General features: G+C 42.1%; 1 protein-coding gene across 1 annotated transcript; it reads right to left on the reverse strand.

The window, feature by feature from the left end:
* Window positions 1–22,092: 22,092 nt before the first annotated feature.
* On the reverse strand, window positions 22,093–42,622 carry TBX18 (T-box transcription factor 18). Its single transcript, XM_034060844.1, has 8 exons — window positions 42,206–42,622; window positions 41,284–41,467; window positions 39,676–39,777; window positions 36,564–36,735; window positions 29,958–30,125; window positions 28,660–28,724; window positions 25,459–25,553; window positions 22,093–22,945 (listed from the first exon to the last, which is right to left on the reverse strand). The coding sequence occupies exons 1-8, from the start codon at window positions 42,483–42,485 to the stop codon at window positions 22,221–22,223; spliced, it is 1,791 nt and encodes a 596-aa protein (XP_033916735.1). The 5' UTR covers window positions 42,486–42,622; the 3' UTR covers window positions 22,093–22,220.
* Window positions 42,623–72,089: the final 29,467 nt, after the last annotated feature.

Raw genomic sequence — 72,089 nt, forward strand, 5'->3', positions numbered from 1 at the left:
CCATTTGGTCTTGCAATGCAAGCTTTCAAGAACAGGCTCAGACTTTTTACAAATCCAGTCTTATCTCCCTGATTATCTTATGGAGACCCTGTCTTCTGCAAGGAGGATCAGGCTCAAATTCCTTATGACTTCAAGGAGTTCTTAATTTCAGTTTGATTAAGCTGACTGATGCCTGAGTGTGCACAGAAGGTTGCCATTATAGTGTCTGAAAAAGAAGAGAGCAGTTATTGCCAGCATGATCTGTTCTCTGAAACAGAAAAGGATTGGCACCAAGCTGGAATTCCTCATTTGGAACCAGACCTCTGGCCTGAGGAGTACTCAAGCTACCAGCTTTTGAAAGTGTGGGCTCCAGATTGGTGTTTGCACTAACTGGCACCCCTGAGCCCTGGCTCAAAAGTAGGCTCTTTCCAAGAAAGTCTATTTAAGAGCTGATTCTGCTAGGCTGGGTGTAAATTCTTAATCATAAGTGTGACTCACTTTAGGGGTTCTAACTTTATCTATAAAAGGAACATGCAGCACTTTCCTGACTGAATTCTTGATCGAAATTCAAAAGCTTGTGTTGCGTCAAACATGTTGTAGCTAAACACTCAGCCTTAGCTTAATATTTTCTGGAAGAAAACATTTATCACATTAGTTATTTCAGTGGTCATTTAGGTTTCTGCCTTTCAGATTGTTTTTCTTGAGCTTCCAGTCATTGAACGATTCTGTATGTTTGTATCTTTCCCTTACCTGTTGCTTCTTTCTGATAAGCTAGAGAGACAGAGCTCTAGGGGAATCTGAAAGTTAACACATTTTCTAGATCCTAGCTAACTATTGATAGAACTGAGAAGGAAGCAGTTACTGGTGGTAGAGTCTGTCTTTTTCTTCTCTCCCTCTTTCTTTCTGATATTGAACATGTTAAGATCTTCAGATTACTTTCTCATTTTAAGTCGACAGGAAAAAGCAAAATATCTTTTCTCCAAGCAACAACCCGAAGAAAGTAGTATTTGATTATGTATAGTTTCAGTAAAAGATATTTGCAGCTGAAAAATCTTCCATTTATAGCAGTTAAACAAGAACTGGTGGAGTGGAGCTTCATAACCCAGGATTTCCTAACAATTTTTGAGTTTCTCTGTGATTGACAGAAAGTTAAGCACAGTTAGTATAAACATGGAACACCAGAAATGCTAGGATCAGATTCTATTGCAACAGACAACATTGGCTAGGAAAAGTCCAAGCACAGACTTCACAGTGGCACAAAGCTGCATTATTTCTTAAAGTTTCCATTCCTGATGATGGTTTCTGCCACGTGAGTTCTATCTTCACTCCTGGTTTGCATCACACTATTCCTTTGCATGCACTTTGACTAGCAGGCATCCCCTGACTTAAAGATGTTCTGCAGGGATGTGTTCTGTCTGCCTGCCAGCTGAGAACTCCTTATCATCACAGCCTGTCAAAAATCGCCTTGTGTTTAGCAACAGTTGTTCTTGCTGCTCTTCTTTCTGGTCGGTAGCGTTGTTATCTCTCCTGTAAGAACAGTGTTCACGTCTGTCATTTCAACAATTCTGAATTTCTTATTTTTGTCAGGATTGATGGCAGTGCTGCTATTCCTGTTTGTTGTACACTCTCCAGAGCTGAGTCATTCCGTGTGTTCTGTGATTGCCAGGTCAAGTTCCTTTTATACAGGGGAGAGGCTTGTAGAAAGATTGGATAAGGAATATTGCCCAATTAATGCCTTAATGTAGATTTCTATGATGGGACTAAACAGTGTGTCTCAAACCATTTTAACATATAGGATGATTTTATTTTAGTAAAAACAGCAAAATAGAAAGAAACAGAAGTTTTATAGTGACCCATGAAAGTATTCCTGTGGCTTTTCCAAGAGCAGGATTAAAAGCACTGGAGTGATGTGATGCAGAAAAGAAATATGAAGGTAAATTTATTGAGCATGGAAGGAAGGATTCCCACTAATTTTCTTTCATTTTCCATGTAAAATTTAAATGTTCAAGGAAATATTTGTGACCATCAAACTATTCTCTGATTGTAAATCATTATTCAGCTAACCTTACACAAGAATTATACCAGAGACATTTGTTGGGGTTCCGTTGGTTTGGAAAAGGATGGACAGTATTTTTACTTTTCCTAGCCTAAGGTTCACTTGTCTACTGAGGTGTAACCAAGCTACCACAGATCATAGAAGAATGCAACTGCAATTTGACTAAGCCACACCAAAGGTCCATCTAGCTGAATGTCCTGCCTCCAAGAGTGCCAGTAGCAGATGTTTAGGAAAGGCAGCAAGAAAAGGGCAAGTCTGCAGTAATATTCTTCCAAACTACAACTTCAGTCCCCACTTACTTGTAGTTTAGGGAGCATTCTAGTCCGGAACTATTTTTTGTGTTTACATACCTTCAATAGGGTTTTCTTTAATTTCTTCTTCCACTATGTTTTTCAACCCTAGTAACTGTTATTATCTGAATTATCCAGTTACAAGGTGTTCCACAGTTTACCATTGATTTATGGAGGAAATATGTCCTTTGTTTCTTTCATGCTTGCCACCCATTAGTTTCATATAAGTTCTCATTTTTCTGTTTTGACTGGCTTTGTTTTGGAGAAGACAGTGGGTGTCTGTCCCATTTCCCTTCTGTAGGAGAAGAATGATTTTAGAGAACAGCTTTGCTCTCCTGCTCTCCTCAGTCATTCCTCACAGAAGCTGTGCCCTACTTTGACGGCTGTTCTTCACCAGACCTTTTTCCAGCTCTGTTATATCCTTCTGCAGGCAGAGAAGCCAGAACTGCATGCACTGTTCCAGATATCACCAACACAGTCTGTATTGTGGTATAATCATTTGTACCTTTTGTTCTCTGTTTCCTACCAGTGCCTAACATCTGATTTATTTTCTTCACTGCTTCTGCACATTGAGATGATGTCTCCATGGAAGTGTATATTGTATCAGAAAGATCTCATACATGAAAGACAGTGGCAACAGACCTTGGGGCCCACCACAGAATAGGTAAGACTAGAACTGGGGGGCTTAATGCATTATTTTACATTTATCTACATCAAATATCTTTTGCCTATTCAGTTACTTAATCTTGTCATGTCCTTCTTTGACCATGAAGAGGCCCTTGTCCTTAACACCCTACATAACTTACTATCATCATGTACCTTTGTCACCTCATTATTCACTCCTTTTTCCATATCACTTACAAACATACTGTACAGCACAGGCCAGAACACAGATCCTGCAGAGCTTCACTCATTACTTCCCTCCACCTTTTATTCCTCACTTTTTCTTTCCTATCTTTTAATCAGTTATTTAGACATATGAGAGTTTTGATTCTCATCCCACAGCAGCTTAGTTTCTCTAGCAAGCATTGGTGAGGCAACCTTGCTGAAAGCTTTTTGGATTTTCAAGAGCAAAACAGCTGAACCCTCCTGATCTGTAATCACTGAATATATAACCAAAATACAGAGCTATTTTTTAAAAACTGAGATCACTTCACATTTAATTCCCCTTCCCATGATCAGCTCTCCTGTGTCTGCTATTGTCTGCTTAGCTGACAGAAGACAGTGATACTTATTCAGCTTTGGTAATATCTTTTTCTGCTAACCCAAATGGCATCACAAGCTTGGCTGTTGTTTCAAGCTGTGATTTTTCTGCTCCAGAGTTTGATTTTGTATAAGGCAATTGATAGCATGGTTGACCCAAGGCCGAGAAGTGTGCGGTTTTGTTGTTTGAATGATACTTCCTGGCAAATAAGCATATTTTCTGCTTGTTATTTTGGCCGTAAAACACACCCTGCATAAAAATCCTCATTGAAGTCAGCTTTGAAAATACACATACCATGTCATAAACATGTACTTGGCTAAAATATTTTTGACGTGTATATCCAGGCAGAAAGTTATTAAGAAATATTCAGCTTGATATTATTTGAAATGAGGAAAACACTGAAGCATAAATATCAGGAGTTTTAATCAAAATTCCACTGGGACTTTAATTTGGGATTGAAGCTATACAAAATATTTGCATCTGAAGCAAAATCTGCAAATATTTGGATTTTCATCAGTTCTGCTTGGATGCAAAACTGTCAGACACTGCAGTTTTGGCAGTCAAAAATTGCTTTTCCTTAATGTTAACTGTGTTTCCCACCCATTGGAAAAATTGCAGAAGACCCAGGGGGCTTCTAACTCGTATAAAGCCAAGTGCCAAAGAAAAGATCTTCTCCAGGGGTTCCTTGTTTCTCCTCAGGGGTAGTCTGTCACCTCCAAACCTATGCTTCATTTTCACAGAGGAATAATTCCTTATGGCAACTTTCCATGATTCTGCCTTGGAACAGGGCAATTCCCAGCAGCCATGGATGCTGCAGTCTTACAACTTTGTTTAAACATCTGCTTAGATTAAGAAAATATTAGCACAATACTGGGCACAATGGTCTTTCCATAAAAGGACTTTTAAATGTCTTTACTCACAAAGTATTGTTTTCCCTAGTGCACAAGGGAGGGAACTGATGGCAGGTGTAAAATTTCTCTGTGTGTATAGATTTTTCCAAAATCCTTACGAGGAAAATGTCAGAGACTTGTGTCATAGCTTCAGAGATGCAAGAACCTAATTTCTGAGGATGACTGTTTTGAAACTTTATTGCACGACAGAGATACTGACTCATTCTCCCTTCTCAACATTTCTCACATATAAGATTTATCAGTAACCATTTGTACATAAAGTACATCATAAAGTACATCATTTTATGTAGGTTTCTTAGCTTTAAAAACATTTTTATAACAAAAAATTATTTAGTGAAGAGTGTTAAGCCATTAACAAGGGAAAACCCACCTGCTTCTTCTTTTCCTGATTTTTGTCTTTCTAAGACCTACTTTATTTATACTCACTTTGCATTTCCAGACATTTAGAAAGCTCATCTCACAAATAAAGTTTAGAACCAGCTCGTTATTCAGTGTTGATCCCTTCAGCAAATAATCCTGTGAACATACATTGGTTGTGAGATTTGCTCACATCAACTCTGTCCTGTGACTACTGTTGCAAGAACTTTTTTCTCTTCATTCACACCTTGGACTCTTTGGCTGACTAAAATAGGAAACATTCCTGCCTCCTGCCTGAGAAGATGATTCCTGAACTGCAGGGTTGTTTCCAAGATGATAATTCAGGAGCTCAATGCAACTGTGTGTGCATTAACACCCTTTCTTCTCTGAAAATCTTCTCATTGGCACAAACACACATGGGAAAGGAGGGAAGATGCAGAATTTAACCACACATACATCTGTATTGAAAAAAATAGTTCTGGTTACTGCACAGATGAGCTATTTCACACCCACCTCTCCTCTGCAATGTCAGTAGAAGACTAAGGTGGTAATATTGTGCAGTGGAAGAAGCAACATGAATAAGCAAACATGCAGATCCTGCCCATATCCACAGCAGACCAAGGAAAATTCAAAGCAGTTGCGCTGGTGGTTTGTTGTTTTTTTCAGGAGCTACTCAGCAAAGTGAAGATTTTGCATTGAAAATCGGACCTTATTCTCACTAGTATTTTAACTACAAGACATCCCTCCGGCTAAAAATAAGTTGACAGTGGCGTGAACAAGTTTTTTGGACTGAGTTTTGTGTTAGTAATGAAATCTTATAGCCAGCAAAGTTTTAAGTTTCATTGTGAACCTTTCACTCTATTCTAACTTCATAATTCTTTGAAAGCTTAACACTGAAATATTTTTCTTTATCAGTTTGTTCATGTATGTGTAAATATGTATATGTACTTATATAAAATAACAAGTTATATATGTAAACATAATATATATAATATGAAGGCAAGATTGTGGGGATATTGATATGAAGTAGAAATGGCCACATTACTTATGACTGATAAAACTATGAATGCTTTGCCCAAATGAGTGCAAATACAATGTTTCAGCCAAGCAGAGTTGGTAGGAGACTAAGAACATTATAATTAGATATAAAAGTGAGAGCTGTAATGGGAGTTTCACTTCAGTCTTAACTATAATAGTCACAACTGCTGCAAGCGTGTTTATTTCAGCATAGATAAGTATACAGGCCTGTTTAACTGCTGATGAGTTACACAACTAAAATAACTCTCAGCTTTACGGTAACTACCATTATATTGATAACAACGCTACTTTGTGTCAGTATGGAAGGGGGCATAGTCAATCTTTTGTTAAAAAAGTCAAGAAAGAGAGGGAGAGACTGGCCCTCACCTAATTCATTGTCATACTAAGGCTCTTTGAGGTCTTTGACAAAGGAAAGGGATTTTAGCTTTGAATTGCTCTGCTCCCAGGTCTGTAAAAAGGCATGGAGTCCCAGCAAGAGTCAAGGCCTGTTTTAAGAACAGAGATCCAGGAGAAGTCAGAATTATTAGCACAGTGATTTTAGATAATATTCATCCTACCTAATTACAGATATATTTTTATATCTGAGCTGGGCTCCCCTAGGTGCTGTTTGTAATTTTGGGAGAGTTGGTGCTGCTTTTAGAAAGTAATTTACCTGATCTGACTTACATGCCTTCTTTGCGGAGACAAAGAGGAAAAAAAACCTAGAATTTCCAATTTTCTGCCATTGGCTGTAAAGCAGTAACTAGACAATCAGTTCATGTGTTCTAGATATCTGTGAGAAATATGTACAAAACCTGCATATGTGAAGAGACTCCAGTCTTTGATAAATAGTGGCTGTTCATGGCTCCCGGGCTGCCCCCCTGATAGAGCTTCTGTAGTACAAAATGACATGACCACATAACCCAGGCATGATATGTTCATGTATGCATGATATATTCATGTTTTGCTTTATTTCTACATTGTTCCATCCTCATTCCTCTCTTCCCCCGCCCCTGAATTCTGCCCCTGGAGGTATCTAAAAGGTGCAGGAAACATAATGACAGTGGTGCAGCTGAGCCTTAACCTTGGTTGTTCAGAGAATCACTTTTGTGTGTCACTTTGATCTCTGGTTTAGGCATTTTATTAACTAAAAAGTGCAGGAACAAGAGCAAAGGTGGTTTCTGCTATAAAACTTTACATGAGAAAAATGTTCCCTTCTACTTTTAACTGCTTTTCCATTCACACTTGTCTCTTATATTGACTCTTAGTTAAACATGGGATCCTGGACTTGTTTTTGCATTTTAAATCTGAACTTTTGCAAGCATCATGACAGACAATCTCAGCTGTATGAAAAACACAGCATGGTTCTAATTAATTTTTTCAAACATCAGTATTTCAAGGATTCAAAATATTTTTCTTTAACAATGCTAATCATCAAAATAAAAAATAATAAATCTCTGCATTCACTGAAGCCTAATCATTTGCAAAGACTGTAAATCAGCACCAGTTACAAATCTGTCTTTTAGTAGGTTGTTGGGGTTTTTTTTAAGTAAGTCTTTGTTTCCTTTTTCTTTTATTTTTTTGCCACTTTCTATTTGTGGAAGAAGGTATATGGAAGTAATGAACAGCATGTTAAAGAAAAGAAAGCAACAAGAATGACAGGTTTTTGGGCAAGTTTCAGCTCAATGGGATTGCAAGTGGCAAAGATTTAGAAACCCTCCCAAATCATGGCTGACAAGAGAGAGACAAAGCAGCATCTGCTGAAACGCATTCATTTTCCCAAGACATAGATGCTTCACATTGCAAAAGATTGTGAAGTGCGGTGCTATGCAAAAGTTTTCCATTTTACTTCACCAGGATAAGACAGCACTGCTGCCAGCTAATAACATACCACATCAAATATACTTTTTTAATATGAAACCCTTTTAACATAACTTGGTCTTAACACCTGGTGCATAGAAACAGCAAACCCGAGAACAACAAGATCTTAAGAACATGTGGACAAAATCTGCTCATGTGCTGGCATTTTAATTATGTTTGCCCTGACCCTTTTCCCATGTTCTATAAAACAGACCAACGGTATGGGGGGTGGGAGGGGGGAACCCACCTCAGTAGCACCACCTCAGCTAGAACAGATGAGTGCCATGCTCAGAATATTATTACCAAATAAAACCAAACGAAAACAAAAATATACTGGAAATGAATAAGGAAGCTGGAGCTGATACTTAAAATAATAGTGTAAAGACCTGTCACATAGTTCCTCTTAATAGCTTCAAGGACACCTTCCTTTGGCTTTTACACAAGGTCACAAGTAGTGCTACATGCTTTTATGGAGTCAGACCGTTTCTCTTCCCATCCTCCATGCAAAAGGCTAACAGGGTGAAATGGATTACAGGGATTACAGATGCTTGTGACCAAGCACACTGCTGAGTCGGGGGAAGCAGCCTCGGAGGTGATGAATTCCATCCCCTAAATTCAAACCTGAAAAAACCCCGGTGGAATTATTCCACGCAGAGCCTGAATGAAAGAGCCAAGGTTCAGTGCAGCCAGGTCTCTACAGAGAGCCAGGGCACCTCCCCAGGCATGGACACTATGCAAGGATCCCTGCTAGTAGCATGCCAAGAAGGGGTTGGCACCACTTTTCTAAAGGGGAAATTGGACTGCACATGTAATGATATCACACTGCAAATAGTGAAGGTGTTTTGTGAAGGTGTTTTTTCTTAGTGTTCGAGTACTTTAACAGTCAAAGTTCAGTCTTATCATTGATAGGACTGATTTCTCCTGTTGGCAGTGTTTCTTTTCAAAAGCTAATTAAAACAAGATGCTGGCAAGTCCACCTGAGACATGCCTTTTTCTCTCAGTCCTATCCTTCGACAGCTGAATAAGGTTATACAGATTGCATCTAGGAGTATGAAAATCAATAACCAAAGGAACAGTACAGGGAAGGCTTATTTCCTCCTATGGTAATACTTGAACTACACACAATGAAGGACTGAGCAGAGAATGGGTTCACTGCCCTGAGCCTCTAAAAACTGAGAGGAGGAGAAGGTTAGCTGCATTCAGTGACCGAAGCCACAGCTGTCCATAACCCCTTGCTTAGAGCAGTAAAGAAGAAGGAGTGAATGCCTGAGCACTGCTGGGAGGTAGTTTGGGGTACCCATAAGCTCCTCAGGGATGATCAATTGCAGACTACTGTAATGACAATTTGCTCCCAGACAGTACTGCAATATCCTTGCTCTCTCTGCTCCTTACCCCATGTCAGCAGGAGCAAGGTAACACCTCGTGGCAGGGTCCTCAGAGAAAGCAGTCACCTGTCCATACCGCTCTGCTGCACCTCACTTGGAGTGCAAATCCACAGCCTCTCCAGTATTAACATAAACCCCATAAGCCTGAGTGGAGGAAGGAAGCTGAAGTGGCAGGGACTATGACAGATGTTGCGAAATGTCGACTTATTCATAACAGAAAGTCAGGCAAATCTTTTGAAAGCTTTTTTTTCCCTCCCCCATCCTTTTTTTTTTAATGTGCAGACTTCAAAGCAATGAATTGTGGCATCTGTAACAGCTACCAAACCGTGCCAGTTGAAGCCAGTGGAGCACAGTCTACAGTGATAGAATGCAAGTCATGCAATTATTCGAGTTTGCAGTCCTGGTTTTTGAAATAACATATGGTCTGCAGCAAGGAAGCCAGGATATTTTAAAAGAGCTCCTACAGGGTTTCAAACTTTGATTTTACAGAGGTGTGGGAAAAGAAGCAGACTCCATTCAGCCTCTGATATTTAAATACATGTGTTGTCGTTTTGCTTATTGAAGAGAGCTGTGCTGTGCTTTTGCATATGCAGAGTGTATTCTGGGTTTCCAAGGAGGAGGCAGTAACATATAAGTGTTTCACACACTTCGTCCTTTTTGTTGACATTTAGGGAAACAGGGTGCAGTACTGGACTCTCAGTGAACATCAAGTCACCTGAACAGGTTTAAAAACAAGTCTATATATCAGTGTGAGAATAGTCTCAGTAATTGTTGCAACAAAACTGTTCATCAGAGTATTCTTGGTCACTGTTTTACACTGAAACACTGCTGTCAGTGCAAAATGAGGATCTATGGGGTCCCATCAGATCCTATTGGCACAAATCCCTACAACAAAATGGTGCAAAACACTCTGGTTAAAACATCTGCCAATCAGGTCAAAATGGGTGACAAGGATTTGTGCTATGTCCTTGCCTGATCACTCTGCACCATAGGCTACCAGAGTTGACAGGCAAGCCTAGTCCAGTTGTGATACCATGAGATCCAATTTCTGTGTGTCAACAATTTATATGTGCACATATCCCTTCAATCTACTCATTCCCTCTCAACCATAAGGCTTCTTTAGTCCAAGCTCCACCTTTTAAAAAATGTGGATCTCCAAATCAGGCTTTTGTATCAGTGCCTTTCCCCAGGACACTCTCAGGTTTGGTAGCTATATTTGCTTTAATGAAAAGAAATCTAGTAGCTGCTCTGTGCTGTTATCTTATGGCCAGCTACCTACATCCCTTCAAAAGCCCTTATCACTCCTGGATGTTGAAAAGCTAATCCTGGACATAAAGCAAGCCTTACAGAAAGCATAAAAAAATCAACACTAGGCACAACCACAACCATGGTATAGGATGTTTCTGTTTATTAGATGAATTATAACTCAGTTTCCAATGTCACTTTTTTATTATCTGCCTTTTAAATCTCTTTTCTTCAGTATATATTGCCCAAGGCTAAGCTCCCAGGAAATGTGGGGCACCTTCTCCAGCTTTCAACACCAGAAAGTATCCCTGTCACATCTGGTTTGAACCTACACCTGACACAGATCAGAGCTCTGACTAGTAACTCCTGCAACAGGTCCAGATTATTTGGCTGAGCTGCAGCTGCAGCAAAGCCCTTTGACCTCAAATACAACGAAATATATTAAACCTATTCTGAAAAGTTGACTGGGTTAGCTTCAGAGCGTGAGATCATAAGTATATATTTTTCATGAAGAGGAAAGAAACATCAGTCAGCTCAGAAAACTGGATTTGTTCTCACCAGCAACCAGGTGTTGATACTTTATGGGACTACCCAAAGTCTTTACCCCAAGGTTGTGTAGGCTTTCACCAAGCCTCCCTATTTGCTACTCTCCAACTCCAGGAAGTTTCCCACTACACACAACGTATTTCTCTTTGAACTTTCTCCTACACACTGCAGGAGTGAATAGATGACTCCAGGAGTCATCTTCTATGGAGCTTCATCAATCTTCTACTCCACGCCCATAGTATAAGTAATGCAGAAAAAGTCATGCAGGTGAGGAGGAGCAAGCAGAGCAGTCTTCCTTTGAGAAGCTGAGAGGGCCCAACTACTCAGCTTTATGTATACCCTCATTCAGACATGCAGATGCTTTCCTAGAAGACTTTTCTTCTAGTCTCCCTGGAATTTTCTTACAAGGGAAGATTGAAGGAATTAAATATATATGGCTCTGCTACAGGATCACTGAGGAAGGCTATGACAGTGCTTTCTAATATCTGAAGTGTATAAAAATCTATGAAATAGTGGCATAATTAGACTCATAGAGAATGTGTAACTATCAAGAATGGGATGGTAATTATTGAAACATGCAATGCAAGTGTTTCTTAGCATGAAGACCTACAGCTTATGCAGTCGTCCTGAAAGAAAGTCATCAGCAGCAAAGTCTCAGTCAACTATAAAGCAGAGAACGTTACTACTGACACAGAAATGAGTTCAACGTGATTTTCCTTAGGCCCCCAGGAAGCTCTAGTGCACACAGAGTTTGAACAGAACTGCCACGTACTCATACTGAATTGCTGCTTTTTAAATTGTGCCCTCATTTAACAATTTCATGCCTTTTTCTGAATCATCGAAGATTTAACTCATACTCCTGTGTCAGAAGCCCTCTTGCTTAACGTAGTATATTTGGGTGTAGTTGATAAACCTCATCTTCTTCTAATGGCTACAGAGAAGGAATAAAAAGTATGCACTCAGAAGTAGTTTAAGTAAGTTCCAAACCATTTTGACAACTGTTTGGATTCTTGAATCTGGTCTTAAAGCTGCTCTATGGCTACTTATACAATAGAGGCTAAAGCTTGCATTTTGCAGCCTGGAAAAAGTCATGCAAAAGATTCATTTATATTTGATTTTTTTTTTTTTTTGCAGCTGATAGAACCTGGTTCACCAGCCATTATGTGCCTGGGAGGGATTTTGATCTCTCAGGAGAATGATGCCACTCAGATGAGGTAGGTGAGTGCATACTTTTTCTCATTGCAAAAATTGTATATATGCAACGTGCAGGGTAGAGATAGTTTGCACAACAGAATAAGTTCTTTACTAGTGCGTGTAGACAATCTGTGTGTAGCAGATCTTGTGTTTATACGAACTCTCAAGGGGCAAAAATCCCAGCAACTACAGCAGCAAAAAACAACTAAAACACAGTCCTTCCAGATGCAAATTTTGTGTGCAGAAGCACACATGTAGTAGTGGAAATCAACCCCTCATGGCTCCTTTCAACTTCCTTTGAAGTCAGTAGCAAAATTCCCATTGAGTTCAATAAGAACGAGAGGCGGACCTTGATCTAGTAAAAAGTCCTTATGAGGTTTTATAAGCTCTTTATACAAAACATTATTCCAGTTCTATATGAAATACATTTTGACCTTATATCCACCCACAAAGCTTTGTGTCTGGTTGAGAATAATGTGGCACTTCTACTCAGCTCAGCCGGTGACTGTCACTCAAAGCCCTGGTTGTGCAAATGTAGGAGGGTCTGCAGGTCACCTGAGCAAGTTTTGGTTTTCAGAGAAGAGCCACTAAGGAGAGGGTGACAGCTCAAGTAACTTGCATCCAGCTATTTAGGAGCAGGTTAGGTCAAAGCCATTTCTGGCTACTGATCCCGTCTCATGACAACAGACACATGACAAATGTCCCTGCTAATTCTGCTCAGTCTTGTGGTAGCCTTGGACACAGCTCATCACAAGGGATTAATACCAAGACTGGAGAACCTGGCATGAGGAGATGAAATTGCATTATAGCAGTTCTGTTTCACTCCCTTCTGATCAAGTCCAGAGAGTGGTGATGGGCAGCTATTCCCTCCGCTTGAAGACCCTCAGCTGTAAATTCCCTAAGGGATCATGCATGTTGCTTCAGCTGTTCTACATTTATGTGAAGTCTCTTGAAATTTGTGAGACAATTTGGGAAAATTATTATCTCGGTACTTTGTCTGTTTTCCAACTGACTCAGAAACCGTAGTCACTGGGCTTAACCAGTACTGACAGGAGTCATGATTTAGGCAAAAGCCAGCTGGCTTAAAGTCTACCCAGAAAATATGGAAAAGATGGTGATCAGCAAATAGAAACACTAGTGGACCTGGCAGCAGCAGGAACCTCAAGGTGGTGATTTACACCTCTGTTATTTCTCAGTTTTGTGGGACCCACATCACACTTTGGGCCAAGTAGGAGAAACTCCAGAAATTCCAGGCAGCTCCATAAAACTGCTACTCACAACCTGGCTCTAGAGGAGAAAACCCTCTTCTGCACAAATGCCAGGGTTATGAATATGCAATAAGCATAGAAGTCAACTCAGTGGAGACTGTGCAGCCCTGCACCTCGCCCTAGAAAAAACACTGCTCAGACTCTCATCCATGGTTCACATTCTAAGCATGAAAACATGAGCTTTATCTACCTGATAAGAATTTCACTACACAGCAGACAGCAGGATAGAGACCAGCAAGTAATGTCTAGTATATGGTTGATTTCGCTTCAAAAAGATGGATATTTCATGGTTTAATGAAAAATAAATTTTCTTGGATCTTTGAAAATTCCCCATTAAATTGTACCCAAATACTGAACAACCTACTACAGGAAACGGATATTATCATGTTAGACATTGAAGCCCTTTGACTGAACAAAGGCAAATGTTTCGTGGAAAAGTACACATCAGTAGGCTGGATTCATTATATACTAGTAATTGTAGTTCAGGTTAGAACATAGCAGCCCTTAATGGGTTCAAGGGCACAGTATTAGCCAACAAAGAAAGTTTCTAATCGAATTTGGGCTTGGGAAATTCTCTTATATATGCTTTGTGGGTGATGTTATTGTTTTTGGGGAGCTTATCTATTATCTTGCTGGGAACAACTATCCACTTTAATAAAGTGCCTAAAATATTGTAATAAACACACAGCTTATATCAATAGCATCATATTTCCCCACACAGTATTTGTGTGTGGTTTAATTAGATGGAAGGATTACAGAAAAAGTTTGTGTCATACTGACTCTTTAAAGCAAAACCATAGATCAAAGTTCATAGCTGCCAAATATACAACTTTTAAAACAAGCTCAAGTGCTGCTATTAATCATGGCTGCTGGGGGATTTGATGACAAAGATTAAACTGCTGTAAAGGATACTGCTGTGCATCAGATTCTTGCAACTGTCATCAAATAGTCTGCCAACTATTAACAGGTCAGAAGACTTGTCCAGCATTTACCATGGGTGGCTCTGTCACTGCAGTTGGTGAGGCCGTTTATGCCACAGTGACAACCAGTGACACCCTCCCAGATAGACATTTGTGAGCTGTTATTTTTTACACTGTGGCTGCAGTCTTAAGGTCTGCCTGTAGAGCAAACAAGAGAGGGAAACTCCAGTACCTCTCACAGCACTGCATCTTTGTGGGAACATTGTTTCTGTGGAGCATTTTCTCTCTTATTTTCCACATGTAGTACCTTTCCTTTGCTTACTGCATGTTAAGAGTGCCCACCTGTGGAGCTGAGGTGTTGTAAATTCAACTCCTAGTTTATTTCTCAGCAACCACTCTGCATACATAAGCCCTCAGAGAGCACCTCAAGGACCAGCTTTCGTCCCATTTCCAATTACGCCAACTTTCTCTCCTTCCACACAAGATCATATAATATCCCTGTGGGAAGCTATAGCACTCGCTTACACAGAAACATAATATGAAGGAAGTATGTAAAGCATACTTTTCAGGGCAGGAGCCAACAACCTGTGACCCACCAGCCAGTGCTCTGTGGTGGGTCACCAATGGTCATTAGATGGCATGTAGAGAGTTGTTAACCTACAGACCTGCAATATGCTGCTGTCGCTGCTCATATGTAACAGCATGCTTGAGGAATGGCCTTCCTGAGGTTCAACTTTTCAGAGTCTGAAACTGGTATCAGAGTATTCCACTGAGCTGTTGGTGTAACAGATGTGAATGACAGTCTGATGCAACAAGCAACTGGAGATTCAAATCCAAAACCACAGATTTGACTACAGTCTTCAAAGTTTAGGGGAGTTACAGATCTGAATCCAAACTTCACAGCTGCGGCCAGCTATAAAACAAACTTATCTATGTAATGGGTTGAATCCAAACTATATTTGAATACCCTTCATCTCTGGGAAAGTTCGGAGACACACACATCTGGCTGGAAATTTTTAAGCATCATCTCATCTTTGCTAATAGTATATTTTTATTTAAAAAAATAAGGAAAAAAAGGAACAGAATGTTAAAGACTTAAGGCAGCAGACATTCAACCTTAGATTAAGTAGTTCAGCCTTCAAATTACCAAACAAAGGCCTTCATTCTACCCAGCACCTCCTAAGTTAAAGGTATCATGGATCACTTCATTCCTTAATGTAACAATTCTGTCCTCTGCTGAATGCAAGGATGTGACATCAGACAGACCATTTTCAGACGCTGCAATGGTATGTTTTGCTGTCTAAAATGAGAGTTCCATGCTCATAGACCAACCTTCATTTGCCTCTTCTTGATTTAAATTTCATTTCCAAGGCTCCCCTTTCCGCACAAAAATAAAAACCCTATGGGCCTGAAACATTCAATATGACAGCCCCCAGACATTTGGTCCTCTTCCCCTCCCAAAATGTTCAGGAAATTAATATACCTTTTTCAGTTACAGCAAAGTGAAGTCAATGCCTGCTTAAATTAATTGCTTTTATATTCATTGTAAGAAACTATTTAATTACCACCAGGAGGATGACTGGATTGCATGGGTTTGGCCCATAACTAGGTCTCCCTGAGAACTGGTCTCTTAACAGCATTTTGGGGTCTCTTTTACACTAGTGAAGCTACACTTCTGTGTAGGATTACTAGACCCACATAAATGGTACTTTCTCATATGTTTGCGTGGCACTGACAACTCCCTGCCTAAGAGGCAGGTAACCTGCAGTGCACACTGTATCGACAAGGCATTTGTCATACCCAAACAGCCACCTACTTGTTGATATATCAAAGGGCTTTGAGGAAGTCTCTGGAAACATTAGTGTCCATATTGCACATCAAAGAATACAAAGACTATCCAGGAACATTTCCTTGAATAGGGACCCATTTTTCTGGTTTTCTGGTTTCTGCCATCTTATATTTAAATATGGCATCTGGTTTTCTTCTTACTGAGAACCATATACCAAGTACAGTAACCAGGAAAGGGTGGGGAGGTGTTTTCCTTTGGGTTAGTGAAAAATATTGCCTGAGGAATGGAAACACTGCTTTGATTGTCATACAGACTCTATTTTTATTACTTTTCTCTGTAAAATACAATAAAAACATTGTGGTAAATGTATAGTCAATTATCTGCAGTGGAAGGGAATACACCATCCATTGGCAAGGCTTCTGGGGGAGGGAGTACCAAGCTCCATCCTTGTCTTATCTTTCAGTGTGAGACAGACTGTGGCTCAGAAACTGCAGGAGCACAGACTTAAAAACAAAATATGAAGAGTGAAATGCAAAAACACAGTTATCCACCTGAAAAAAAACTAAATGAGACAGAGGAACATCCCTGGGTGACTACAGCTGCTGCCTGGGTAAAGCACTTGCCAATAGAAAGGGATGGCTTTGGGTCTGAAAACGTGGTATCCATAAAGCTCAAGTCAGGGCAACATTACCACTGGCCCCAGTGGGGTCCAGGTTTCCTCCAATATGCTTTGAATTTACTCTTGGCTCTATATTATAGTATCCAAAGAAAACCTGTTGATGTGCAAATGAACATGAAGGCACGGCATAGCCAAAGTGGCTATAGCCACGTTCACTGCAATAGCCCAGCTTTTGGGTAGCACAAATCTTTTCACATAATGTTTTATATTTCTTGACTAGCTTTTGATGTCAGTCCTCATTTTAGCCCACCAACTCATATCAGAGGTGCACTGAGATACATTTGGAAAGAACTACACATTGTGGGTGTCATCACAGTGACATTTCATAGATGTATGGTGGGATTTCATGGTCCATTTCTCCACCTTCATTTCTTCTGCCATTCCTTGCCCCAGAATTGGAGCCCAAGCATATGTCTTGAAACTTGGGCATTACCTTCAATGCGTAGAAAGGCCACAAAGGAAAAATCTAAAAATGGATCTAGCTTCTGGAGGTTTAATGTTGATTCTGATGGACTGAAAGATGCAAGATATTAATTATTTAAGGGTCATAAATCTCTGAACATTAGATGACAGGCAAATCAATTTCAGGAGAGTATTTCTTTTTGTATTTTCTTGATAGCAGTACTGATCTTTTTGACTTGCTGATGATTCTTAAAAATGTTTACTTTACGGATTCCAAATTCTAAAATTCTAAAATTGATATAAATACCATGGCTGACATTTAGTAGGGTTATTTACTTCTCTGTGGGCAATGAGTCTTTGCTGTAGAAGCATACATCAGAGTAATAACTAACAGTGGAGTAAGTAGTGACCTCTTCCCATGCAAACCTGTCCAGTACTTTTGCATGCACAGAGCCTAAAGGAGGGGAGCAACTGAGGAAGTGACGATATTTCAAGGGACAGGCTTTCAACCAGCCTGCAGTAGGGTTAGCTTGGCAATGAAAGACCTAGAAATTTCCTGTGTAAAGCTTCAATATTAGCCTTTTCAGATTAAGAGGATTCAGATCTAATATAAGAAATAGATAAAACTATCCCTGTTTGAGGGCTGTATCTTTCTCCACATCCATGAGATTCAGGTTCTCATTTGCTGGAACTGCTGTCAGGGCTCTAGGCACCAAATTCTCTGAGGTAGTGTCATGGCAAATTCAAAGCTGCATTGCAAGAATAAGTGGTGACTACATAGGACTTATGTGGTTTTGGGTAACAAACACCCTTCCTAAGCATGGGTAGAACAGCACTGACAAAATACGTTTAAACCAAGGTGAATTCTCTAGAAATATTCACTTTTTACAAGAGTGTGTCGTCTTGGCAGATGAGTATTTTGAATTAACTGGATAGCTGAGGAATTTGGTGGAACATAAGGCAGAACATGAATTTTCCCGTAGTTTTGCATATATTAGATTAACATATCAAATTTGTGTTAAATAAAAGGCAAAATATTGAATCTGAGGATCACATTAATGAAGAGCTCAGCTGACAAGTCAATATATTTTGTCAGCTGAAGTGCAGAGTCAGCCCTCAAAGACCATTAGCTCGTCATGATAAATAGCAATTATCGAGATAAAAACTTGGGACTTTGAAGTAAATTTAAACATTAATGTCATGAAAGTTTGACAGTGTATTCAAAAGAGTGCAACAAAATAGTAGTTTCATATGTGAAGTTGGTACATGAACTTCTACAAGTAGCTACCCTTCAGTGTTTTTAAACACATCTCTATACAAACTAATTAAGTATATTATCTTTACAGGAAAGACATACCCACAGAATCTCTGAGCTACTTCTAACAATGATTTAAGTTCCTTCTGTTGAACTGCTCATAGTACAGACTTGCTAGCATTGATGCAAACACTGTCCATGATTTTCAAGTTTTTCCTGTTGTCCTCTGTTGAAGCAGAAATGAGCTCTCTCAAGAGTCTGAGTATGCTATTCCGAAAAAAAGCTCTTCTCTTATTAAAAACAGAAGCTTTCATTCTCTCTTGAGGTCTGATATTTATGATCAAGCGTTTCATGCCTACTTCTCTTGCCCTAATTCTGGTCATTTGCAACAATGCTGGTGTTAAGTGCCTATGAAAGCCTAGTCTCTAAAGCGATCAGATTTTCAGGCTCTGTGCCCTACATCACATGGAATCATTTAGTGCAGTACAATAGGAAATAAGACCACTATGCATAACAGTATTTCGGGGGGGGGGGGGGGGGGAAGAAGAGTTGCTCACTGATGAGTTACAGTATACCCAGCTGATTAAAGGCTGTGAATTGTGCCTTTAGGAATCAGTGGATTTTTGCATTTAGAAGCAGCAGCACAGAAAAGGAATGATCAAAGTAAGAGCACAGAGCGAAAATATACAGGGTAGTTCAAGCATCTGGTGACGTGGAAGTGCTAACTTCCCAGATCTGGTTGATATAGGGCAGCAAGTGTCTTTGCAGCTGGGATAAACTGGGCTATGAGCAATCAGCAAAGTTCCATTACTGGCTAATGAGACTAGCAAGCTGCTCCATCTCCTCTTCCTGCATAAAAACCTCAGGGCTCTGCTATCAGCCTCAGCATCTCCTTGTACTCAACAGCTCTCATGACCTTTGCAGACAAATCATAGAGGTTCAATGACATAAGGTTAAACTGAACCATGTAAAAATTGTGGACTAGTGGGATCCCTGCAGCTTCTTGTGTCTGTATTTCAGAGCTTACCTTAGAGTCATTTCCTTTGGTCTTGCTGAAGTTGTAGAGGAAACAAAAAAGGCTCAAGTCCCTCAGTTTTCCAAATGCAGTAAAAAGTGTTTGGATACACACTTTAATATATTTTCTGTGGCATTTTTGTAAAATACAACAGATAATTATAGATATAATGCATATATAGCATTTACTATATTGATAAAAAGCTAGTCTTTTCACAATGACACACCAGTTAAGTATTTACAATACGATTCAAATTTAAAGGAACAAAATTTTCAAACAATATTGTGTGGTTATATCATAAGAATAATTTGAGGAAAAATAAGAAACCAGTTCTAAAGAATTCCCAGATGATGAAGCACATACTGTTGCCAGGAGTACCTCCATGAACATCCATGCACAACCCTTTTTTTTCCCCCTTGCAGGAACATGCACAATTTATCTCTTCCACATTTCTACCTAGTCACATCCCTTAGGATGACATGGAAAATTATCCTTTTTCAAGTACAGACTAATTGTACTATTCTTTGTCCAACTGCAACATTTCAAAGTTTTGGCTAGAGCACACACATTTCTTGTTAATTTAAACCAATAGAGCTATGACAATTCACATAACTAAAATGTTGCTCATCTTCTACACATCTTAGAACCATTCCAGAGATCGCAAGTGTGAGGTTTTTGAACAGCATTTTTAGCATCGCATGGTTTAGCTAGAAGGTCTGCCTCAAATGACACTGCAATGCCAAAACTAGCAACAGACCTCTTTGTTACCCTCATATATGTACACTACCTAGGCATTCATCTGCAATGTACTATCCACAGTATAATAGATGTAAAGATGATCTCCACCGTCAATGCACTGTCACTCTTTCCTGTGAGACAGAGAACTGTTATTTACCACATTTTACAAAAGAAAAAAGTTAGTTACAGAGAGGCTGAGTGAATTGCCCAAGGTCACTTGGGAAGTTTGAGACAGCAAAGCAGCAAACCCACATATCAGTTGCATCCTCCTGTCTTTCCAGCTTTGAATAAGAACTTCCTACGTGTCTTCTTTAACATAAACAAAAATGTAACTTATAGAAATAAAGCCTTCTCCTGGCACAGGCTTAAAGAACACTGTGGTTTCTCTAGTGTTCCCAAATACTAAAAGAAGATAGCAAGAGGACTGTTTCTGCGTTCATTATCTCCATCCCACTGGAGAAATATTAGCTGCAACGAGTCTTTCTTGAAGTGGGAGTGGTTGAGACCACTGTTTGCCAGAAAAGACATAGGAACTCTTGAGAAACATAATCCACCTTCACCAAAAATAAAAAAATCTAACAGAGAAAAACATAAAATATGAAAGCCCTTATTCTCCTTCAATACCGACCTGGGAAACATTTTCAACTGCATTTGTACCCACTTTATAATGCCTTTACACCACCTGCACAATATAAAGGAGATTTAACTGACTGTTGAAGATAACCTGTTCTCTCAAGCATTAAAATCTGCTCCACAACCTCCGCGTTTCAGCTCCAACAGGAAGGTAGCTGAGAGGCAGCTTTTGCAGTTAGGATGATGCACACCAGGGCTGTACAGGTGCAGATGAGGGTAGAAACTTCACTATGACAAGTGTCAACCCATGTCTTCGTCACTCTGGAGGAGCCTGGTCAGGAGCAGGTCATTATCTCTGTTCTCACAAGTGCCACTGGGAAGTGAACCTTTCCAATTACAGGGCAAAAACTTACTATGAAACAGAAGAGCAGGGAGGCAGCTGCAACAAAGTTCTGCTTCCAGAAATACTTGTGGGCAAACCAGATCATCTGCCTAATTGGTACAGGTGATGTATTTCTGAGATATTGAGAATGGAGGACCTTTTGCCCTTATTCAAAAAAACAAAACAAAACCAAACACAACACACACAGAGGTGGGTAAAATCAATAATGGAACTTCTCATCCTCCTTGCCTTTCACCCCTCCCTAAAGCAAACTTGCATTTTCCTTTAAAAAAAGTAAAAATACAAAACCAAAGATATATTAGATTATCCTACTGTCCAGTAAATGTCTTATAGGCAATATTTATGCAGGAAAATATGCATCAAGCCCTTCCTTTGACAAATATTAAGAACCCCAAAGTTCATTCTGTACTAAGGAATGCCTCTTCTGCTGTTGGTTTAAATTACTCCACTCACCACTATCTGAATATGCATTATTTATCTTCAAATACCTAATCATAACTGTAGGCTAATGCTGAAAGAAAATCCTAGCGAGAATGCTGTGCCGTTGAAAAGCTGAAAACAATGTATCATGAGAAGGCAAGCTAATCTTTCTGTTTACTTTGTAAATAATCCATTAGCTAAACTTCTATTTTAGGCTGGATGTTTGATTCTTAACACTTAAAAGTCCAAATACCCTTCATATCCCTTGTAATAGAGAAGAAACTTGTAAAATGCCTTTGGTGCATCAGCTTATCATTGTGTCAACGTTTTAAAAGAAACTCACTAGTTCTCTAGGAAGTGTAAGTGGGCTTGTCTGTGTTGTTTAATACTCCAAGTGTTATTTCATTCTTTAAAGGGGTTAGAACAGAGGAGGGGGAAAGGGGAGGAAGTCTTACTTAATTTGTTGCATATGTCCCAACGTGTTATACAACTAAGGGTATTATACCAGAAAACTAAAGCAGTCTACGCCACAGCAAACTGTGTAACGCAAAATAGGAGAATAATCTGGCCACAAGCAAATAAAAAATTCAGTGAAACTTCCTCTCATTTTATATATACACGCACACTTTACAAGCTACACCGAGTGTCCTTTCATATTGCAAAAGAAATATATCGTAGACACCAAACATACTGTACTTTTACTTAAAGGTTTCATCAAACCATATGTGCAGACACTTGAGAAGATGAGAGTGTTAAGCTTCCTAGGGTCCTAGAGTCAAAGAAATTCTGCTGCCCCCCACTGCTAAGTAAGTGCACTCCTTCCACGGGGGGCAACATCTGCCGATCCGTCATGGTTCCACTTGGCGAGGACCCCAAGAAACTTCCTTGGGAAGAAACGATTTTCTCAGGACTGGCAGCCAGTTTAGGGGATGTGGAAAAGTTATATCCATAGAGCGCACAGGGACTGTGCAGTCTAAACGTGTTGTAGGAGCCTTGGTGGGTTTGATTAGTGGTAAAGGCATTGCTGGATGGGGATGGCATGATGTACTGGAGCTGTGGAGACATTCCTGAAATCTGCATAGATAAGCCAGTCTGCGGGCAGCTGAATGCATCCCCGTCATTGCCACTCATAGACATATTCACAGTTGTGCTACTCGACACACCAACATAGGAGGGAGTCCTCGGGGGTGCAAACGTCTCACTGGTTTGGTTTGTGAGCCTGTTGTACGTTTCAGCCAAAGAGGTGCTGTATCTGTTCAGGGTCAAGCCTGAGCGGGCACAAGCTGTGTAGTCAGCTGGAGCAAGGCTACAGAGCTGGCTAGTGTTGGGACTGAGGTGGAAGGCTGGAGATGAGCAAGGGGAACCCGGTAAAAGGTGAGGGTGGGTAGATGGCACTCCAGTGCCAGATCCCTGGAGCAAAGTAGAGGAACCTGCATTTCCTGGAAGAGAACATTACAGAGTAAGAAGCATATTGGGAAAGGTTCACTTCCTAGGTGACAGAACAAGACCTTTGCCTTCCATAACAACCCTTAACATGAAACATGACTCACATTCATTCGAAAAATATTGTACACACATGGTGGGTGAGAGGAGATAGTGTGCATGGCACATGCTTACTTTTAAAGAAACAACCTGGCCAAGAAAGAGGACAGAAGTTACACTTTTGCAACCATTGCTCAATACTGAGAGCTCTTGCCCAAAACATTAATTACTCATTAACACTGGGAGAGAATGGTGTGGCAGTTAAGATGTAGCCAAGTTGAGTATCTCACCACAGGTAGCCTCCTTCAAGATGAATTTTGTGTTGTTTATGCCCGTGCTACACCCTGGAGTGCATTTCAGGCACTATCACTGTCAGAGCACCAGCTAAGGAAGAGGATCCTTAGCTCAAGCTCCCACAGTTCAACAGCTTCAGGAAAGTTCACAGCTTTGGAGTAGAACTTCAGAACAAAAAGCTTTCAACTTCAGATGAAAAATACTTGAGAACAAAATTTGAGAACAACTTCAGGAAAAGCGTAGGCTGAGCACTGTGCACAGCTGCTTCATTTCTTGAACAGGTAGGTGGAGGTTTAGGGTGCAGCAAGCTGTTTGCAAGCTCTTAATTTACTCATATCAGAACTTGATACCAGAAAATGACAAATACCAGTGCTGAATGCTCCTGAAAACACACTGCTTGCTACAGATGAAGCCTTTTCTCAGGACTGAAAGTTTACCAACTGCAAGAAATACTTCATTTTCTTAGAGATTTTATCTCCCCAGAAAAGAGCACAGAAAACCAATTTGGGCTTTTCACAGTCTCTGCAGCAGAAGGCACTTAACAAGGAAGACTTTTCACTTTGTGAACCACATTAAAAATCAAAGAGCTTGATGCTGCAAAGAGACGCACACTGTTAGCAGGCTTTCATGATTGCTGAGCTAACAAAAAGAAGTACATCATTAGTGAGCTCTGCCTCTGCTCTGTTGACAGGACACCACAAGCTCAAAGCACCATAAGACACTGCCACATTACAGAAACCCTGGTGTAAGGTATACTTATTATTTTTCTGATCTATGTCAATGGCTCTACTACCTGAAAATGGTCACTTCCAGCACTAACAACCAGGACAAATTTCAAATGGAATTTCAGCAATTCTCTAAACCACCCTACTGTCCAAGGTATAGGTGACTAAAGATTTCACAAAGATCCCATTTCCCATCTTCTGAACACCAACAGCAACTCCAACAAGCCCCTTAATGTCAGGCAACAGCAGAAATGGAAGCAGGAAGTTCATGGCTGCAGTTCCCCTACTCTCAAATAATGTTGCTACGTACAAAGAGGGCAATAAAGTTGGTCTGTCTCCTAGATGGATTAACTTCATAGGGAGTTGCTTTTCAGTCTGACAAGGGTCATCAGATCTGATGCTAACTTCTCAGTACAGGCCTTTGTAATGAGGACCATCTCACCCCCATGCTCTGCCCGAAATCCTGCCAACCTTCATCCAATGTATCTATGTCTTGGCACAAAAACTTTGTAATTGCCCACATCAAGCACTGATGCTAAAGACTTCTCAAAGGAGTGGGCTAAGGAGAAGTTGACAACAGTGATTTCTGTGTATTACTGTGTTCTCTAGATTTTTGCTCTGAAGATGTTTAGCAACTTTGCAATACATTATCCAGAAAGCAGATAGGATGTTTGTAAATCTGATAGCAGAAAATGTGAAGAACCAGGACTAATATGTCTGATTTAGTTGGGAAAAGGCTGAGAGGTTTTCTATATGCATTGGAGTACTTTGGAAATAAAGGAATTCAGAAAAGAGTTCAGAGACTTCTCTGTCTGTCCGAACAGGCTTCTGTCACAGTACTACCTGTATGATGGGGAAAGTGGAAACCAAGAGGTTACAAACTGGGGAGCAGGAAAGAGCAAAACAGAGAGGAGGTCCCATTTTTCAAGCTCTAGGATGCAGTTAAAGTTTGCTTGGACTTCACTGAACAATTTTTAGGTCTTTAGGAATCAAGAAAGCTTTCCAAGAAAGAAACCCAAGTAAGGTTGCTCCTATTTGCTACTATTACTTAAGAAGATATTTCTTCTCTTTCTTTTCTCTTAAACACAGAAGTAATTCCTACATTGAAGTTTGAATGTGTACAATAGAAGTGACCTACAAATAATCTTTACTTTGTGTATCTAGCCACAGCGTAACACTAAGGAATAGGTTATTCCATCGTTAAATAACGGGAGCTCTCCTCCACATGTGGTTGATTTATCTTTAAAACCTAGTATTTTTATTGCCTCAGCTGTTAAGGTAGCATTAGTTTTCTACCTTAAAATAACTCATGAGAGGTGATGGCCTGCACTGGGGTTGCTTGGATACTTTTCCTCTGCAAGAGACACACTTACCTAGTTTTGTATAGCATAATGGGCAAAGCTTTACCTTAATGCTTTTTTGTTTTGAAAGAAAATGAAAAAGACAGTTACCTTGTTTGGGTATCCCAGGTATATCTTCAAAGGTCAGTGTTCTCAGTGAAGGTCTCCAGAATGCATAAGACTCTACCAAAGCTTCCAGTCCCATTCTATTTAGAAAAAAAACATGACGGCATCATGAAAGCAAACTATTACGTCATGTGTCTCTGGATACTTTAACTCAGAACATTTCAGGATTATTTTGAAGATTATTTTGATTTTTAGAAAAGAGCCTTTCAACCTTATCCATGAGATCACTGTGATCTGCAGCCGCTGGGCTGGCAGGAGGCAAAGAGTTTTACAATTCCTCAAGTCTGGCTCTCTATTTCAACAGTTTTTTCCTTTTGGGGAGGGTTGTTTGAGCAGGGAGACTTGGCTAAAACGATGTTAGATGTTTTCCTAGTATGACATTTCCTTAAGAGCAACTTCTCTAACTGCCAGAGGGACGATCTTCTATTTCTGCCTGGAACAAATGTGATCCACTGACAACTTCTATTAAAATAGGATTCTCAGTTATTACCAGTGAGTGGGAAAATCACACTTACAAGCATGGGTGTTCAGCTTTTTGTTATGAACATGTATAAAGCTGTGTTGTGACTTGATTACTATGTGCCTTTGGAAACCAAAAATTTGTCATTTTCTTTCAAAAGCATTGTGAAGAAACAGAAACAACTGGGCAGACAATCATGGCAGACAGTATTTAGAAGAATTTCTATTTCCTGAAGGTAAAGGCTCATTTGTTTTCTGACATAATTTTATGAATAATGCACCTCATAGGTATAATTTTGCTATTATTTTTGGCTCCTGGGGTCCAAAGGCTTGTTAAGTGTCAGCATCAGGCACACACCAAATACAAGTTCTCCCCTTTGAGCAGCAGCACTCTGTAAACTCAAATTATGCAAAATAGCCCAATCTGAAACTACCAACATGTTCTTCTGATACTGCTTCTTACCCACTGCATTTCCAGCAGGATCACTAATATATGTCAGGAAACATTTATGAAGTATTTATTAGCTGAACCTGGACTAAAAAGATAGCCTTCATTTTCAGCAGTAATGGTGAATTTTCATTTCTAGTTAAAGTGGAGATAAAAGCTACCTCCTGGAGGAGTGTAGCCAAGGTGATAATTTATACAAGATGCCTTCGAACAATTTCCACATTTTATCACCACCCTAATTTATGCTATCAAATGGCCAAGTTTATTTAAGAAAACAGTTATGTTTTTCCTGAAGTATTTAAAGGGAAAATTTCTGGTCCTTTCCCAAGTAAAATTTTTTATAGGGTCAAACTTAAGGCCTAACTGAAGAATGAAACCATTCTCAGCACATAAATTCTGTTGCACTTTGCAAATGCACAGGGAATGTTTTTAAAAGGTGAAGCTACTGATTTCTGTAAAATAGCCTGTGGGACTGAACGGGAATGATCTGAAAGAGAATATTTTTAATTAAACAGAACTATTGCATGCAGCAGTGCTGAGTAAGGTATCTGCCATAATTAAAGCAACATTAAAAAGTTGGATATAATGGTACCACAGCACTGTTTTCCCAGTTTTGTTGCTGACTAAAACGCCTCAGTAATAAATATATCAGCTAGAACAATGAAGAAAACAGAATCTTAGCATTTAATTTCAGTATTTTGTAATAGAGTAAAATAAAAATCAACTGAGTAAAGCCTGTATTTTAAATTTAAAAATTAAATCTTCCCAACAATTAAAACTCTGAGCTGCATTTCCAAACATGCTTATTCAGTACCACAGAGACTATCACATAAAGCAGCAATACTGGCTGGAGTAAACCAACACCAATTTGCAATGGACAAGAGTTTGCAGTCACTTCCGTAACCAGTGTGTCTGTAAAATATTTCAGAACTGGCTTTAGACGAGATCTGAATTCTTTCAGTGTAACAGAGGCTGCCCCTTCCTAGAGGACTAGACCTCTAATCCATTGTCTCTCAATTAAAATATCCTGCTCATTTTCTAGTGCCCGAACCAAACTTATTCCTAGCAGATAAACAAAAAACCCTCTCTGGATATCCTTGCTAGAAAGCAGCAAATGCAGAATGCAATCTGAAAAGATACTTACAGTGAATTTCTTTAAATCTTTATAACTACCCCACCCTTTCTATAACTGTTCATCTTCTAAAAAACTACTCTGATTTGCTGTCCAGTTTCAGCATTTATGTAACTCGGGTGGAAGCACAAAACAGGCTTTAATGCTTCAGTCTTTGCTAAAAGAGAAGATCATTAAAGCAGCTACCAAAAGATACTCTCTGAACATTCCTACCAGCACAGCCTGCTCCCTTCTCTGCAAAACTAGGTCATAAATATAGCAGCTGTAGACACTAAATATGATGTGGTCACTGGAACTGATGTATAATATGCACCACAATTAAATGCTGCTTTTTTTAGCTGAAATGATTTAACATACAATTCATAACAAGCTTAAGTATTTTGTATTAAACAGTCTTTGGATAAAATAGCTCATCAGTGCTGCCAGCAGGGACTAGACCCAAGTCTCTACTTTGCACTACTCAGATTCCCCATTGCTATTTTGAAAGATTCATGAATCAAGACAGAGCAAGCAATTAACCAGTCCAACTGCAATAGAAGAGGTGGAAACCAGGCTTATTTCAAAGTCAGCTATAGCCTAGTAGGAAAGGCATTCACCTAGGAAGTGGATATAAATCTCCTTAGGCTAAGGAGATACTTGAGCACAGGTATCCCAGCTTCTAGGCAGGTGTACTGAACGTAAGGTTACTGCATGACAGGACTTGGTTTCTCCCCCTTGAAGAGAAAACAAGAAGCCATTCATCCATACTAAATGCCACTTACACGCAGAAGAACCTGGGCTTACAGTTTGACACTTGTATCTGCAGTTTCTCTCTCCAGCCAGGAGAAAGAGGAGATTTCAGAAGCAGCCTGAAATCACAGAGCTGAGTAGGCATTAATTCCATTTGAAGCCTTCACAGGATGCCACTGCTACCACCGAAAGGAAACTTGAGTACATGAGTCAAGCTGAGTGCCAACCCCTTCTTGATCTAGATGGTCAGAGGAATAGGAGCAGGAGCCCACCACAGAAAATGCTACTGGGAAGCCTAAGCACTTCCTCAAGAAGGAATCAGACTGATCTGTTTATAAACACAGGTATTCCCCTTGACCAGCCTTCACAAACCAACTGTGTCAGCAGTAATAAGGCCACCTCTTTCCCCAGCACCTACCTGTTACGTCCCGAATCTCTAAAGCCTTTGGCAAATGGATTCCTATCAATCTTCAGACGAGTTATCTGTGAATATGAGTATGAGTGATGATATCATTACCTGCAAATTCATCTGCATAATACACAAAATTACTTTCCTGACACAATTAAGCTGGCAGAGGAGTAGAAGCACCTTGACATTTGCATGGTTTAAGATGGTTGTCCTGAAACACGGCAGAATAAGGGCCAGCCTTCCCATCATTATTTCTGCAAATCCCCAGAGAAACTAAATAAGTATTTAATGCCACCAAATGGCAGGTTGAAATTCTTGAGAAAAATCTTCTGGCAAATGTCTTTATTCACGTAAGAGAGTACACTGCCTAATTGCAATGAAATTATATTAACTTTTATTTCTGTACAGGTCAAGATGGAAATCTGAAAGTGATATTATCTCTAGGCTATTATCCTCCACCAAAAAAAGAACAAAAACCAGCACCTCCCCCCAAAACTTGTAATTTATTTAAATAAATGGTATAGGTGCCAAATAATTATACTTCCGTATTTACATGGCTCTGTTCTCCTTGTAAAGACACCATATTTCCTAAAATACAGCTGCAGTTACTTCCATGGAATTAATAAGATGTCACAAAGTTAGCTAACTAAGGTGTCACTATGTATGTTAATACTTAAACAAGAGGTAATAAGGGACAAAAACTGGAGTGATACAACCTGTAGTTTACTTTTGACTTAGAATCTGTGTGAACCCAGATAAATTGTAATTAACAAAAAATGCTGAATGCAGCTAATGAAAATGACTGCAACTTTCTTTAGACATCAACTTCTCTGTTAAGGTCCTGGGAGTTTTGAAATCACTGGAATCAGAAGCAAAAGTGCTTTAAAAATTGTGTACAGACATGTATCCACACTTAAAGGTACAAAAAACACCTTTGAAAATTAGACTGCTCTTCACCTTGTGTTTCAATGTTGTATTTATAATTGAGACACTATGAGTTATGTTATGTATTAGACTGTGCAATCCCCATAACAAGAATTACTATCCCAGTGCAGCATCTAGCCCACATGGCCTAAAGTCTCAGCTATAGCTTCCAGGCACTGCTGCAATACTACTGGCGAAAGCTACTTATAACACAAAAAGTGTTTAGACAATGCTTTTTAATAGGTGGTATAATAAAAGTATCCACTTTTCTCTTACTCCATGAGCATCTCACATTAAAAGTGAGCATCTCTCACTTTTTACTTCTTACTTCCTCAATCTACTCTGGAAAGCCTGTAAAGTTTTAAGCAGAAAGTCAAAGTTACCTGTTGATTTTGGTATGCTGTGACAGTAGTGAAAACTGTCTCTGGAAAGGAGAAGGCTTTCACCCCTTCTCCCGAAGGAACAGGCTTGACGGGTGACAGATCATCTCCACAGTCTTTTCGGATGACGTGGACACGAGGCTGATATTTATGCATAGAGTGCAGGATAATCTATGCAGTCATTAAAGAAAAAAGATAACATTTATTAGAAAGGACACCCTGCTGTTTCAGGACTAATAGCTTTTTGGAACAGGTTATGGTATGTGTTTACCATGCCACTTACTAGAAATCAGATGTTTTCTTTAACCTCTGAAGGTTCTTATTACAGTAGTCTAATCCCTGTGCATTCATGTTATTGCCAACCCTAAGCATTTAAAAATTACGACTCAAGAGGTCCAAATTCAGAGACTGGCTCAATTGAGACTGGCTTGGAAGGAAAAAAAGTCAGGAGTGAAGTTCTGATCCCACTGGAATTAGTAAAGTTTTGTCACTGTTTTCCACTGGAGCCTGGATTTGATTTAACAGGATTAACAGCAGCAGCATTTGCTTTGTGTTTTTGGAACCTTCAGGATGTGCTTGTAGCATTTTTTTTTTCTCAATATACCAAAACGATATCCCGGAAATGTCTCCTGTTTTGAACACAAGCTGAGACTCTCACACTCTGAAGATGCAGAAACTTGGAGTAAAATAATACTGACATCCAAAACTCTAAAGTGTTAATAATCCTTGATTTATAATACAGACAATGAGTATCAATACACAAACTCTTCCAGGCATACATAAACTCAATTAAAAATAAAGTATAAATGAGAAGCATATGAACTCACAGTGCATAAAATTATACACAAAAATACCTCTTGGTGTTGCTCTGAAATTTTAGTTGAGATTTAAAATACAGAATGTTTCCTCTATTTTACTCCAGCTAACCACTACTAAAATAGAAGACTTCAAGGAAAAATAATAATTGTAAGCTCAACTATTATTGTTGGAAGGTCTGAGAAATTAGTAACCTGATAAATAAATAGTCTATGGCTACTGGCCTGTGGAACCACTAATCAACATTCAGGAGAAGCTTTTTAATTTCCTGCTCCTTGAATAGCCTCAGAATGTGCATATATTCAGGCACTTGACAGAGCCCCTATGCCAGACACTGTGGAAGTTCGTTCATCCAAATGACATAGAGGACATTACATTCATTTGGATAAACTAGAGTTTGGCTAGTTTACTACAGTTGGTCCTGGCCAGGTGACATGACCCCGGTATGGGTAAGCCAAGTTTCTGGATAATCACAGGGTTTATTAGCCTGTAAGTAAGGTTTTGACAATGACATCACAGGCTCCAATTAATTTGCTCAGGGAGTGCCCTACGGATGTTCTCATATGAAGCCTTTTCCCAGTTTCTGAAATCTTGCACAGAGCAAGATTTTTATCATGCAAATGTGTATTCCCTTTTACAACACTCCTTTCAGTTCTCTGCTGGCAAAGATCTACAAAATGAAAATGCAGAGGGGATAGCACATTCCTGACACTGTTTTCCTGTGAACACCCAGTGATACCAGGGGATATACTGGTGCAACAGGAGGAAAAGTGATCAAGGAAAACTCTGTTCCGCTGTTCAAACTCACCTCTATTCTGTGCCTTGCCATTTGCCTGGCTGCCACTGAGCGTGCCATGTTCTGCTCCCAGACGGATTATGTCACCCCATCAGCTCTGCAGTGCAAACTACCACTTGCCTACACAGCGGACTTAACTGTACACAATGATAACCCAAGCAGCTATAAACAACTCTGCTCATGTATCAGAACAAGTGAAGTCACAGCAGCACGGACATGAGCACCTCTCAGTCCTTATCTGGGTGGCTATTACAGCTAAACTGATCCTTGTCATCTCCTAAAAGCAACCTGTTTTGGCTCTGTGCTACACTGAAATTTCCTGCACTGACACACAGCTAGATATTTAGCAGATCCGTAGCAATAGTTTTTTGCTTCTTGATGTGTCTTGTACAATAGGACCTTTGTTAACTATCAGGACTCTGAATTCTAAATAAATAATACATAACTGTAGAGACCTGATGAATTAAAGAGCAACACTATGAAGACAGGATATAAAAGGAGAGGGAGATGCAATACTCTCTTCCAAAACTGTTCAGCTCTATTACTCTAAGAATCACCTAAAGCTATGTGAAGAAAAAACTAAGGGAAAGGAGGTTATGGCTTTTCATTCTGTAGTGCTTGCCCATTTCACAGCACAAATGGGATTGAAGAGCTTATTTTCAGAAGCAGCAATTTTCCCCTTTTACCCTTAAAAGCCAAAAACAGAAAACCCCCAACAAGTCCCACCAAACATGAGTTGGAATTAGTTTCAACTCACAGTTGAAAAGCCTGCCTCTCTCTGTGAATCCCTAATGGGAAAAGACCAAAACGTTTGTTGGGTGAATAAACTTCTCTTGACAAAGGTAAAACTACACTTTGACCACAACATCATTACTCAATGGAAGGCATAGGTAGGCAGGAGAGCAAGGCAACAGCCTGGAAGAGCAAAGGCAGACAAAGTACCTGCAGACACACAAAGGTGGGATCACCTTCAAAACATGGCTTTTCAGAGGTGATGCTGTGATGAGGCCCCAGAGCTCACCCTGAGCTTGGGCACTGCTGTAGCACTACCATCACAGCCAGAACAAGCAAGAGCCCAGTACTCTTTCATGGGGGAGATGCCAATCCCACAGCAGCTCACTGACTACCCAGTCACCGCCCCACCACCAGTCGGATCTTCACCTCAATGCTGGTCTTGCCCAAAATCCTTATTTACTCTCCCTGCAAAGCCCATGCATTCCTGCTTTCTGCAGTTAGGGGAACGTGTAGGGCTAAGAAGCACAGATTCCCTCTTCATAAAAGACAAAAACTGCAAGTGCAAATGCTGCTGTTTCCCAGCTTTTCATTGTGACAAAAACATATAACTACCCATTGATTGTAAGCAAAGCTCGCTACTTGGAGCCAAGTCTGGGCAGAGTAACAGTCCGCCTCTTCTCCCAGCCTCACCCCACTTTCAAATGGGAAAAAAAAAACAACCCATACCCAACCACCAAGGAACAATTAACAGGCTAACAGACTCATTTTCACTAAAAGTTAAAAGATGTTCTATTGCATCAAAAAATACGCAGCTGAAAAGCATGGAAAAGAGCATCAAAAATATTGACTTTTCCGCTCTGCTGAAATTCAGATTAAAAACTGCATCGAAACAGAAGAATCAACCAGCTCTAACCAGCCGGAGGGAAAGACAGCTTTTACAATGCAGCACTTACTCCACACATGAGAGGGGAATGAGAGACATTCATAAAAAGCGACCACACCATTCACTCCTCAGTGTCAACTGCAAAATGCAGGTTTACTTTTCCTCACAATCACAACCCAGATGAAAGACACAAATGCTACAGTATGTGTCTTAATGCCTTCATAAGCACACAATCTTTCCAAAGCAGGGAATTCACCCTGGGACTCCCTTTTGAGATCAAACGCACACAAGGAAAACATATCCTTACAAAATTTGCTTGATCTCCTCAGCCTGCAAGTGAAACCCATGTATCAGAGAGTATCCTACGTGCAGATGTACTTCAAACTCTCCCCACAGAACAGCTCTCTAATATTACGTCGTCACAAACTCCCACTCAAAATACTGATGAAAATAGCAGCAGGCAGCAAGGAGCCCAGAAAGCATTCAAGCAGCGAAAAAAATTGTCTTGGAGATGACTGATCTCCTTTCACCAGAAGCTAATCCCAGGGCAATGCAACACAGGGGGAGCTGGCTGCCATGACCTTCTATCACAGTATAAACACTGCACAGAAATACTACTTTAATGTCTATTTGCAAATACTGTCCCCATTCCCATGAACATGGGTCACTTATCTCACAGATTCTGATAGTTAGTACTCAGGAATAGAATCATAGAATAGGTAAAAGGGCTCTCGTTGGATCTCTTGTGAGCTCCTTACCCCAGTGCCTGCAAGATCAAAACCTAGCCCTGGGATTATAATGCAAAAATTCTGCAAAACCTATTACATCTGAGGAGCACAGGAAGAATAAAGGAACCATTTCAACATGGATTAAAGCCCCAGAACCAGACAGCACAGAAAGCACACCCAAAGAACAACAGTTAAAGCCCTACTGGAGGAGTGATGGCAAAGTGCAGAGACCCCACCGAGGTTTCTCTGAGCCGCTCTGCCTAAGCGGAAGAAGATGACAAAACCAACTTCCTAATAATCTAGAATACACTCCATCACCCGTACAGGGGGGGAGGGTCAGAATACTTGATGTAAAAGCTAATATTCGAGGTACAGCCTTGACCCCTTGCTCTTCTAATTCCTCATCCCTTCCCTGGTACCCTCTTGAGAAAAATGGTTCTTTCCTGCTTATGAGAAACAATTGTTTTTTTTTATATTCATCACAAAATATGATTATTCATTTTCCATTATTGCTAGAGGCATTCAGAGGCTACATAGCTCTTTCAATACAGCATTCCACACTACCATAGCTTTAAAAGAAAAAATGTACCCATTGGAAGAGACACTTTTCTGCTTTCTGCTTTTGCCTTTTCTGGTAATTTTGAATGACGTGTTTGCAATTTCCAAGATTTGAGAAATATGAAATTATTTTACAGTCATCCTTCTTTTGTCCTTTTATTTTAATACTTAAATTTCCATTCTAGGGAAGAGGGTCATTGATGTAGCTCTGAATCAGTTCAATGTGTCTCAAATCACTGTACTAGGACTTAGCACCACTACTTTCCAAATCAAAACACTAAAGACCAGAAAATTTATATCCCCCCACATTATAAATAATGGTGTGCTGTGTACACTACACAGGTTTCAGTTCAGAATGAAAACAAAACTAAGATCTGGGATGGAAAAAACACAGTAATACCATTCTCTACATAGCTGAGATTTTATCACAGAGCAGTTTGGGACTGCAAGTGCATGGGTGGACCACAGTAGCCACATATCGTCCCTCTGCAATGAATACAAAAAGCAGCTGGCCTGGCCTATGTTGGAATAGTGACATTTTATCCATTTGCATCTGCTTCACTTTTTAAAGCCCTTACAATAGACTCAGGACTCGGAGAAGGCAACTCCCACCCAAGAAGAGTCGCAAATAAATGAATGCTGGAGAAACTAAGGGAACTACGTGTGCTAACCTTAAGCTGAACAGATGCTGCCAAGTAAGACTCCATAACTGTAATTCTGGAAAGAAACAGTACAAAATGTCTTTCTTACAAGCCTAAAGAAAAGCGAACTTAAGGTGTGTGAATACCCCCACATTGTTTTTTTAAGGAAGAACACAATAAAATTGTGAACAGTATTACATGAAAGAGAGACTTCTTATCCCTGTTATCTCATTTGCTAGCTTAGTACAGCCAGTCTCCTCTATTCCTGCTGCTGTAACTTAACAGTTGTAGCTCTTGGACAATTTGACTGGAGTCTCACGTTAATATCCTTTGCAAACACAAATGGAGGGAAAAAAATAAATCTCGTACTTAAACTTGGACTACATATTGACAAAATACATGGCTTAATGTCACAGAGTTACAACTACACTGAAAAATTGATGTAGTATCTGTACTTTGTGCCAGGTATGTTTTCTTTCACTCCCTTCCACAAAGGGGAAAATATCCTTGTTAATAAATTGGGCTACTCTAAGGACAATGGAATCCACATCCTGTCTCAAAACTTGCCTCCAACATCTTAAAACTCTACCACTTGGAATTTGTTTCTCCTTCTGAAAGGAGGCAAACATTTGCCCTTTATTACAGGATTTTGCGAAACTAAAGACTTCAGTCTGACTAAAAACAATTCTCATTTTTTAATTACTTCCTAAGGTGTTGAGTAAAACTATTCTGGGGGTTGCTGGAAAGATACTGGCTTACATCTGTCATGTTTCAACAGTTTTGAACAGAAAAGGAAATATTAACATAACACATTTTGTCACATTAGATAATGTCATAACTAAACAATTTAGAACTTGCAAACAGAACACTCATACTGCATACATCTTCGCCAGTTTTTTCCGAAGTAATGAACCTCAGCTGTGAAAGGGTCTTGCTTCATAAGGTATGTAATAAATCATTATCAGAGCAAACCCAGCTCCCATGTTGTTCGTTTTTGACTGCAATTATTAACACCTCATGGGATTTCACACAAATGTTTAGGTTAAGAAAATAGTTAAGTGTATTTTTATTCACGTGAAGTTATTGCACACTATTAATGTTTCTTCTAGCCACTTGTGAATTTAAGCGTCCTTTTTGATCGAAGCAGAAGTTGCAAGTAACACGCTCGGTGGGAAAACGTGAGAGCAATTCTGCCCCTTCCTATTAGGCAATTTACCCTTGTAAACTCTTACTTTGCAGAAGGAGTTCTGTTTTTGAGGGGGGAGTAAAACAGCAGGCTCTAATAAGCAGTTAATTATCAGAGCAGAAAGTAAGCAGATTTCAGATCTGGATGGTAAAGTTCCAAAACAGCTTTGAAAAGTCAAGCTTATTTCTGGCACCCTGTAGCTGTACGTCAGAGTTAGGGCTGAGCAATGCGCCTACGTATAATACTGCAGAAGAGAAAGGACTCACATGCCCTTGGTCATCCAGCTCGTTATTTGTAAGCTTCAGTTTGTCAAAGCTGATCACTTGTCTCATCCACGTCTCCCCAGAGGCAGGTGAATCAGGGTGAATATAAACACGAGGCGGTACCGGGGAGTCAGCGTTACCAGCCACCATCCACTTGGAGCTATGATAAACATACCTATAAAAAGAAAACAAATACCTGTAACCCCAAATCTCAAAATAATTTAGCAGACCCATTCGATATTAATAACTTAAGGCCTATTCATACAGCAAGAACCCAGCAATTAACAAAACACAAAAGGACAGTAAGTTTTGGGGTTTTTTTTAGTTTCAAGTCATAGTTGTGGTGTCTGCAAAAGTAAGGCTAAAACCCATGCTCTGATCTGACCTTAGTTTACTTAATATCAGTAACAGTCTTAACACTATGATCCACACTGAGCTCTAAGCTGGTGTCAGTTCACCGAGTGCTACAGCCGTACTCTGAATAGGCATCAGCAAACAGAGAAGAATCTGGTCCTTCATTTATCAACTAGGAGTAGTAATTCCATATTTGGGAGATTTAACATGTTGAGTCTAATAGAAGAGTCTATAAAGAAAGCTATTGAAACAAAAGAATATTATGATTGAAAAAATAATGAACTATGTCAAACTAGTCTCTTGCTGTTTCTGCAAGACCATATTAATTGTCTCAAATAGTGCTGCAGAAAGGCTTAAAAATGAAAAAAAAACACAGCCCATATTTCATTTGCTAGGCCAACTCTGACAAATTCATTTTTTAATAAAAATATTGCTTGCTTCAGTAGAAATCTTATTTTGAAGGCAGATACTTAACAGGGCAATTTAAAAAGCACTAACTGAAAATTCAAGGTATTTTTTTCAAGTACAGTAAAATTTCAGTACTTCAGCTATATTTTTTTATAATAACAAGACTGGCTTTATCAGATGATATGTTCATATAATTCAGCTCCCTATTAGAAAAAGACTTAACATCACTGGAAATGAAAATAAAATGATCCAATACATGCATCACTCTGTACAATTTATATCAACCTGTAAAACAAGATGTGGAATGGTGGTGAAATTCTCTCCTGGAGACAAATTCACAACCCAAGATCACACAGTCAACTGATGTAATATTTTTCATTTATTTTGTATTTGTGGGTCTATACAAAATACATGCATCCCCTACAGAAGCAAATAATGTCATAGATACACATAAAATATTTTGAGCTTTAGCTTGACAGCTTAAGCTTCACAGTTTAAGCTTCCAAATATTTACATGTTCCGACTTCGCTAGAAAACTACATGTAATTTTCTTCATTTCCACTCAGTTTTGCTATCCATTATGATAGCTGAAGACTAGGCTCCATGTGACTGCTGTTGTACCTTTGAACTTTAAAGATCTGCAAGACAGTCTGTGAAGCCACATCAACAGCTGAAGTTACAAAGCTGAAGTTACATTCAGCAGTAAAAAACAAAAAAATATTTAAAAAAACAACAGATTGCACAGCAAAAAAAATGAAAATTGGCAACAAGTAAAACACATAAAGCATCAATATTTAGTGGGAAGATTAAAGCTGCAGAACTAATCATGATTAGAGAAGTTGAAGTTTGCCACTGAAAAATTACTGCCCTTCATACAGCTAGTGTTCAGTTACTTCAGTTATCTGGGCACCACGTATCATACTAAGCAGACAGCGCAGCCCAGCATGCTGTATTTTAAATCTAGTGACATTTAAACACCTCATATTCAGTATACCTGGGTTTAATTTTTGATGTTAACATTTTTATTCCATTTTGGAATAACTACCTCGCTTTTTCTGAGAATTAAGGAATTGTTCATACCTGCTAGGAATTACATGTTTAGATTACTAAGGAAACACACATGTACAATACAAAGCTACAAAAGGGCTCTCATAGCTGCACTGCACTGTTGTAAAAGAAAAAGCATTTTTTTCTCCATGGTGCAGTAGAGTGCCTCCTTTAACTGTATGTACCAAACATTCTCAGCACTGGTATCTGCACCTTGCCGAAAGCCACATCTAAAATGGTCCTAAGAAATGTCTCATACACCACACGAGCAAACAAAATTGTGGTCAATGAGGTAACAACGCACACAAAAACACCAAGCAGTGTTTGCTTAGGAAAGAAGGCGGCATTCCTGCAGAACCAACCTTTAAGTCTTAGTCTGCTATATTCCTCATTCTGCAGTTAAATCCACAGCGGTTTTCCCTACATTATACTAAGTATAGGGTTGAAATGATCAAACCAGCAATTCGTGAGGACCTGAATCTGCCTCCACTGAGCTACTCGGCCAGGCTCCTCCTGGCTCCTATGGAGCATGGGACCACATCCTCAACGCAAGACCTACCAAAAATCCACAACTCATAGTAACAACTGCTGTGGGCCCAATCTTGCAAACATTTCTACAGGTCCAGCAGCCGCAGCAGAGTTGAAGCATGACTGCCTTCGAAACAGTGAGAGTTTCAGCACCTAATTCCTGCTCTTAAATATTTGAAGAGCAAATACTTTTGCTCCTCACATTATCCTCCAGACAATAATGCCATTAATTCTTTAAAATACAGTAATTAGAAGAATTGATCTTTGTGAATCTAAGCAACCAAAATATATGAGTGATAACCAGCTTTTAAATTAAATTATATAACCAATTTGAAACATGACCAAGAAAACTTGTATGTCATTAAATCAGACATAATTCGTGTTAATGTTATTAATGCTGTTTAGCACTAGGTAAACGTGCGTTTTTATATTTATTTGTTAACTATAAATAACTCCCACTAGCATGATGAGGAATAAAAAATGAAAACATTTCCTGACCGCACCATAACTGTACTCTCTGAAAGCCAAAACCTGAGCATCTGCCCATAGTACACATACAACATCAGTCAAGCGTATAAAGAGCTGTAAGAGAAATTTTAGTTGGTTTTGCATACTTTGTATTATTTTATTTTTTATTTTAATGCCCTGGGATGAAAATAAGAATCTGAAGGAGAATTAAACATGACTTTTGTTAATTTATATAGTGTTAATGCTGTCTTCCAACAGCCAAGCTCCCTATGGCTTGCATCATATGGTTTTTGCCTTAAACTCAGCGTACCTGTATCTTTTGTTATCCACTGGCACAATATCCATAGCAATGTAATATTGCTGATGTGGGTCTAAACCTGAGATCTTCACTCTCATTGCGGGAAACATCCGCCTGAACATGGAAAGAGAGAGGTCATTTTTAATATGAAACAGACTCGGGACTGGTTGTTTAGGAAAAGTAACCGCTTGGTGGGATTTTTCTCGTTCTTCCTTTTAGCCTACAGAGTCCTTTTGGACGATTATAGTTACATGGCCATGAAATGGCCCATTCGATATGTCAAAACAGATTTTTAAAGTGCATTTACTCGAACAATGCTTCGTATGTTTTGGGATACGCTTTGGGAGTACAGCTATTACCACATCATTTCAACTTTATTGTTAGACAGTAAATCACTTGGGTTTGAGACTTGACTTTAGCAGTATGCTCATTTAAAACCCGTTTGAGATATTACTTAAAAATCTATTTCTGGAGATGTGCAAACACCATCTCCACCCAGGCAAACCAATAGTTACAGAAACGCAAACTGCCACTGAAGTTTCAAGTGGCAGCAGCAAGAGGTGTTATCATTTCTAGAGCAGCAAACGAGAAAGCCAAACCCACAGTGATAGGATTCTAGCCTCTCAAGGATGCAGTTATAAAAAGCAGCGTGCCATGCTGCAACCCAACAATATGGTCTTTATTGAGACAGGACTTCCTGTCTGCAACTTACTAAAGGTGAAGTGCAAGAGCTACTCTGTCTTTGAAAGGTATAGTAAAACTTCTTTATTGAAAGCAGAAACGAATCTACGAGGTAATTTCTTAAAAGAAAAGGAAAGAAAAAAAACCCAAAACCAACAACAAACGTTCAAGGTTTAGATTTTCTGCGGGGAAAACGGAGGAATTAACTGATGCAGTGGTTTCGACATCAAAATGGGCTTCTTAGCTGACGTCCGGAATGGCTTTTTTTCAGGAAAGTAAATTCTTGAAGCCAAAAAAAAAAATAAAATCCAAGAAATGTCTTAGTTACGAGCTGACTGCAAGCTAATGAAAGGTATTTCTCTGTATTTTACAAATCTTAAAAACTATTCCAGTTTATTATTTGCTGCTGCACTAAAAAAAATGTACATATAAATAAAAAGTCGTTACTGGAAAGAAAACCCCATCTCTGTCATTTCTAAACAAAGTTGGGGGGCAAACCCGGCTGCGGGTAACTAGTTCTAGCTGTTATTTCAGTGCACCTGTAAGATAAAACAGAAATTCTCCGACTGGACTCTCATAAAGACAAATGTTGCTTTGTGCTGTTTAAGACTGCGTTTCAATCATTAATAAAGACTCTCTGAGAACGCAGAGGGCAGCATATGGATTCAATAAAATATGTTTTTGTAATTTCTAATAAGTTCGGATACTTTTATGCTGCCCAGGTTTTTACCATGTGTATCCATTGGGAAGGGGAAAAGTTTCCCCTCAGGAGGACGCCGCGCTCCCAGAGCTCGCCCTAACGAACATGAAACCAGGAACGCCGAATGCCCCCGGTGCCGTTCAACATTACCACCTCCTAAATCTGGAGGGTGCCCCCCGTTTTCTGCCCTCTTCCATGTGCCCTCCCGCCCGAGGAGAGCTCCCGCGGGTGCCCGTTACCTTCCCGCCTTGGTGATGATCATCTCGGTACCGATCTCGTGGAAGCGCTTCCAGAGCTCGGCGCCCTGCAGGTCCACCCGCGGCGCCTGCGGTGCGGCCAGCGGCGATCCGGGCCTCGAACCCTTCGGGGAGCCGCCGGGGGAGGCGGGCGGGGAGGCCGCCGGGAAGCTCTCCTCGCAGCAGCCTGCGGAGACCGAGGAGGAAGCGAAAGAGGCAGGGGCAGAGCGGACCTCCCTACCGGGGGCTTCCTCACCACCCGCCATACCCCGGCGACCCGTCACCGCTCCTGGGCAACGGACTGCGCCGGTCCCGGGCCTGGGCCGCGGCCTTGCGCGCCGGGACTGGGGGCGACCTCAGTGGGGCCGCACCGGGCCAGCCGGGCGAGAAGAGGGGCTCCCCTACGCGGGAGCACAGCGGCAAGCAGCTCCCAGCGCTCCTCCGGGCCGTGCAGGGCACACCGCCGTCCCGGGCCATGCCGGAGCGGCGGCCGCAGGTCGGTGGTGCGAGGCCGGCAGCACATTTCGTTGGGGAGCGATTAGCGTGACCGCCGGCGCCCGTGTGCAGTAGATTACGGACTCACATATACATACATGCGCTATACATATATATATATATACACATAGTTGCACAACATATACATATATACATCGTAGAAGCTCTTCTCCCCTTCCTCGGCAACAAGCCCCAGCTGTTGCTCCACCGCGCTGCGGCACGGACCACCCGCCGGCACCCGCCCGCTCCCCCCCCGGGGTCCCGGGATGCGCCTGCAGTTCACCCGGCAGCGCCGGTGGTGGGGAGGGGGGTGCCCACGCCGTGTGGCAGGACAGAAAGAACAGGGGGAAGCCGGCGTTGAGCCGAGAGAACGGGCTTCCAGCCCGGCATCCGGACAGGAGACGGCGGCGGGGCGCGGGGTGGCACTCACCGGCGGGGGTGCGGGCGGAGCAGCCCAGCTCCATGTCGCCGCAGGTCCTGCTGCCGGCAGCAGCCGGGGAGCTCTTGGCGCAGCAGCCGCTGCCCCCTTCGTCCTCCGCCGCCTCGTCCTCGCCGCCCAGCTTCCTCCGCTTCGGCTGCCGCGGCGGTGGTGGTGGCGGTGGCGGCTGCTGCTGCTGCTGTTTCTCGGCCCCGATGAGCGCCTCCACGGAGAAGGCATGAGCCTTGAGGCTCATGGTGGTGCCGGGCGAGGACCGCCGCTTGTCGGCCATGCCCGCCCTCCTACAGCCCGCGCATCCAGGCGCGCCGCGGTCGCCGGCACCGGCACCCGCACCCGGCCGCCCGCCCGTCCTCCCGACCGCGCCGGCAAGGGGCTGGGGCTTTTCCTCGCCTTTCTTTTTAAATCCGAGTTATCAGCCAAGTTGTTGTTTTGTTTTGCTTTTTTTTTTTTTTTTTTGGGGGGGGGGTGGGGGGAGAGTTGATTTGGTTGGTTTTTTTTAGAGGAAAAAAAATCTACTCCTTTCTGCAGATGCGCTCCTTCTCTCCCCCTCCTCCTCCGCGTTCTGCCCCTTCTGATGGGCCAGGCAGGACTGACATGGGTAACAAACGCTCTGCGGACACAAATTAGGGCTTGTAATTGAAATTTGTTGCCTTGATCTGTCAGCACTTCCAGGCAGGAGACCGGTGGGAAGAACTCGCTCATTAGTGTCACTGCGGCGGCGGGGGCCGGGCGGAGCCGCGGGGCGGGGGCTGGCGCTGCCCCGCCGCCCGCAGCCCAATCAGCGCCGCCCCGGCCTCTGCGCTCCGACCCCGGCCCCGCCGCCCTACCCGGGGGCCCCCGCCCCGGCTCACGGGCGATCGGGGAAGAGGGGGGAGCTCCTCTGTCCCGCGCCAGCCCCGGTCCGAAACGGCCCCACGCCCCCCCCGGCAGATGCGCCCTGCAATAAATGTTAATGGGGACACCCCACCTCCCTCCGGGACCGGGCTGGCCGGGAGCCCCAGATCCCTCCAGAACGCAGAGAGAACGGGGAGCCCTCCCGGGCCGCTGCGTTTCGGTAGGGGAAACCGTTCTGACTTTAAAACAAAATGACGTTATGCCCTTCCTTGCTGTTAGGGATCAGTAATTATCAGTTGTGCTTAGCTGTTGCACTCGGAGATTCGTCGTGGTGTCGTTATTCAAGCACCGGCTGCGGAGGGGGTTCAGCGTGGCGCTCATAGCTCCCTCCAAACCCAGCCAATTAGGCGCTGAAGCGGCAATAAAAACAGAATTAAAACGAACGTTGTATGAACATCGATGCATCCACCCGCAGCAACTTTAATAATAATCGTATTCAGGTGCATAGAATAGTTACTGGGAAAATCTTTTCGTATCTTTCCAGCGAGTAAAACTATTAAAGATTTGGAGTCAGATATTCATTTCTTTGCATGCCCAGAGAAATTAAAAAGCTATTGAGATTTTTGTTGTGTTTTCTTCTTTTTTTTTATTTTGTTGGGTTATATACTTCCCCCTCAACCCTCTCCCCCCCTTTTTTTTCACAGAACTGAATGGGCTGACATGTTCTGTTTAAGGAAACAATAGGAATCCTCTTTCTACGAAAAAAAAAAAAATCATGAGGCAATTTTCACCGTTTCGGGAAATGGGATCTCTTCTCTGTTTAGGGTAGCAGACATGAGAGAAATTGGTGGTGTGCTCCGTACGTGTTACAGCCTCGGAGGTCCCTGTCGAGTGGCACAGCTGAGATTTCTGATCGTAATCTAAAGAGGAAATAGCTGCCATTTAGGAGACGTAACCGTTTCCACTAGCGCAATTTACCTACCCCTAACATGCAAATATATCCCTACTTTCAATAGCTGTTTCGTCAGGGAACCTGAGAAAGGGGCCGATTAATAAATACACCCTAGAGATAAATTATCCCTGCAGATAAGGTTATCGGGGTTAAAACTTAGATGTGGTTTCCAGATCTAAAACACAGGTATGTGACAAACAGATAACTGATTGCAGAGGAAATGTAGAAAAAAAAAAAAAACAACAACACAAAAAAACCCACACCAAAAAAACAACACCAAAACAACAAAAATAAAAAGAAAATAGAAAGAAAAAATTAAAAAAAAGCGACCCCGCCAGAGGAGCACTAACTCTCACCACATTGGAAGAGATGGTAATTTGTCTGAGAAAAATTCGTCACTACGAAAATACTTCCCCTGCAGTGGCTGTCGTTCTGAATCGATAGGAGAGCAGAAAATGCCTGATGCCTGTCACCGACGAACAGTGCTGTGGAGCTAGTTTATCTTTACATTAAATCTGGGACATATTAACTGTTCCGTGGTCTAAAGTCTGTCTGCTCTGCCTGTTCCAGCCGTGATTGAACCTGAAGGAAATCAGATGTGCGAGAGTGATCGAAACGTGCTAAGCTAGAGGATCGTGCAGGAGTTTAAACGCCGCCGCGGTGGGGATGAGATCGATAGAGAGAGGAAGGAAGGAAGGAAATGGATGGTATCTGTCCGAGGGCGCTCCGGCAGCCTGGCTGCCCTCCCATCTCCGACGGCAACTTCCGCGGCCTCGCTCCCGCCGCCCTCGGCCGCCGGGGCACCCGCGCCACCGCCACCGGTGCGACGGCTCCGGCGGTGCCCGCGGGAGCAGGTACCGACCCCGGCCACATCGGCCCTGGGGGGGGCGGGGAGGAACTCGGGGGGAGGCGGAGGAGCGGGCGCTCCACCGACGCCGCGGGGGGCGCGGGGGCTCTAGGCCGAGCTGCGCCGCCGGAGTAGAGGGGTCGGCCCCGGGCGGCTGCCTGGACCCGCCGGGGAGGGCGACCTGCCCCCATCGCCGCAGCCGGGCCCTCCGGTGATGGGGCAGGGGAGGCGGAGGGCCCGGAGAAGCCTCTGGGCACAGGGCTGCCCGTCCTGCCCAGTTTTTATCCCTTTCCCTCCTCCTGCAGCCAACAGCCACTCTTTCCCGCGAGGAGACCCTGACCCCTTGCTCCGCACCGCTCCGCGGGGTGCGCAGCAAGTCCGTCCTACGGCGGATGGACAAATGGCCCTGATTATTTTTGTTGCGGGAGGGTGGGTGGTTGTTGTTGTTGAATTATTCCCCACTTGCCAGATTTCTGTAGGTTGGTATGTGGCATGTTGTTTTCATTTCTTGACTTTTTGAAACAACTGCGTGGATTTAAGTTTATCGAACAACCTGTGATCCATATGTCTGTCCGATTAATTTTTTATGGGATGATGAAAGAGAGAAGAATCTCTATATATAGTGATCTACTAATGGAATAACATATATATCCGAAACACCTTTCTGGAGTTACTTTTATTTCCGGACTTTAAAATTCAGTCCGGGTTTTTAGGCAGTTGGGTAAGGCGCATATTTAGACTTCCTGGGGGTAAAAAAAAAAAATAATGTTTAAACCGTTTTCCACCAGAAAGACATTTTCCTGCGCTCCCGTCGCAAGTCTCGAGTGACAATTTAGGGCATGGTTGTGGCCGTGCTTTGCCATTCACAGTATGATTTCTGCAAATCTTTTTCAACATTAAAGCTGGGTGCCATCAGAGAGTAAAATATCCACAGCGTCCTTTTCTCTTCAAAGACACTGTTTTCTGTAACTTCCCAGCAGGGAAACATAGAAGCAGTCACTAGGGGAAACATATTTATATCGTTATCCGCTTCACCCCCCTCAACCCTCACAGTGAACCTGATCGCCTCACCCTAAGGATGCGTGGCGTGCACAACTGAAGGCAGCAGGTAGCTGACGAAGACTAGTCAACGAAACATTATCAACGGGAGCAAAATTACAGATGCCGGTGAGAAAAGCGCATGTAAACCCTGTTTCTGTGCATCCCGAGTGCACCTTCGCCACTGCCTCTCTTCCTTGCTCTCTGCGGTTGCGGCTGAGCGGGAGGACCGAGGGTGCCGGTGGTGAATTGGTACTTCCAACTTTCCTACAGCACGATGCACAACAAGCCTGGAGCCACTCTCCCCGAGACACAAATCACATTCAAAACAAGCTCGAGAGAAGGTTAAGTGTGGCTTAAATTTAAAAGAGGCAGGGAAGCCCCTCTCAGCCCCCATGGCCACGGCGGGGTATTACAGCCCGCCCGTCCCGCTCTGCCGGGCTCCAGCCGGCTTCTCTCGCCGCTTCCAGGAGGGCTGCAGCCTGGCGGAGGAAGTGGCATCAGAGAGGAACAGCCCTCCAGAGCCGCGGAGGGGATCTCTTGCTTTTTCCCACGAAAGGGCCGGTTCCTGTCCGTGTTTTTCCCCCTCCGCGGGCGCGTAAGGAACGCAACGCACAGCGAAGGGCGCAGGCAGCCGTGGCTCACCCCTCTCCGGGCCCAGGCCCGCGGAGCCCTGGCGACCCAGGTCTCGGCCCCCGGCCCTCGTCCTATGAAAACGTCCGAAGGGCTCAGCTCTGAGGCCGGGCTGGGACAAGAGGGAGTGGGGCCGGTTTCCCCGACACCTGAGACTGATTCCCCAGGCTCGAACTCCACTGGCAGCTCCCAAAAGTAAGGGTCCGGCAGAGTCGACTCTGCCCCAGCCTCCAGGATCAGGGTGCGTACAACATCCTGCTCTGTGCAACTAGATCAAGACCCGAGAAAACGGAACCGGGCCTGGGAAGTGAGGGTAGCCTCTCACCGATCACAGCGCCGTTTGTCGGTGACGCAGTTAACCCGGACCGCTGTAGCTATCGCGGGTCTCCCCGAAGCCAGACCCAACCTGCCAGGAGCACGGCCACGGGGACGCGAAGGCGACCCTCAAACAGCCGCCGTGAGTCGAGTTAGTCGGTACGGAGTGCCACGTTTTGATTCCACTTCAGCACTCCACGGAGTGACCACGCACCGAGGGGGTGAACGGATCGGGGCCTGCCCGATCAGTCCTCCGACGGGGCGCACGGTCCGCCGGCCTAAGAGCATCATCCCCTGAGCGACGGCTACCGGCTTTTCCCCGCGCACTGCACCGAGACCCCCGGCCTGGCAGTGTGTGCCGGTCGTTCCTCCGCAGCCTCAGGTCTCGTTTTAAAACTGGGGAAAAAAATATATTCGCTGCCTGTATACTGCTGCGGAGTGTAAATAAGATCAACGTACCGGAATAAAGGTGCAGCCAAGCGACCTGCTTTCCAGACGGGTGAAAATGCTGAGGAATCGCATTAAAGAATTGAAAACACAGTTTAAAGGCGCCCGTGTGAAAATTATAAGTATTCTGGAGATTGCGTTTTACAGCGTTTAAATTACTACCTTAATTTGGAAATACGCGGCCACGAGTATGAATAGCTTTTAAGGAAATCTCCAGACTTTAATGAGATGCTCCCACTTACATTTATTGTTCGTTTCAGACAAATTATTTTTTAAAATAGCCTTTTCATTACTCTGTTCACAAAATAAACTTTTGCAAACACTACATGAGGGTTGAAGAAACCTCTGGCTTTACATTTTTATTGCTTTTCTATAAATTTAACTCGCATTTTCACTATTGTCTCAGGAAAAATATGAAAACAAGTATGGAATTAAATTAAGTTAGGTAGCCTTAAATCACTATAGTTTAGGGTAGAGCCACTAATTGGAAATATTTATGTTTGCGAGGCTGGGATTTCAGCAGTAAAAGATACGGTGTATCCCAGTTTTATCATAATGGGGATCTACGGGAACGTTTATATCATACCGTTGTAAGAAATGATATGTAGTTAAACAGCATTTTTTAAGCAAGGCTTGTGTCTTTTTATGGTAACCCTCGGTCTTTAGTCCGGGCTAGTTCTCATATTACATGAAATGTACTTTAAGAAGTACTACCTGCTCCAGCTGTCCAGGAAAAACTGAATTATGGAACTAGGAAACATATGGCAGTTGCATATTGCAGGAGTAAGGTACATATGAAAGTTATAAATTTCTTTTTTAAGTAACCATTGTAAACGCATTTTTATAGGTTTCACAGTATGTATTACATCTGTAATTTTAATTTTTGCAATATACCTTTTTAAAGATACCAATGTTTTCTGTACTCCAGGGAAGGAAATGCAAAGAGACGTTTATGCGTAAAAAAAAAAAAAAAAAAAAAAAAAAAAAAATCGCTGCGAGCAAAACAAACAAGCAAGCTAAATAAACGGGGAAGCAGAGCTTCCTTGGAATGGAAAGGACACTATGCCATCTATTGGCAATGCAGTTATTTACAAAGCCAAGGGTACCCAAGCGGGTCTTTTCTGTTCTTTGAACGCTGCGCAGCGAAGCGTCGCCGTCGTAGTTTCGGTATGTTACAAACAAATGAATAAAGGCTTTTCCATGTAGGTCCCGGAAAAAAAAAAAAAAAAAAAGAAAAAAAAGAAAAAAGGAGGAAAAAGAGAAAAGAAGAGAGCAAAGTCAGTGAATTTATACCTCACAAATTAGGTCATTAACTCACAGGGGGATTTTGCAGCTAATTGCAAACTCCCTTCTTGGAGCGCCCGAGTGGGAGAGGTTTAGCTTTTTAGGTTGTTTTATTACTGAGCCATGTCAGAGAAGGCTTCTTTTCTTTTTTCTTTTTTTTTCTTTTTTTTTTCTTTTTTTTTTTCTTTTCCTAAATGCGGGGTTACTTAAGGACTTCATGGCCACAAAACGGCCCAATAAGCTGCTTTAGAAGCTGACCTTAAAGTCTCCGCTAAGCTAAGACTTCCCCTGAACGGTAGGCGAGTTCGACCGCAGGATCGGGCCTCCTCTTTCCCAAAACACCACCGCGACCTGCAAGGCTTTGTTGGGAGCCTGGCAGCGAGGGGAGCGGCGGCGGGGCTGCCCGGGGCACGGGGTGCTCACCGAACGCCCCCTTAATCCCTCCAGCCCCAACTGGCCGCCACTTGTTCTCAGCGGCAGAAAAACTTATCCCGTAGAAGGGAGCTACTAGTACTTGTCATGTTTCCATTGAGAGGAAGGAGAAGATATTTCCCCACCAGCTATAAATAAACCGCAATAATAGGACAGATGTGAAGGGAAGAGTAAATTTTTCCTGTTCCAAGCGCAGATCAATTTCTGAACGAAAGTTCCTGCCTCCCCGCCTTGAACTGGCTTTCTTCCTGCATCTCTCACTTGCTAAGGACTTGGCTTTTCCCCTGCCATAATTAGCCCGGTACTGCTCAGTGGGAAATACGAGAGCCCTTTGTTTTAGCTTTCAACGTTATAATCTCCTTTTCCCTGTCCCGCAGTACGGGGCTCTGCGGTTCTCGTCTAGCTCTGTGCGCTTGAGGGGGGGGGGGGGTGCTGGGGGGAGAAATTCCTGGGAGCACCTGTATTTCTCGGCTCGAAGGGTTAATATTTCCCCACACAGAAAAAGGAAAAAAAAAAAAATCCCTAAAATAAAAACCAATTCCCTCCGTCTAAAACCAGACCCCAGAGGACAGGAAAATATAAAATCCAGACCCTACACTCATATCTTTTTACTGCTCTTCTCGGTGTGAACGTGTGAGTAGATGGTGTTTTACAAAGTTGTCTGAATTTCTTGAAAGGCCGTTCCTGTGTTTATATGCGAGGGGAATTGAAACGTCTCGTTGACTAAAAAGCACCTTCCCCTGCTAGGTTTTGCCCCAGCAACGCAACGCGGAGCCGGGAGCCTGAGGGCTTCGCCCCGGTTCCTTTCTCGCCAGGGAGTCCAAACCCTCTCACCGGAGCCGTAAGAACCCTCGTACTGATTTCCCCGCATCCTCCCGCAGACAACCTGGAGTCCAGGCGAGACGCGGGCCGGGGCCGGTGCTGGGCACAGCGCACCCAGGGATGTTGCCAGGGCTTCCTGTGGCAGCCCCGCATCGTGCCGGGGCATCAACACCGCCCGCACTGGCGCTGCGTCCGCTCCGCTCTTTAGGGGGTACCCTCCCCGACGTGGGGAGCCGTCGGAGAACGAGGCAGGAGGGTAGGCTTTAGGGGTGGAAAGGCATTTCTGGAAGGGAAAGCTGAGCTCCGTTTTTGATGAAGGCATCAGACAGGCTTCTTTGCCGGCCGCAGCCCCGAGCACTGTCTGCTTCTCCCGGTCACCTGAAAGAAGGGATTTGGCTCGTCAAAATTAAATTCCTCTGCAATCAGCCAGACCAAGATACTTTCAGAGGAACATCCAGGAGAGCATTTTCCCTGAGCTCCCTATCAGGTTTTGCGTACAAAATAGATCTTTTAAATGTATTGCTGCTTCGATGTGCTGAAAGGAAGACAGTTATTAAAAACTGTGCGAGCACTCTGCTTGTAATTACCAGGGGAGCGGGGCGAGGGAGAAACTCTAGTGGGAACTCCAGCTCCGTGCCGCAAAGAGGGGCTTGAAAGTCACCCTCCTTTAAGGTTTGCGTGTGTAAAGCGCCTTGGTGCCTTTTTAAAGAGTAAACAAACACTCGTGTGTATGCATGCATACACATCCACGTAATATAAATCGAGATGTATATATAAACATATATAGACGCACACGCATGTGTATAGATTGAAGTCTTCCCATTAAATATAGGCACGCCTTAAGGTCGGGATTCTTTCACTCTTTTATTTCTGTAGATAAATGCAATTATTTCCTTTGGTTTTTCTTTTTTTTGGTTGGTTGGTTGATTGGGGTTTTGTTGTTGTTGTTTGTTTCGGATTTTTTTCCCTCTTCCCCCTTTTTTTTTCTCTTTGTTTTTTTTTGTTGGTTTTTTTCCCCTTTCTTTTTCTTTCTCTCTCTTTTCTCAGTGGAAAGTGCACAGTAAGTGTGAAGTATACATCATCGCCCGAGGAATTTGTCTTGAAAAGTCCTCTCAGCCCCCTGGTGTTCAAAGACTGAAGGATGGTTATTGATTATTGCACTAGATCAGAGCCCGCACTAAAAGCCAGGCAAACGAAACGGACCGTCCAGGAAGGCCCGGCTCCCTCGCTCTGCTCTGTGGGGCCACGCCGCTCCTCGGCGCAGCGTTGCGCACCCGCGGACGGCCGGACGAGCCGCCTGCAGCGGCGCCGCGTAACGGCTTATAGTCCGTGCCCCGCCGCGCAGCCGCTGCAGGCCGGTGCGCAGGGCGGGGGGCTCCGCTCTGCCCAGCCCCTCTCGTACGGGTTTCCTTCGTCCTAGTCGTGCTCCGGCAGCAAAGTGCCCGGTGCATCCTGCAGCAGTGCCTGGGCTGTGTGTCAGTGCTCAGGTTCCTGAACGGGACGGGCTGCAGAAACAGACCTTGCATGTGTGTGTCAGTGTATATATGCAACTATGCACACACACATATGTAGGACTACAGCTGGGTGGAAGAAGACATGTAGTGAGCTCTTCTGCAGGCTTCTGAGTTCTCACCACAGTAATGCACTCCTAAATCCATCACTTGATCTGTAAGAAGCCTCCCTAAAGGGGCAGCAGGGGATGCTGAGGGTTGGGGTGGGGACTGAGAAGGCCCCTGGCAGCAGGGCAAAGCAGGAATCTCAGTACCAGGGTGAGGTGCAGGACAGCATGAAGGCCTCAGTTAGCATAAGCCCCAGCACTCCTCTTGAGGAGATGTGAGGGGGTACAGAAAATCCCTATGCCCCTGCCTGACCATGCCTGCCTGGGTGGCTGTGGTTTTTCTGGGGGTGCACATACCCCAGCCTTCACCACCAGCGGTGTCATATAGGCACAAACTTCCTCACATGCTTGAGGAACTGTGTGTGTGTGTGTGATGTTAACTGGCAACTGCCTGCTCTCCAGATCCACCGCTTCTTTGAGCAGTGCAAACCAGAGAGTAACTTGCCTGTACAAACTTGACCAGCAGTGAGGGAAGATGATGCTAAACTTGTTCTCTTCAGATGGGGAAAGCTGATGCTGTTTGGGGAGGGGAGGGGTGGCAAATAAAAGAGGGGTTTTGGAAAGCTCTGTGACCCCAGGCTTTAATTTACTGCAATTTTTGTCTTTTATATAAAGAGAAGATAAAGTAGACTGTGGGAAACTTCAAAATACGTTTAAAATTTTATTCTTTTTCTCTTTCTTTGAGCTGCAGGCCCTTGAATTCATGACAACCGGGATGGTTTGCTTTATGAATAAGAACATCAACTACTCTATTGTGTACTGTCACAGTATCCTGGTATTTCTACATCCTCTCTAAGGTCCACTTTCAGACTTGGAGGAATGTGATCTGGGAATTAGGTTTTGGACTGTTTTGTTTCCATTTTGCAAATGCAAAGATGCGACAGTGAAACACACAGTGGTTTCTATTTCTTCCTCTCCATAGGCATATTTAACTCCCATTGACGGTGATGTGAATTATGCACATGTCTAAAAAGGAGAAGGAGTCTTAGATCTTTTTCCTCATCGTTTACATGAGATCAAAGGAAATCAAATAGAGTTAATGAAGGGCCAGATGGTGCTTTATTTGTTTTCTGGAAGACAGTACAAGAGAATGGGAAGGGATATCTGTAGTTTAACCTGGCAAAGAAGAGGAAAACTTACTATCTCATTTAATGGGCACTGAAGCAAGTATGCCATATCTTCAGAAGTGAGAAAACTTTGCTTGTTTTCTCTCCCTCAGTAGATTTTGGATGTAGGGCTGCTTTTGAAAGGCTTTGACTGAAGGGATTCCAGACTCTGAAATCATTCACATTTTGTCTTTTTTGGAAACACAAATTTCTTTGGACCCAGGCAATTCTTCAGTTTTTTGCTTTCAGGCCATAGGGTATGGGTGCTCCTTTAGTCTGTGGAAAATGTGTAATCTAAGCTTCTATGAGGAGGCAGGGCTGTAGAGGCAGGAGAGCCTTTGATTTAGATCCTCACTGTGAGAAGGAGCTTGGCAGGAGAGGCACAGGATGCAGTAAACTTTACCAACTGTTCTCACAGAGCGACTCATATATCCCAGAGGATGCAGACAGAGTCGGTACCATCCTGTGCTATGCCTCTGTGCCAGCCTGGAGCCCTTTCCCCTGGCTGCTGGGGTCTCCACAATCCTTAGAGAGGAGATTATAGCCTTGAGCATAGCTAATGACAAGTTACTTTTACCCTCACTGCTGGAAGGATTGTCCAAAAAGACAGAAAAGGTTTGTTTCCTCTATAGACCTTACACTGATCCTGCCGGCTTCTTTCTGATACAGCATGCCCAAAAGCATCCCAACTGGGAACTCTAGGGGAAAAAAGACGCTTTCGCTGAAGGTTACGGCAGCTTATGCTGATCTTGCAGGGATGAGTCTGTGGGGGCAGTAGAGGCCACCTTATTACTTGCCCTGTTGAATCCCATCATTTTAGTGCATCATACACTTATTCAAGGAAAACTTTGCATCATGCCACAGATTTCCCAATAACTTAATGTCATGTGTTGGCCTTGTATGATATTGTAATGCCAACTGACAAAAGAAGTCACTTTAGTGATGTTCCCCAAGGCTCCTTTTGTTGACAAAGTAGCTCTCTAGATTTGGAAGGCTTTGCAGTTGAGCTGAAGTCCTGGAGGCTTTCCTGTTTCAAAAGCAATGGGAAGAGATGCAAATAACATCTGTACGTTTGTTTAAGGATGCCAGAAATAGTTTGTGTTTATGATTTCTTTACAGAAAATTGTACTGAGAGTACTTTAATAGCAGTGTAGCCCCATCTACTCTTTGCCCCCTGGTACAAACCTAACATTACAGCTCCAGCTGACATTATTTCCACCTGCTTTAAATGTGTTCATGTGCCTCTAATCCTGTGTGCAGCTTCACATTTGTACCCATTTCCTGTATTTTATAGGCACATGTGGTATGTCGAGGTTTGGAAATGTAAGCCCTCATTCTGTGCTGCTTGTTTTTTAACATTCATTTTCCCTGGCTGCACTCCTTGCTTAAAAAAAAAAAAAAAAAAGAACAAACAATTCTCTTTTTTTTTTCTTTTTTTCTGGTGAGGTTTAAGCAAAACCTTGAGAACTTCCTTGCTATTTTATATATCTAGCACTTTTATTGAGTGAGTGTGCAGTAATTTGGTGGCTTTACTAAGTAACTTGACAGTTAATGGGATACATCTGCGATAGATTCCAAAACAACTGGCTGCTTAGAAATATGGAAAAGACTAGCATTCTCACTCCTTTCTGTTCTTTCAAGAAATTCCTATCTGTCTGCTTCATCTTCATGGAAGTTGAGATTCCATTAAAGATCCTTATACACTGAGAGCTGCTACCAGCTATAATAAAACGCATGAGAGCTGACCCTTTCAAAACTGCTATTATATTAGAAAAAGTAGTATGGATTTTAATCTGAAGGCTCTAAGAAGCTACATTAAAAACACACAAAACCATACTTACACCTGGAGCTACACAGTGGCTTTACAAGGCTTGAGAGCATAAAAGAAAGCTCAGCTGTGGAAGAAAGAGTCCAGACTTCATTTTCCACAGACCAATTATCTGCTTCACATCAGTGATCCTTACGCATGTGCTTACTCGCTCCTATGAAAAGGGGAGTAGCAACATCATCAATCCTTCAGATGGTGCACCATGATCCAGGAGGGTTGGGAACCTTGGGAACCCTTTGGTGTTTTGGGATGGACACTCAGTCAGCTGGGGGTGGATATCTAAGAGGAAAACCCAAACAAGCAATCCCACATCCCTGAGAAAATGTCTGCATTTCTTAAACTGACTTTGTCATAGCACAGGCAGCCAAGAGCTATTCCATTCTTTACCTTAAGGTTGATTTTAGGGCTAACCCCTACTAGAGGGAAACCCATGGTGGTGTGAATTCATATGAAGGATCAGGATGGGGGAGGAAAACCAATATTTGTTCTGGAGATGCAGCGCCTGTATGGCTGTATCTAGTGTCCTGTGGTTCCTGAGAAGAAAAGAAAGGAACAAGATGAAGGAAACTAAGCAGACATTTCCTGTGCCTAACATCCCGTATGAGGTGTCAGTTGATCTAATATCTTCCATGTAGCTCAATTAACTTTAATTTGCCAAATTTTAGATGGTTTCAGATAGGTATTTCATGGTAGTGAAAACAAATGTTTTTGGTAAACAATTGATATGTCAAGATGCTCTCTGTGACTCTAATGTGTTTAGCCTCTCAATGCATGGGTCACTTTTTACTTGTTGGGGTTAAAAATTTGGTTGTGAGAAGACCTTCATCTGATTCCATCTGCAATTTGTGAACAAATTCCCAATACTGCCTTGCCAAATGCTGTTTACAGCCCTGACATGTGTCTGTTTATTCATTAGAATGAACGAAAGTGTAGAAACATAGTGCTAATGTTTGTGTTCCAATTAAGGAATAGATTTATGTTACATCACTTAAAAATATTCTCCTTAGAGAAAATATGAGCCCAAAGCTGATTTATCAGGTTTAAATTTAAGAAAACTATATTGTCAAAATAACCACACATTCCTTTTTGCACCACTTTTGAAATCTGTTTCCTATTACCATCTCTGCATCAGACAAATACAACCAAGTTATTTACAGGCTGTGAAAGATACTAAATCTTTTCAGAGTAATATTACATTGGATCACAAATTCTCACTTTTAATAATAATTGACAACAAACTAAAGTGAAGGATATTCACAATTAGTAACAACAGCACATAATGCTCTCCCAGTGCCTTGTATCTTCAAGACCTTATGCAGACATAAGCTGCTGAAGTCTTATTAACATTTACTTTGGAAGGATGTTAAGTATTGTTATCTCCCTTTTACAGATGGTGAAAGAGGCTCAGTAGGATTGTGACTTGCCTCGGAATGGTTTAATTGCAGAAGCAAGACCAGAACTTGCAAGCTCTTGGCTCCCACTTGTGTGTGAGAGGGAATGCAGTTTTAAAAGCATCCTGTGACTTAGGAATCCCAGTTCCAGTACACACCAGGACTTGAGCGGCGCTGGGGCAGTGCAGCTCCTCAGGGCCGCTTACGGCTCCCAGCTCCCATTAACTCTGAGTGATTCTGGAGCTCTTGAAAACTCCTTTCAGTCAGTTGAGGGAAGTGCACAACACCTGTGATTCATACAAGTGGCGCACGGAGGGGTAGAGCACAGGCTGGGAGCAATGGCCAACTCCACGTGCAGCTCAGCCACGATTCAGAAGCTGGAAGGCAGAGCTCTGAGCCTGCCTTCCAGGGCTGAGTCAGGGGGGAGCCAGCGGTGCTGCCAGCTCTTCTCACTAACATGATTTTCTCGGGAGCAGAGCCAGGAAAGATCTAAAGGCAGAACTCCAGCCCTCGTATATTTCAGCTCTGCCTTTGGGAGAAAGCAGTTCTTGCCTGGCCCCTTGTGCTTTGCCCTTCACGTCCAGGAGAAGGGAGCAGCTTAGGTGGATGCACATCCCTAGGCTGTCTGCACACCTCTTCCCAGTTAAAGCCTGCTGCCAGGCTAGGAATGGAAGAACTGGGAGCTGGAGGGTAGACAGGGAGCTGTGGAAATCGCTGCAGAAACAGCTGCATTTGTGTGTGTGATGGGAGTGAGAAACCAGTGTTCATCTGACGATGCAGCCCCTTGGGACTTGGAGTACAAAGAGAGACAGGGCTCAGCGGCAGGGTCAGGCAGGGGCAGACGTGGGGTGGGTGGAGTCGGGCAGCAGCATCCATTGCTGTGAGATGGAGTGGTGCGCTGGGGAAAGGCATGCAGCTCTTCAAATTAAGCAAAGGGAGGGAGGAGCCATGCATACCCTGATGTCTGAAGACCTGTGACAGCTTTCAGTGTAAGGGCTGTGACTGGAGCAGGCTTTGCAGCTCTCATCCACCCACATGCATCCTTGCACCACAATGCCTGCCACAGCCTTTGGAGATGAGGAAGCAAAAGGCATTCAAGCTCAAAGGAAGGATCAAAGACATCCTGCATACATGTAAGGTGTCTGGGGCATCTGTGTCTTGCTGTTGCCTGAATTTACCTTTTTGCTTTGGTAATATTGGTGTGCAGCTAAATGGGAGCCTGGAATAAGAGCTGAGGAGGCAAATTGTTTCGTCAGCAGGAGAGAAACTGGCTTCTCCAACACACTGCTAAGAAGAGAAAGAAAACATTGTTTGGGAGAGAGAATGCTGAGGCATGTGCAGAGAGCTGGGTGAGAGGCAGCCCTGGAGAGGCAAGGCATCCCTGCAGCCTCAGCAGGGGTGCAGCCCCCTTTTGAGAGCCAGGTACCAAGCCCGGATTTTCATATCAATGTTTTAAACTTGATTTCTTGGCTATGACTTCTGGCCTTAGACAAGGCTCAAAGGGTTGCAGAAACCATTTGCAGTATGGTCATAAATATCTGTGTCCATGTTTAGAAGTGCTCAGTGGCTTCATCATATTAAAACATTCTAGGGAGGTGTATAGCTAAGTGAGTGCTTACTGCTAAGAAGATCTTGAGGTAATTCTGACTAATGAAGAAAGAAAAAGGCCTCCCTTATGTGGGAAAACCTACCAAGCCAGAGGACCACATTTCTAGGCCAAAGCCCATTAAATTCAAGGGAAAAAAACAACTTTTAGATGGTCTTGTGCCTACACTTAGAAATTTAATTGAATGTGGAGTAGGCTTTATAGACTGAGGGACTCAGCATGAGATTAATGTTTCATTGCAGTGATGGTAAATGCAATCAGTGAACTGGCCGGCTGGTCTTACCTGGGGTATAAAGAAAATCCAGTCGGGGTGGTCAGGATAAAACAGGTAAAATCTCTGGATAATGGAATGTCATTCCAGGGGCCAAGATGATGGAAAGTTAAGGTCCTCTGGGGAAAAAGCAAAAAAGAAAAAAATTGGGGTTTTTTTAATGTTTGTTTTGCTTGAACATGCTAATGTCCCAAAGGCCTGTTCTTTACATAATTGTGTTTGCATAAAATGGAGTACCGCAGCTTTGCCAGCTTCATGCAACTCATTGCAAAATCCTTGAAAATGCTGTTTAAAAATATTTATGCAGCAAAAAAAGTTATTTCACACATCTCTAGTCAGCAGCCAGGTTTTAAAATAAACCAATCTGTTCTCTGAAATAAAATGAAGAAGAAATAAAGATCCAAATTCACAGTTGGTGTAAATTACCAGACTTCCACTGAAGTCAGTGCAGCGCTGCCAATCTAAACTAACAGAGAATCCAGTCCAGAGACCATGAACGTAATTTTTAAAGTCTTTGAAATAAGGTCTGAGAAACATTATGTGCTTGTAGAGTACCTTGCAGAACGTCAAAGATGGGGACAGCCTCCAGGTACCACAGGACAGCCAGCAAATGGCATCACTATGGCTGAAATTGTGCTTGAGGGTTGTTACATCAGTTAACACTTAGTATTTACCAATAAATAGCATGTATCAATTGATAATTGCTTCTCCATTAAACCAACTGACGTGATAACTAGCTTTCTCATGCTAACACAATTAAGTATTTAACTAAATATCTTAAAACTTATCCATCAAAAGTCTTTCTGAAAGAGCCACCTTCCGACTAGAATATTTCTCTTGAAAACCAAATGAATTAAGCTTGTGGCAGTGCACAGATCACATATTCTCTTTTTACCTCTGTGAGGGTCATGATGACCTCCTTATCTTACCATCTGTCATATGTTGCATCCTGAAAATTTTCTTTCCATCAGATTTCTTGAGGCTGTGAAGAGGAGGATGAAAACCCTCCCTCAGGGCACGAAAGAGTGGGTATTTGAAAACAGATGTGGCTGGTGTTTGCCTTCCTGGCAGCTGTGGGGGTCTCCTCCTGCTTGGTACCTCCAGCTCCTCTGCTGACACATGGCAATGATTACTGCCATGGCAGGGCTGGTGCCTCGGCCAAGACCCATGGCTGTATTTGCTCAGTGTACAGCATAATGGGATCTTATTCCAGGCCTCTGGGTACTACTATAACATTAACGTTACTGTCCCATAATAATAACAAAACTACACATTTTATGAGAACTCGGCTCTCAGAGCTGGAAAAAACATCCATGATTGGAAAGGGAACACAGCTTTTTGGCTGAAAATCTCCTAGTGAACTTCGGAGGAGGTTTCTGAGACCAGGAGCCAAGTCCTCAGGTGACATAACCTGGCACAGCCATGCCATGGTTGACCAGGTTGCCCTGGCTTATGCCAGCTGGAGGCTGGGCTCCTGGTACATAAGAATTAAACAAGCACTGTCTGTGATGAATTTGCTTTTGTTTACTGCATCAGTCGCCACCAGGCAACCCAGAGAGGTTTTGCAGGGGACTCTGCAGGCAAAATCTGAGGGCATGGGAAGAGGAGCTTTCCTGCACCAAACACTGAGCCCAGCTGGAAGTGTGGACCCTGAGGTCCACAGGGGCTGCAAACCCACCCTCTGACTTCTACCAGAGCTAAATTTAAAACCCTGAAGGCTTAAAAGAGTTCTGTGGGGACAAAGTAATGGGTTTGAAAGAGAATGAGGAGAAACAAAAACACACAAAAAAAAGGGAAAAAGAAAAAACAGGGAGAAACAGATAGAGAGCTTTGACATGACCAAAATGGAGAAAACAAGACTTGTTTGTGGGCAGCAGTTCGGAATACAGCCTGGAGGGGAACCAAAGGGTGCATGCACTTGCTCACAGACGAGACATATCCCCCTGCTTTCAATGAGGAGCTTGCACCAGCCACCGATGGCTGACTGAGGAGAGAAGAACTTTCTTGAGCATGTGAGGTCTTCAGGGCAGCAGATATTTTGTTCTTATGTGTTTGTGAAGGTCCTGGTTGCTAATAGAGATCCCCAAGCACCAGCAAGACCACTAATACTGAAGACCCATCTCCAAAGGTCGAGGTCTAACATGGGCAGTTGTGCTGGTCAACAGCAAGCAAGTGTTGTCCTGTTTCTGTAGTGAGTGGCTGAATGAAATATGCAGTATAGGAAAACATCCGCAAGGAAAGTTTACATATTTGCCATGAAAAAGAAAACATTGTCTCTCATATCAGATGAACTTTGGGATATTGAATGGTTGAATGCTTTATGTTACAGAAGTAAATGCTTCCCCCATGGAAGAAGAGTGGAAATGTTTGCATTATTTGTATGTCATCCAACTATCTGGCTGTATATGTGTGATATATTTAATGCATGCTTCACAGTAATACATTTGTTGCATACTGCTGGATAAGGTCACTAATAGAGATTTAGTAGTATAGAGTATAAAACTCAGACTTCTAATTTGCCATCATTGTTTTATCTTAAGCTATAACTAATAGTTATAAGAAACATCTGTGTCCTAACTATTCTCAAAGGAGTTTGCTAAGCAGATCTTCGCATTTTAAAAAGCTGTCCTGATAACCTGCGTGTTTCGTAGGAGAAAAAAAAAAAAGAGAAAAAGGAGAGCTCTCCTGCCAAAATAAATCAATTAGCTCATTGATTAAATGTGTCTTCAGACACCCATGCAGATGGGAAATAATGTTCTTCCTTTTCTTGGAGAAAGTTTTAGGACACAAATTCTGTTTCTTGAAGTGTAGATACTCTTTGTTCTTTGGCAGAAGTCCTTCAAAAAATGCTGTGGGCACTCTGAACTGATAGTTTCAGGATTTAACAGCATCTAGGAACTGTAACATGTTATTTCCCATTTTTCATGAATGAATAATACCTATGTTATTATAGAAAATGGAACTAAAGCTTTCTCTCTTTCTCTTTAACTGAACCTTTTATTATTTTTTTTTTTTTACTGTGATTTCTTACCTCATGACCAAATAACTGAAGAGAAATGATAAATAGGACACTGGCCATGAAAAGCATTCCCTGGAAGCTTTGCCTAAATATCAAAAACAAAGATGGAAGATACGTAAACCAAAAAAAACAAAAAACCAAAACTGAATAGTACAGTAGGATACTTAATATTTTCTCTGCTACTTTAATTTTAGACATATTCTAAATTATAAAATGCCTGGATAGTAAGCTTTCCCTTGAAAGTCTGTTTTCTGATTTGACATAATCTCTCATTTTCTTACCATTATTAATGGCAGATGGATACTTGTTCTTAGAATTTGTCTGTTACTATTGGTGTTATTTGCATGAGTCTGTATTTTATTATTGTGACTGAATTGCTCTAAGGCTCATTAAATTTATTGTAATATTGAAGACAATTTTATTGTGTTGCATTTGTTTCAGGATTCAAATGCTATTAATTTGGAAGGGGATTTCTACGCAGTCATCCCATCCCCCTCATGAAATCAGTAGTCTTAAGCAGTTCCAGAATTTTTTTTCCTGATAATTCTTTACAGTCACTGTTCTGAGTAACAAAGGCTTTGATAAGATACAATGAAATGAATCTTGCAAAGCAAAAGGAATGACTTTTGCTGATTTTGGTGTAGATACCACAAATGTCATCATGACTGAATGAATCTTCTAACAGAAAACAGCTGATTTTATAGACAAAAGTCCTGATCTTCATTTTGATAAAGTTTTTCTTATTTGAATGAATATTGCAGTATTAGACCCACATGGAACTCGGTTAGAGGCCAACATTTTTTCCCCTATCTGATGTGCTGAGAACGGAGACATTAGTTTGTGATTAGAAATCTGACTATTGTTGTGCAGATTTGTTGTAGCTATTGTTCTATAAGAGCAAAAAGGGGCAAGTGAGGTAAAAAACATTTTCCCTTAATAAGAATTACTTTTCAACCATGCTCACAAGGCACCTACATGCTTGTTTACCCATGACCTGTTGGATGTGAATGGATGTATGCCTATATTTGTGCAAAGATGGTAGTAATAGCAGCACATCTGAAAGTGCATATCACGCTCCCGTAAAATCCCTGGGGAGGCTGGGAATCTGGTTCAGATGCTGTCATCAAAATGTGCTTGTGCACGACAACCATCTGTGGTAGGTATACCAAAAGTATCCCGGTGCTCTCTGCCAGCAGTGGAATGCTTAACTGGAAGATGGTGAGACTTCCACTTCTGCACCTCAAAAGGACCCTCTCAGCCATGGGGTGACTTTCTTCAGTGTTTAACAGGATTCTGGGTCAAACTTGAAGAAGACAAAATGCAATTAATCATTTTCCTGATATTTAAGTGCCAAACATTAAATATTGTGCAAGACTGTCAGCCCACAAGCATTCTCTGCTATATGGAGATTTAGGAGAAACATGACATTTCTGGGGTAATGTGAATTTTTCAGTTCTTTGTCTCCCATGGAACCAAAACTAGGAGCAGATTCAACATTGTATCTATTCCCAAAATTTAGCTGTCTGAGTTAAATGAGCTCTTGATCAGTGTTGCAGCAACTTCCACAGACAAAGTGCAACCAAATACCTCTACTACATGACCTTGCAGGTATTGTTCATGTAGGATCGTGAATCATACAGAAGTGGAAATACCACCAGATATCTTTACTGGCTATACTGGTCCATGAAGACCACAAATAGGCATTTGATAATTTGTCAAAACCCTTCAGTATGGTAGGAATATTGTTGAGCTCCACCCAAATCACCAGATTTAGACTTTAGAAGGCATGTTGCACTCATTAACAGGCAGTTAATGAATAGTGGTGGCGTGTTTGTGGAAAAGCTACTGATGTTTCATAACCCTTTTGTCTCTGGCTTCTGTGATGTTGTGTATCAGCAGAAGCATGATGCATCAGGTTCAGGAAGTAGTGTATTGACACATATTTCTTAGTACGTGGCTACTGTTGAAATGGAATCTATCTTTACCAAACAAGAACACACCTGTGCTTTAATGCCCATTGCAGGATTATCATTTACTGCTGTGTTTTCAGATGTATGCTATAAAGGAGTATATGTTTTGGTATGTATGAGGTCCAAAAGGGGGAAATAAGCTATGTCCTATGGAGTGCCTAGAGTGAAGACTGCATTTAGTGATGTCCAGAAGAAAAGCCAGTTGGGCCAAACTACTCTCTTGCTTTTTCTCAGGCAGCTGAGTAACCACTTGTATTTTTGTCATGTCCTTTCTCCCTCCCTGCTCCCAAAGCTTCAATCCACCCAAACTGTTACGAGTGTTTCAATTCCCCACTCAAAAGAACATGGATGCACTTGCATGAGGGGACAGGTTTGGCTTTCTGTGGGTACTAAACATGAATTCTGAGCTATCCTTTAAGGAAGGAGAGGTGCACAAATACCCAGGGAAGCAGAAAGGAAAACTTTACATCATTATTTGTTACCTCCATACTATGTTGACAAGAACTCAGCTTTTACAATTTTAAGTATTTATTTCTGCTAGGTATGCACAGTCTCAATTTTGGGTTGCCTCTTTGATTGTATTTAAAACCTAAAGGAGCTTTTGGAAGTGACACATTCTTAAATTTTTTTTCTTTTGCAGAGTGAATAAAGTTTGAATATGGAGCAAAACTCCTGGACCAGGAATGCTAGCAAATTATAGATTTGTAGGCTGGTTAAACTATTCTGGTTTTCAAGTTGCCTTCCTATAACTGACTTACTCCATAGATGTTTATATATGTTTTCATGCAAGATGGCAATGATTTCTTTACATCAATGTAAAGACAGGAAGATTATTTTGCCCACAATATTAATATTGCAAGAGCTAAATCTTTTCCTAATAACATTGTTTAAGGTAAAGAAAGTTCTTATGGGCAGATTAAAGAGGGGGAAAGTGGCCGTTGTGAAGAGCAATAAAGGCCTTCTACAAAATCTTTTCTACCAAAAGTTGATCTACATTATCAAGTCCCTGAAAACTCTGCTTTATGGCTTAATATATTTAACAAAATTTATATATATATAAATATTTATATTCCGGGCTTTTGTTAGTCTCTATGCAACCTTAACAGTAATAAGAGTTTTATGTTTTAATTTCCTTAAAGGAAAATCTTCCTGGGAACCCATGAGTGTTTCAGTGTTTTAAGAAGATCTAAATATCTGTCCAATATCTTTTGAGACACATTTTTTTTTTCATCCACTCAGCAATTATTTTATGCATTATTTTGAGAAACAGGACTATACGTACTGTAAATAACACAGAAAAAATTTATCTATGTATTATCTGATAAGCTGAAATAGCTCTGTCTGTTGGTTAATTATCCAAATACTAAAGAGAACTTAGGCTAATGATTTCCAGACAGTTGTTATGCCGTATCATCTTAAAGCAGCTGTTAACCATATGCACTACTGTAGTGCTGCTTATATTAACCATTATGAAATTTTCCTTGGGGAACAAATGCTCATGTGCTTGCAGAGAACCTCTCTGCCCTCTTTTTAAACGAAATAAGTTGGTTATTCTTAGAGCATGGCGACTAATTTGTAAAAAATCACTTGGTGATTTTCTCCTGCTTGTGAATAGAGATTGTGTTTTCCCAAAGCCACCGTGCAACCAAGGAACTGAAGTGGCAGCAGCATTCTGGGGCATCTCTGTACCTTGCAACAGAGCAGGGGTTAGTGCTGTGAGAGCTCTCCAAAACCAGTGCTGATGTAACCACACCACTGCAGCACTGACTGGTGGACATGTGGCTTTGGGATGCAGGGTTGCATTTGCTCACAGCACTGCATTCTGCTGTACCAACCCACCAGCTTGTCTGAGGCTAACATGGCAATCCCTGACAGTGCTGTTTTGCGCAGGGATATGGTCCTGCAGAAGGGTAGGGTTTCATCTGATCTTTTTATTTTTGTCTTTTTGAAAGATAGAAAGAGTGATCTGTGAATTCCTAGGGGCTTATGGCAGCAAATGTTATAGTGACAGCCACCAGAGAAACAAGATTTGTGGACAGAGGCAGTCTTTTTTATTAGGCTGATTAATGTAGTTGGAAAAAACAGACAAGCATTTGGGTCAAAAATGCTTTTTCAGGCCCAAGATAGAAGTGTGTATTGAGGTCAGCTTGTGTGGATGACAGTTTGTTTGTTGTTGGGTTTTTTTGCATGTTTTCCCCCTGAAGTTAGAGCATAAAATACACTGTCTTTTCTTCAGAAGTGTTGCCTTATTTTCCTTAAAGTATTGAAACTACATCATATTGTACATCTATTACCAGTTTAATGAGTATCTACCAGTATTCTTATCAAAATTGGAGAACAATTTAACATCTTGAGTTGTCCTGAGGAAGGGTATCTCAATTAACTACATTTACAATTACTTTGGGAATATTTGTCTGAATTTGTTACAGCTGCCTTTGTGTCCTCAGTTGCATTCACCCTTCTGTGAGAATTCAAACAGATGTTCACAAAAATAAATTAACTTTGAGATGAAAATGGTTTTATTGGATAATGATCACAGAAATGTTTAATCTTAAAATACCTACCCTGGTCACAGTGTGAAAGATTTCCATTTCATCTCTCTGCCTCCCAGTCTCATAGCTCAGAAGGAAGCAATTGTACAGGGATATCACCTGTAAGACTTAGACATCATCCTTCTGTGTGGGTAAACTCTTAGTGTTGCACACCAAAAACACATAGTGGATGTAGACCAGAGGAGGGCACTTTTAGGTCAAAGGTCTAAAATTACAGTTTACAAGTAATGGCTGAAGGAATTTAGGTTGTTTAGTCTGCAGAAGAGTAAAAAGGAACTGTGATAATAGCCCTCAGATACATGAGGGCAGTGGCAAGAAAAATGGAAAAAAATAAATTTTTCTGCCCTTCTTGTGTAAAAATGGAGGCAATTTAGACAAGGAGTAATTCTCATAGATACTAGAACAGTAAGAATATTGTCTCTGTTGTAATAAATAAACAAGCATTGAAATAGATTGTCTAGGGAAATTGCGAAGCCAAATCATCAAAGGTACTCAAGAACTGTTTAGAAAAGGAAATGGTAGCAGTGGTGTATATATAGTTATATGCACTACCATGGGCAGGGATAAATCAGCTAGGTAACTTTTTAGTGCCCCTTATAGAGATCTTTTGTATGATCTCATGATTGATAACTCAATGAGGATTATTTAAAAAAAGCATAAAAAAGATGTCCTCCAAAATTCCTCAGCTTTTAGTCTGAGTGAATGACAGTGAATGAACAAAAGATCTTTTTCCTAAAAAATGGTCATAATTTTTCATCTGGGACCTGACTGTTATGATACAGTGATGATATACTAGCAGAGCTCAGCCACCCTCAGAATGACCTGTAGCTTAATTTCACAAGTGTATTATTAGATTATAACAGCAGCAGATGGTTGAACAGAACGAGCCCACTGACTCAATGCAGAGAAACATCCAGATTCCAGGACCTTGCACTGTATCCTAGTAGACATTCTGAGCCCTAACAATTCCCCTTAGCAACCCAACCACTTGTTCTAATGTCTGTTCCTGCTTGTGACAGATGTGAAAAATAGTGGTTTGCAAAGAGACCAAACCTGCTCAGACAATGACAAACAATTTGAAAATAACTGGTCTGACCGGGTGTTCAAACTGTTGACAGAAAGGAAATGTTCATCTGTGCAGTGAGTATGAAAGATGAAAGCACTTCTCTGTCGCTCTTCTTCCACCGAAACCCTGACCTCTGGCCTCAACGGATGAACTATGAGCAGGGAACAGGGAGAGCAGTATAAAATAGATTCTACTAAGGCTCCTCTTCTGAAGGAAAGTCTGCCACAGATGCTGCAGTTGTATCTTCCACATTGCCGCCTTAAAGTCTGTAAAAAGTTAGTAAAGTGGTCTGGAAAATCAGGGAAATTTGCTTTTTAGATACAGCAAAACACTGTATCAATATTTATAATGCATATTTATGCATTTTTCTCTTCATACATTCAGATCCACAAAGGCTAAAAACTGCAGGTCTAGGACAGTTGTGTACAGCTCTCTCAAACCCTTCTAGTGCCCTTTTCTCAGTTCTCATGTTGTCCCATGGCTCTAAGGCCAAGGATTTTGCTTCTGTCTCCTTAACTTTTCTTACTAGGTGGGAACTCTGGGCATAGACGTCACCTTGCCTGTGAAGTATTTCAGACTCAGAAAGGACTGAAAGTATACTGGGACAGTGACCACTTCTCGCTATGAGCATCTAGAGTGTTAAACACGACGATACTGCTGACTCAGTTCAGAGCTATACCCCAGTAAAAATAACTTCCAGAACTGTATCCACATCTGTTGGTCTATTAGTCTTGTTTGTCTCAAAAACTAGGCAGAGGTCTTTATCAGGTGTTTCCCATGGGGAAAGAACTTTGAGTGGCTAGATTATTTGGAGATACTGCTTTAAATGACCTTGATCCTGCAAATCCTTTTATTTTATTTATTTATTTTTTTTAGTCCATTATGATACCTTTCTCAGAGTTTAATCCAAAAGAAACTGATTCCAATCCTTTTCATCCTGTCCTCCAAACTCATTACCAGTGCAATGGCCTGCTATGGCTGCAGCACAGTTCTGGCTGGAATAAGTCTTAATTAGCTGCCAATGATGTCATGTCCATGTCTGTGTTAAAGGCATAGGTCTAAATGTTCCTCCTTATTTAATGTACTGTAGAAATTCCATTTCGGGATAGTATTAAGATGCTTCAGAGCCAATCTTGTATTTCTCCTGTAGCTGAAGCGCTTGGACCTCAGCCTTCTCACTTCTGACACTACCCCAGTTGTGCTATAATGGCCCAGAAATACACTGCCTATTGTGCTTTATTGCTTATGTGAAAACTGTCCAGCTCTTTGTCAGTTGACAAGGGAGGAGCGTCACATTGAAGGATTGCACAGCAGTGTGTCTGGGAGCGATGTTATTTCACACCAGCAGCAACCTTTCAGTGTTTGTGCGGCAGCCCAGTAGAGCCTTGGTGCTCTTGCCATACAGCAGAGAGCAAACCCCATTGTAGTCACTCTCTCTGCCAGAGAGACTAATGCGTGTTGCCAAATATCTCCCCTCAACACATTTATTGAACATTAAAACGCAGAATAGCATTGAATGAAGTCCAGTAACTTTATAGGATATATTTTAGTCACTAGACTTTGAAGACTAGTCCAATGTTAATTATAAAGTTTCTGTGTCTGGATAACATATTGTTAACAGTTATTTTGTAAGTGCTAATGGCAAGATGGAAGGTTTCCAATAGTTTTATTGAGGAAGTGGCAATTAAAATGTTGAGCACTGCAACATACATACAAAATAAAAATAATCCTGCATACACAGCACTTTATGTCTAAAAAAAACCAGCCCTAAACCAGAAAAAAACAGGGGTGAATATTTTCTTTTGAAATAAAAGTAACCATTTTATTTCTTAAAAGTTTTGCTTTTGAGAAAAAAAACCCCAAACATGGATCTACTTGCCAACTTCAAATGTCACGAGTCTTGAACAAGTTTGACATTGTTTAAAAGCACATCGTGAAACTATTAGAAAGCTAAGACAAGTTGCTATGTTGTGTTTTTCCACACAGAGAGCAACAATATGTTCTCAGTTTGAGTAACTTCTTTTAGATTAAGGGAAGCAAAACAAGAAAGAACAAAAGCAAAGTGTTCACAAGAGTGTGTGGAAGTGTCTACATGGGGCAATATCTGATACGGGTGGGAAGAGGTTCTCTGCCAGAGCTACCATGAGGTCAGCTGGGCACACCGATGCTCTCACCGCCCTGCTGCTGTGTGTAATCAGGAAAAAAAGGGACCATCTATGGATCTGCATCATCCGTAAAATAGCAGGCTCAACACAGATCCTGCTCTGCAGAGCAAATGGCTACCACCTGCTAAAAGGAGCCCTGGTGGGATCTAGAGTGGAGACAGCAGTCCAGAAGCACTGGGGCTGGTTTTTAACATGAGATTGGTCAGTGCGAGGCACATAATCTGAGCAAACTGAGCAGGAGCTGGGGGCTCCAGGCATTTGAATGGGTTTGGGTTTGCCTGAAACATACCTGTTTTAATCTAAACCTTCTGCAGTGGACAGGTTTTAAGGCCCTTCCTTAATGCTTTTCCAGACAGCTCTGTTTCCAGACAGCTTGGTAAGGCTGTATTTCACATCCTTTTCTGGCCGAGTGGATGTGAGCTCATAGCCTTGGGGAGCCGAAAGCCGTTCTGGGCTCCTGGGGCATGTACCCTGCTCCCTTGGCAGCGCCAGAGCAGATAACATCGTTGGCAACTGCAGGTATCTGAGGAGAGTGAGGAGATGCGTTTCCTAATTTTCCAGGCACTCCAGACATCTGACCATTGATCAGCCACAGAAGAGCCACCCTGGGTTTCCCTCCACTTCCTTCTCCTCCTCCTTCTTTCTGCCTGCTCACTGGCGCCAACATGATCTTGGTAGGTAGCCGGCACCACCTTCCAGGTTGGGAGTTTTCTCCCTGTTTCCAGTTCAACGCCTCCCCTGTTGAGAAAAGACACATCACAGGTTTTATTTAGCATTTTGGAAGACAGGTTCATTTTAGGGTAGGATCCAGTGAAAACCACTGGTGAACAAATCCCAAATTTGGGCACTTGGTTGAAGCACGTTATTCTTGCTGTTCTCTGCACAGCCTTTGGGAAGTGAGTGAGTGGGGTGTCTCCAGGGGGTAAGTCAGCCCATCTGAGATCTGAATCACCTGTGGGGAGTTCTTTCACCCTTCACTGCCTACAGGAAAGTATGTTCCTAGCCCAGGTGTCATTTGTGGGGCAAACCTGGCCATCAGTCCTGAAGGCTGCTTGCTTGCTTGCTCAGACAAAAGCAACCTGTGATGTGAAGATGCAGTAGCACAGCAAGAGGTGTTTTGTTAATCAGTAATTAAAAAAAAATGCATAAGGTGAATAATAATCCAAGACTGAATGTTCCCTGCCTGTTGTTCCTACCTTTTCCCTTATATTTCCAAGGAGGAATTAAAAATAAACAGGGAATCATCGCACTTGACCTCTTTTTTTGTTTTACCTCTGCTTTCCCCTTTTTGCATGATCATAAAAGGCAGCATGGGGACTCCTGGCCAGCCTGAACACCCTCATGGCTCTCCAGCCTGACCCCGCATCTGTGTGTCAGAGTGCAGAGACTGGATCTGGGGGTTTCTTGCAGCCCCAAGCTGTAGCAGAGTGCATTCAGCTTCCCCTAAACTGGAAAGTGGTGATGCATCAGTGGTGTCTGGCTGGACATATTGGTAAGATGATAATGTATTTCTAAAGGAGCCCAATCCTGCTGATCTCCTGTGAGATCCTAATTATTTTTCAATGAGGCTTTAAAAAAATGTTACCTCTCATCTACAGTGCAAGGCTGTCCAAGTGCAGCTTACAGAACAGTGTTTGAGGGCTGAGCCCCTCTGAGCATTGGGGAAGTCTGACTTCACACCTTGCCTGATGGCTCGGGTGTACCCCTCATCTAGCAGCAGTCAACCCTTTTTAGCCCTGTTTCTAATTTTTCAGGGAATGTACCCTTCACCACAAAGATAAGTCTTCTGGCAGCAGCAGGTTGCCTGTCTTTGTTACAATATCCAGGCCCTTCCAGGCCCTTTCAGGGCAGTGTACAAATTCCAGCAGGGCTGGGACCCATCACACGTTCGAATGCCACCTCAGCTCTTTGCCTTGAAAATACTAGGGTGTCTGATTTTTTAACACCAAACTTCACCTAGGAGGAGTGCCTCGAGATTGCTCACAGCAGAGGGGTAGGCTGCTTCATAGGGAGGGGGTCTGGCACACCCTGCCAGCTCTCATGACCACCTCCTGCAGGGAACCATGGGTCAGCTTTTGTTCCTAATGGCCCTAAGCCCAGCCTGAACCACATGAATGTGCAGCTCCCACCTCTGCTGCTGCTGTTGTGGGGAGCTGCAGGAGCATTATCTGTCAAATGCTTCCTGAACTGGGCAAGGAGTGCCTGTACTGGGATAAGCACTTGGGGTGCCCTCAAAGAGCATACATACATCTGCTTTCATACAGCTGCTGGGCTGCAGAAAGGGACCAACAGGTATTAGCAGTTATGTGGAAAATCAGATAGTGATAAAATAGCACTTTTGAGATGTTCAGCTGTAAAACCTGCCACAGACCCTTTCCTAAACCAATCCAAGTTTTATGTATAACTTGATAAAAGATTTATTAGGTGAGGGATAATAAATATATGAAAAGAAAGGTATAGAAAATAAAAGTAATATACCTGTAAATGGTCTGCTATACTGAGCTGAACTAAATAAGAGCTTGCCTGGGACAAGTTGCTCCATACAAGTTATTTATTAAAAAAGAAAGAAGGAAAACCCAAAAGGAGTAGTGTATAATGATTCCATGTAAGTTCTGTGGTAGAGAGCAGCAGTTTCTGACCATTGATGCTTTGCTTCTCCCGCTGTTTCTCCAGGGTCTTTGTTAGCTTAAGAGTGGACTTTGAGGTGTTAGGTGTTTGTGCTGTTGTTCACAAGTCACAATCACACTGCAGTCCAAGATCAAAAGGCACAAGGCAGAGGCAGCAGACTCTGTTCAGGAAACACAGATCACTGAGATCAATGCTGGATGTCTTGTGTGAGTGGTTAAATATTGATCTCGTAACTAATGGGACCTTGATGCTGTGAATTAACTGTTATTAAGTTAGGAACACCTGGAGTGAGCCCTGAAAACCTTCCAGGAAATGGTTATGCTGGTACTCTCAGTGTGGCCTCGGTAGTGATTTGAAGGCTATATTCTTGAAAGAAACATGCAGACCACTCCAAAAACTGTGTCAGGACTGAACTGGTGCATAAAGTGAGAGACTCCAAGAGCAAAATTCGCTGTTCATGGATAGACTTCTCTAGTGATCATGTCAGCATTTTTCACTGAGAATCGTACTGTCAGTAGAGAATCTTCTCCATAAAAAGCCAGCAGTAACGAACATTTATTTTCATTATTCCATCACCTAAAAATGTCAGCAGTGGTTTCTATGCCATCCCTCTTTGTCAAGACATATCTGTTCTATAGGGAGGCAGCGAAAACACTTAACACCAAGTAAATGCTCATGTATGTGACTGCTCATGTCATTATACTTTATTATAACTATTCTCTTCAAAGGTAGCATATACCATTAAATAGGCTGGTTAGAAAACAGTATGTCGTTTCTGATTTGCCTCTGCTCACGGACAAAAGGTTGATTTTTTTTGTTGTTGTGGGTTTTTTTTAACATTGGACTCCAGCCTAAAGTGAAACAGCACTAGAACAAAGGTCAAGAACTTGGAAGAATTCATTCAAGGGGAACCAGGTACAGCTTGATTCAATATCAATATTTCATATGTTCTGAGATTGTGGTTCAAACTACAAGATAGCAGAACACCATTTTTATAGCCTTCCATCTGTGAGAAGTTATTTCTCAAAGCACTCTGTATGAACAATCTAAC

Source organism: Melopsittacus undulatus, chromosome 3, assembly GCF_012275295.1.
Source record: "Melopsittacus undulatus isolate bMelUnd1 chromosome 3, bMelUnd1.mat.Z, whole genome shotgun sequence".
NCBI lineage: Eukaryota > Metazoa > Chordata > Aves > Psittaciformes > Psittaculidae > Melopsittacus > Melopsittacus undulatus.

Bases quoted from the DNA above. Each gene is read 5' to 3' on its own strand.
- TBX18 (XM_034060844.1), bottom strand. From the start codon at position 42,485: ATGGCCGACAAGCGGCGGTCCTCGCCCGGCACCACCATGAGCCTCAAG. The intron at 39,778-41,283 runs GTAACGGGCACC...TTCCATGTTCAG, and splicing joins ATCATCACCAAGGCGGGAAG to GCGGATGTTTCCCGCAATGA. The intron at 36,736-39,675 runs GTACGCTGAGTT...TTCTTTTTATAG, and splicing joins GTGGATAACAAAAGATACAG to GTATGTTTATCATAGCTCCA.